This window comes from Natrix helvetica (assembly GCF_964273705.1).
Source record: "Natrix helvetica genome assembly, chromosome: 4".
In the NCBI taxonomy this organism is placed as follows: Eukaryota; Metazoa; Chordata; class Lepidosauria; order Squamata; family Natricidae; genus Natrix; species Natrix helvetica.
The window spans coordinates 99115208-99186721 of record NC_138550.1 but is presented as its reverse complement, the minus strand read 5'-3'; the positions used below and the strand labels follow the sequence as shown (position 1 = coordinate 99186721).

Sequence of the window (71514 nt, the reverse complement as noted above, 5' to 3'; positions counted from 1 at the left end):
AAGTATATTGCAAATCAAAGAAGAATGTGGAAAAACTGCGATATTATAGCCACCAACAGATGGTAGTATTAGCTCACCATTCAGAAAAAAGCCAGCCAGTAGAATTAGAAGTTGCTTAGGAACAATTAGAAAACACAGCAGCTGTCAAGGGGAAAGGCAGCTAAATCTTTAAGAAAGGAAAATCATTTTCATATTCTAATTCATTTATTTTGTTGTGTAATTTCCTATAGAATTCATGATGTGCCATTCTGGTAATTGGATGGAGGCGGGCATTAAAACATTGAACCAAAAACTGGAAAAAGTCCAGATTTAAATCACTCTTCAGCTAAAATGTTTGTAAGATTATTTTTGGTCTAGCCAGGCTCACTTCTCCATACTTTTTTTACAGTATAGTATTATGATCTATTTTTAGGGTTATGGAATGTAGAGACAGGAAAAAGCAGATCTTTCGTGGGGGTCTTTTTGGCCCCATGCGTCTTATAATATGCTTCTACAGTTAGATGCAACATGTATTCTGATCTCCCATCGGGGTTTATAAGAACATCCCACAGATATTGCTAAAGATTCCTATGGATCATTTGTTCTTATTTATGTTGCGTCACAGCTCTGGTTTTGCTCTAGGTACCGTATGTAGCTATGCCATATTGGGCAATGAAAACATAGCTATTGAGGCATGATTGCTATTCTGCATTGTTGTGTCACTAGGACTTCCTACTTTGCAAAGGGCTATGAGTTGAGGATAACATTGGAAGAAAGGAGAAAGAGGCAGAGCCTGGACAATGGTCTGGTAAATGAAATCTGAGCGAAGAGTGAACAAAGAAATGAACTGAGTGAAAAAAAGAATAACCAAAGAAAAGGGGGACAATCTATTTTCCGAAGCACCAGAAACAATGGATGGAAACTAATCAAGGAGAGAAGCAATCTAGAACTAAAGAGAACTTTCCTAATGGTGAGAACAGTTAACCAGTGGAATGCCTTTGTCTTCAGAAGGTGTGGGTGCTTCATCACTAGAGGCTTTTAAGAAGAGACTGGACAGTCTCTTGTCAGGAATGATATAAGGTCTCCTGCTTGGGCAGGGGGTTGGACTAGAAGACCTCTAAAGTCCCTTCGAACTTTGTTATTCTCCTCTGAAAGCATCTCAGAAGGGATTTTCCTTAATTCTCTGAAAAGTAAAGGCAAAAGAGGAAGAAGTGTTTTCAGATGTGTGAGCTTCTGTTACTGTATCTGCCTGGACTGCCTCGAAGGGCTGAAATCCTTGTTCCAATGACGGATTAGTTAAAATTAATCTGAACTGACCAAGAAGCAAAAGCAAAAGCTTCAGATTGTTATTGTGTAGAGCGAGCAAAAGGTGGCTTAGTGGTTAAGATGCTGAGCTGGTCGATCAGAAAGGTCGGCAGTTCAGCGGTTCGAATTCCTAGTGCTGCGTAACAGAGATAGCTCCCGTTACTTGTCCCAGCTTCTGCCAACCTAGCAGTTCGAAAGCTGGTAAAAATGCAAATAGAAAAATAGGAACCACCTTTGGTGGGAAGCATTCTGTGGGCCTTCAGCATTTAGTCATGCAGCCACATGACCACAGAGACGTCTTTGGACAGCGCTGGCTCTTCAGCTTTGAAATGGAGATGAGCACTGCCCTCTAGAGTTGGGAACAACTAGCACATATGTGCAAGGGTGTTGGAATCTTTGACCAAACTGGAACCGTCTTGTACGGCCAGGCTGACACCTCAGCTGAAACATGTACAAGGACGAGGGGAGTTTCACAGAAAATATTTCATCCCTGGCCGCGATATCTCTGACTGTGTAACCAAGGAGCTTCCGGAGGGAAATGGCGACCGGCTTGTGAGCTCCGCATGATTGCGGGGGGGCCTCCCTGATGGGGGGGGGGTGCTGCCGGCCCTCTGTTCCATCCCGAGGGCCGGAAATTTGTTGACGACCACCCCGGCTTTGCCCTGGCGTTGGGCTGGCCCACCAGGGTGGTCAGACAGCCAGGCGGAGAAGCAGAGAAGCGCGTGGAAGCGCGCTAGCTGGAGCTGGACCTGGCGACTGCCGCTTTTGTGTGGAACGGAATGGAGCAAAGCAGAGTGGAGTGGAGCGGTGCGGCGACAGCCCGAGGGAGGAAAGGAGTGGCGACGGGGTGGGGACGACCCAGACAACCCATGCAGCCCAGGCAGCGAAGGTTTGGCGACGGCGGTGGTACCAGATGGTTCCGCCCCAGGCACCTGATAGAACCTGATAGGTTCCAAACGGAGCTTGGGCCACCTCCTGTAACCTTGACCCGCCCCCGGGTAGAGGACCTGGTGGTCGCGTGGAATAATGCGACTACCGGGGCCTTGAACCGGGTGGCGCCTTTGCGGCCTCTCTGGCGGCAACGATCCACCCTGGCCCCTTGGTTTACCGAGGAACTAAGGGTGATGAAATGCCGCAAGAGACGTCTAGAGAGTCATTGGAGATCCTCTCGCTCCGAATTTGATCGAACACAGGCACGAGCCCATTTAAGGACGTACCTTGTGGCATTGAGAGTGGCCAAACGCCAATATTGTGCCACTCTCATTGCATCCGCGGAGAACCGCCCTGCCGCCCTGTTTCGGGTGTCCCGCTCCCTCTTGTTTCAGAGGCCGCGGGAGGCCCCTCTACAGGGCAGGGCAGAGGAATTTGGTAAATATCTGCAGGATAAAATCGCTCAAATCCGGAGGGATTGGGTCCCTGTCAGTGGTCCAATGGAGACGTCCATGGCGAGTCTTGAGGAATCGATCTGGGAGGAGTTTGACTTGGTTGCCATCGAGGATTTGAACAGAATGCGTGGACGACTGCGACCCACCACATGTTTATTGGGCCCGTGCCCCTCCTGGCTTGTACTGGCATCCTGGGAGGTTACACGAGACTGGCTCCTGGGCCTAGTGAATGCTTCGTTGAGCGAGGGGTCTCTCCCAGCCGCCTTGAAAGAGGCGGTGGTGAGACCCTTGCTCAAGAAGCCTTCCCTGGACCCTTTGGAGCTGGCCAATTATTGTCCTGTCTCCAACCTTCCCTTTTTGGCGAAGGTTGTAGAGAGTGTGGTGGCCTACCAGTTTCCACGTCATCTGGAGGAAAATGATTATCTAGACCCGCGCCAGTCCGGCTTCCGCCCCGGTCACAGCACGGAGACGGCCTTGGTCGCGTTGGTTGATGATCTCTGGAGGGCCAGAGATAGGGGTTGTTCCTCTTTCCTGGTCCTATTAGACCTCTCGGCGGCTTTTGATACCATCGACCAGGGTATCCTGCTGCGCCGGCTGGAGGGGTTGGGGGTCCGGGGCACCGTTTTGCGGTGGTTCGGCTCCTACCTTTCTGGCTGGACGAAGCGTGTGTTGGCAGGAGAAGAGAGGTCGACCCTACGCCCCCTTACTTGTGGGGTGCCACAGGGGTCGGTCCTCTCGCCACTCCTGTTCAACACATATATGAAGCCGCTGGGTGAGATCATCCGTGGTTTCGGGGTGGGATGCCACCTGTACGCTGATGATACTCAGCTGTACTTTTCCACCCCGAACCACCCCAACGAGGCCATCGAAGTGATGTCCCGGTGTGGGGAAGCCGTACGGATCTGGATGGATGACAACCGACTCAAGCTCAACCCCTCCAAGACGGAGTGGCTGTGGGTACCAGCTCCCCGGTTCAGCCAATTAACTCCATCATTGGCCATTGGGGGCATTCAACTTGCCCCCGTGGAGCGGGCGCGCAATTTGGGCGTCCTCCTGGATGCCTGGCTGTCCATGGATGACCATGTGACAGCCGTGGCAAGGGGGGCGTTCCACCAGGTTCGCCTGGTGCGCCAATTGCGCCCCCTACTGGACCGGGACGCCTTACGCACAGTCACTCATGCGCTGGTGACGTCTCGCTTGGACTACTGTAACGCTCTCTACATGGGGCTTCCCTTGAAATGCACCCGGAGGCTACAGTTGGTCCAGAACGCAGCCGCGCGGGTAATTATGGGGAGTACTAGGTACTCCCATGTGACACCGTTCCTGCGCGAGCTGCACTGGCTTCCTGTGGTCTATCGGGTGCGTTTCAAGGTTTTGATAACAATCTTTAAAGCGCTCCATGGCTCAGGACCTAGTTACTTGCGGGATCGTATTCTGCCCCATACATCCCTGCGACCAATCCGCTCGCACAGAGAGGGCCTCCTCCAGGTGCCGTCCACTAGACAGTGTCGGGGGGCGGCGCCTAGGAGTAGAGCCTTCTCTGTGGCGGGCCCAGCCCTGTGGAATGACCTCCCTCCGGATATTAGGAATACCTCTGACCTCTGCTCCTTTCGTATTAAGCTTAAGACCCACCTATTCCAAGTAGCTGGCCTGGCTCAACTTTGATCTAACCATATCGCTCCTGACGGGTTTTTAATTGGGTATTTTAATTATATTTAATTGTTTAGGGGTTTTTTAATCACTGTATTCTAATTGTTTTTTATTCATCAGCCGACCTCCTCCTTGTGTATGTCTCGGTATATGTCTCTGTTATATGTTTGTTTTGTCCACATATTTATTTCATATGTTTCATTGTACGCCGCCCCGAGTCCTTCGGGAGAGGGTGCGGCTAAGAAATAAATATTTATTTATTTATTATTATTTAAGGACATACCTTGTGGCAATAAGAGCGGCCAAACGTCGACATTGTGCTGCTCTTATTGCGTCCGCAGATAACCGCCCTGCCGCCCTGTTTCGGGTGACCCGCTCCCTTCTGTTGCAGAGGCCGCGGGAAGCCCCTCTACAGGGCAGGGCAGAGGAATTTGGGAAATATCTGCAGGATAAAATCGCTCAAATCCGGAGGGAATGGGTCCCCCTCAGTGGGCTAGGAGGGATGCCCGAGGCGAGTCTTGAGAGACCATTCTGGGAGGAGTTTTACGCTGTTGCCATCGAGGATTTGGACAGGTTGCGTGGGCGACTACGAGCTACCACATGTTCATTGGACCCGTGTCCCTCCTGGCTTGTACTGGCATCCTGGGAGGTTACACGAGACTGGCTCTTGGGACTAGTGAACGCTTCACTGGGCGAGGGGTCTCTACCGGCCGCCTTGAAAGAGGCGGTTGTGAGACCCTTACTCAAGAAGCCTTCCCTGGACCCAACGGAGCTAGCCAATTACCATCCTGTCTCCAACCTTCCCTTTTTAGCGAAGGTTGTAGAGAGTGTGGTGGCCCAACAGTTTCCACGTCACCTGGAGGAAAATGATTATCTAGACCCGCGCCAGTCCGGCTTCCGACCCGGGCACAGCACAGAGACGGCCTTGGTCGCGTTGGTAGATGATCTCTGGAGGGCCAGGGATAGGGGTTGTTCCTCTATCCTGGTCCTATTAGATCTCTCAGCGGCTTTTGATACCATCAACCATGGTATCCTATTGCACCGGCTGGAGGGGCTGGGGGTAAGGGGCACCGTTTTGCGGTGGTTCTGCTCCTACCTCTCCGACCGGACGCAACGCGTGTTGGCAGGGGAGCAGAGGTCGACCCTGAGGCCTCTCACTTGTGGGGTGCCGCAGGGGTCGGTCCTCTCGCCTCTCCTGTTCAACACATATATGAAGCCGCTGGGTGAGATCATTCGTGGTTTTGGGGTGGGATATCATCTGTACGCTGATGATACACAGCTGTACATCTCCACCCCGAACCACCCCAACGAGGCCATCGAAATGATGTCCCAGTGTTTGGAAGCCGTACGGGTCTGGATGGGTGACAACAGACTCAAGCTCAACCCCTCCAAGATGGAGTGGCTGTGGCTTCCGCCCCCCTGTTCAACCAGATGATCCCATCTCTGGCCATTGGGGGCGAGCAACTGGCCCCCATGGAGCGGGCGTGCAATTTGGGCATCCTCCTGGATGCCCGGCTGTCCATGGATGACCATGTGGCAGCCGTGGCGAGGGGGGCGTTCCACCAGGTTCGCCTGGTGCGCCAAATGCGCCCCCTATTGGACCGGGATGCCCTTCGCACAGTCACTCACGCGCTGGTGATGTCCCGCCTAGACTACTGCAATGCTCTCTACATGGCTTCCCTTGAGATGCACCCGAAGACTACAGCTGGTCCAGAATGCGGCCGCACGGGTGATTATAGGGAGTACCAGATACTCCCATATAACACCTCTCCTGCGCGAGCTGCACTGGCTCCCTGTGGTCTACCGGGTGCGTTTCAAGGTGTTGATCACCATCTTCAAAGCGCTCCATGGCACAGGACCTAGCTACCTGCGGGATCGCATCCTGCCCCATACATCCCTACGACCAATCCGCTCTCACAGAGAGGGACTTCTCCGGGTGCCGTCCACTAAGCAGTGCCAAAGGGCGGCGCCCAGGAGCAGGGCCTTCCCTCTGGAATGACCTCCCCCCCGACATTAGGATTACTACCGACCTCCGCTCCTTCCGTTCAAAACTCAAGACCCACCTTTTTCAACTAGCTGGCCTGGCTCAACCATAGCTCCATTTTAATCCTCCTGGCAATCTTTGAACCTTGTAATTTTATATTGGGGTATTTTAATTTTTAATCTTATTATTACTATTTCTATGTACTGTAATGATTGTTGTGTGATTTTTTACCTCCTCCGTGGAATGTTTAATTATATAATATGTGCTTTTTAATTTTATTTATTGTACGCTGCCCCGAGTCCCTTCGTGGAGAGGGAGCGGCTAACAAATCTAATAAATTCAATTCAATTCAAATTCAAATTCCAATGATATAGTCACGTGTAAAGTTTTGCCATACATGGAATTGTATTTTTCCCTACGCTGTTCCCTTGTTTGTCTTTTGTATCCACCCATTTTTATAACCAATAAAAGAGAGTTACGGAGTCAGATCTGGGCTCTCATCCCGAGAAAGTAGCCTCGAGCATCTTTCCTGATTCGGCCCCTCCTGAGAAGCCCACCAGACATTCGCACAAGGGAATCTTTACCTTTAACAAATGCCTTATATTCCTGGAAGGTAAGAGGGGAAGCCTTTCCTATCTCCTCCCCTGTGTTTCCCATTTCTTAGAGATCCAACACAATGCATTGTAACTTTGAACGCTCACTCAAGGAATGGTTCTAAGTTGAGAACTATCTATAAATGAAATATTTCGGAAGTTAGGAATATTACATAAACAATAACCTGAATAATAACCCTAGAAGTTTGGTCTAATTTAGAGCTTACTCTACAGTTTTCCCCACCTGATTTTCAGTATCTATGGACAGATGTAGGTTTTGAGGGCTGTATAGAAACCTTGGACCAGTAAACTCAGCTTGTATCACTTGTCCCTGCTGGAAATGGAAACACAAAACCACAAAAATCTTTGGCAAGTGTTATTTTAACTGGGCTTGTTCACGGTATAAAAGAATAGCTAGTAAAATTACTTTCTGGTTATTTGTTATGATATATGATGAAGAGCTGCCAGATACTGTAAATCCAGATGGTGGAAGCTAGGTGAATTCTGCTTTATAAATTAAGTATACATGGCAATCCTTTCTCGTTTGAGATGATAGGAACAAAATCATCACGAAACAATTTTTCAGGGTTTTTTCTAGCCTTAAGCAGGACTAGCCACATGAGGGCACCAAAGGCTTGGAAAAAGATACCTCTGTGGTTCCCCCCCCCCCCCGTTTGTTAATTTCTTTCCTACTAGATATAAAATTACATACATTACAAATCTAAGCAAGTAACCTTAGAAGAAATTGCTGCTAATTAATTTGTTACTGTGAATGACAAAACCTATGTTCATGTAGGACAAGAAGCAATGGCTGGAAACTAATCAAGAAGAAAAGCAACTTAGGAGAAATTTGCTGACAGTTAGAACAATTAATCAGTGGAACAACTTGCCTCCAGAAGTTGTGAATTCTCCAACACTGGAGCATTAAAAACGGAAGTTTTAAAGAAGATGTTGGCTATCCATTTGTCTGAAGTGGTGTAGGGTTTCCTGCCTAAGCAGAGGGTTGGACGAGAAGATATCCAAGGTCTCTTCCAACTCTGTTATTCTATGTAATAAAAACGATTTATTTTCTTGTTAGTATGAGATGTTTCTCTGCCAATCCAAGCAGCTTCTTCAGTCTGCACAAGTTGGTTAGGGGAATTTGAGTAGGCAGAAAGTCACTGGAATATGCCAATTTCTAAAAATTCTTAGGAGTATTTCCCAAACTGTGTGGCAATATGTCAATGAACTGCTGCTGGTTGGCAAATAATCATTGCCTGTTTCAGAGTCAGATGGTGATACCCTGTTCCATGATACTCCATTCCATCTAGTCTCACCTGTAGATCTCCAACCCCAAAAGAACAATTATCCATCATGCTGTAGTCGTTGAACAATTCTGGCCTTTTCCAGTTTTTTTTTTAATTCTTAGGGCAGGAGATACAGCTAAAGCTGAGGACTTGGAGCTGCAGATGATCCTGGAAAGTGTTGACTAGAGGCCCTAAAGGTTCTCCAGGCATTATCTGCCATTTTTAAAGGGGGAAATTCTTAAATCTATGGTTGGAATTTGTACAGTAAATTGAATATAAACCAATTGAATTTATGTGTAAATTCTGCCAGAGTTTGTTGCATAAATTAAATCCAGAAAGCACATGCAGATAACTGATTCAGCGGGATTCATTAACTTCTTTATATACATAAGAATAGATGAATAAATGTGCAATATCAACAGGCAAACACAAGCATTTAGTTTCATATCAGCAGACAAGCCCATACGGTCTGTTTGCTTATTTCTCAGAGCAGCAGACGGCTTAATGTTTCTGTTTCAATTCTGTGCACAGGCTCAGATCTGTTTAAGCTCCCATTGGCTGACTTAATTGTTATGCCTATTCATTGGCTGACCTTGTTCCCATGTCTCTCCCAGTCATGAATATTTTAACAAATTCAAAGTTAGTTTTGTCTTTGCTCTGTTCCTTTTGTCTGTTTGTTTGAGAGCAACTTTAGGGGGTGTCATCCAAGACATGCCACTCAGAGAACATATGCTGTCCTTAATCTGAGAAAGGTTTTTTTTCTGAAAACATTTATATTCAGCTTCCCATTAAAAAAAATGGCACGACATGGATATGGGAAGTGTCCCAAAACTATTTCAAAGCGTACATTCAGTGCAGATTCTTGTTGAGCTGAACCTGGTCCAATTGCCAATTTGGGGAAAGGCATGTTCTGAATTGTGCATTAACAAAAAAACAATGTAGATCCACATCAAATTATCTAATCAATTTGGATATACTGGATTCAGCTGAAGACCCTTAATGAATTAGGTGATTAATTTGAAACCGTGATTTGCCTTCAAGTTGAATATTTGAATTGAATCTCCGTATTGCAGATCCTCTTGCCTGAGGGGGGTTGTTTTTTTCTCTTTTAGTATTTAGTCAATATCTGCAAATATTGGGATTCTCTTGTGTTTAGAGGATACTGATTTCATAGCAGAAGTAGCAATACTTAGCTCTGAACAATGGAAAAAGAAGAAAAAAATAGAGCAGTTACATGCTTCTCAGTGAAAGACACAGTCTTGGTTTGTGATGCAAAGATAGCCAATACTCACAGTGGCCATATTTTCCTTGAAAAAAACATAAAAGATGAACCCGGAAAGAGGGCATATCTGAAAGAGGATTATAAAAAGGATTAAAAAATAAATATATATCTTTATCATCTTTGCTTTTGATTCAAGAAAAAAGCCAAGTTTACAAAAATGCCTATTTTAATAATAAAAAAAAAACCTAAAACCAAACAGTGTATGCAATTTTTTTTTTAAAGAGAATTCAGCATCCAATTTTTCATGAACGTGGAGGACTATGCATTAAGTGGTATCATTAGTAAATGAGGGGGATGGGCATGTAGAAACATGATAAACAAACAAACAAACAAATTTGGTGAACAAAATAAAGCACCAAAGTGAAATTTTGAAAAATAAATACATTTCAAGGACTGACCTTTATAATAAAGGATGTATGATCACTGTACGTATACCAGGCAAAGAGTTTCTTTTAGTAAGAATAAGTAAATCCCCAGCGTGAGATTCATCTTTTAACATTAGATCTTCTTGGTCCTACTGGATCTGTACACATGGCCAAATATTTCCCAAAGGTGCATTAAAATAAATAATTGTCTTATGTTTCTATTTGTTTGAGATTTTAGAGAAACATGATGCAAACAGGACAAACTGAACATATGAACACTATATCCTAATAACAACAAATATTTGAATCTAATGTAATTTCAAAAATTAAATCAGATTCTAAATAAACTAATTATGGCTGATGCGTTGATTTTTCTTTCCAAATTATTTTTCGTCTGAATAAAGAAAATTTGCTATTGCAAGCAAATAAAATGTGATTGTAATATAATTTTGAAAGTTGCACATTTGAAATAAGATTAACTTATTAAAATTCTTGGGATGCGACTTAAAAAAACTTTGTATGATGAGATTTAGCTGCCCACCAATGCAATTTACTTTCTGCAAGGACACAAACAAATTTAAAAGAGGTTAGAGGGGTTAGAAAGAGAAAAAAAACCTCTTAGATATGTAAACTGGAATACTTCTAAACCCAGGACTTTTCAATTTGCACATAATCCTTTTGGATGATTACCCAGAGATTTTGTTTATCAATATGACCATATTAAAAAAAACAGGCATCATACTTACACATATAAACATTTAGACAAAATAATTTCTGCTTTCCCTGGGTACTGTCAAACACCCTTTCTTGCCCTCTCTTTATAGTTTGAGTTTCTGCCTTTCTAAAACTTCATCCTCCCAAATGTTTCCAACCTATTTCCATCACCCACAGATTTCATCTTCATTTTCACCACCTCCCTCTAGTGTCCCCTTTGCCTATTATTTCTCTGATCTTTGTGGCCCAGCTCTACTACCAGAAGTCCTTCTGCCCCAACTAGGTCAAAGGCCTGCTACTGCATTTCCCCCAAAATAAGACTTATCCTAAAAAAAAAAAGACCTACCATGTTTTTGCATGTGTGCCTAATATAAGCCCTACCCCAAAATAAGCCCTACTTAAGCACCTGCACAGCCGGCCGGATGTCCATTCCATCTGGTTGCTCATGGTGATGTCTATATAAAGTGAAGCAGGGGATGAAGCTTTCTTATGCGGCCTTCACCAGCTTACCTCAGGGCCCCTGCAGCCATCCATGCCCTGACAAGTGCCTTGCGGTGACAGCACTGGGAGCTGCTATAGTCTGAGCTCTGAGGGAAGGCACGGAGACAGATTGCTGGAACAACTGCTTTATTTTAAGGACTAACAGCGAACTAGAACTACAATTTAACCTGACAGCTCTTATATAGCCTAGCTGTCAAACATTTAACCAATGGGAAGCCTGGAATCTTCCCGCCAGACTGCAGTTGCGTCTGGACCAATCAGCGCTTGCCAATTGCGTGATTGACATTCCCAGCCGTAGTCATGGCGACGTAACAGGAGCCATGTGGAGCAGGAGCCCATGTGGCCAACAGCCCACTTCTGCTTGCTTGCAGTGGCCAGAACAGAACAGGAAGTTGAGAGATGTGTTGGTGCCATGGCCACAAGGCAAGACCAGGGCAGGGCAGATGGAGCTGTCCCACATGCCCCACACAGCTTACCTCAGGGCCCCCACAGTTAGACCGCCCACGCCCCAACACCTGCCTTGCCTCATGGCCCAGCACTGACATATCGCTTGGCCTCCTGCTCTGTTGTGGCCATGTGAGCAAGTAAAAGTGGGCCAGCGTCCACATGAAGTCCTGTTAGATGAGGCTGCTGGACCTGCTGCTGCGAGGCGAGGCAGGTGTTGGGGCATGGGTGGTCTGGTTGTGGGAGCCCTGAGGTAAGCTGTGTGGGGCCTGTGAGGTAGTTCCCCCCCCCCCCAGCCTTATGGCAGTGGCAATGGCACGTCACACTGCCTCCTGCCCCACTGTGAACAAGCAGAAGAAGTGGGAGTACATGGGAGTATAAATACATGGGGGAAAAATAATACATATTTTGGAACCCAAAAGAAAATAAGACCGGGTCTTATTTTTAGGGAAACACGATACCACCAGCCACAATAAAAGTGGATGTGCACCAGTGGTGGTTTCAAATTTTTTTAGAACTTCTTCTGTAGGTGTGGCCTGCTTTGTGGGAGTGGCTTGCTGGCCATGTGACTGGGTGGGAGTGGCTTGCCAGCCCTGTGACCGGGTGGGAGTGGATTGGCAGTCATGTGACTGGGTGGGTGTGGCCAACTTGTAAAATGTGGTGAAACTCACTTAACAACGCTCTTGCTTAGCAACCAAAATGTTGTCTCAGAAACTCTGGCATTTGAAGCACGCAAGTCTTAAAGCTGTCAAGTTACAAGACCCTTGCACCCCTAACCCTTTAGAAAAAAACCCCAGGGGTATTCAAACTGGACAGCTTTAAGACTTGTGGACTTCAACTCCCAGAATTCCTCCACTCGCTCTTCAACTTGATGAAGTGCGGACGGGCGGGGGGAAGGAGCTGGAACCAGTTCTAAATGGCACGGTAGATTTGTGGAATTTGGCAGGAACCCATCCCTGGTGTGTACAGCCAAGTCTTACCAGGAAGATCAAATAGATAGTAGAACTGTAGAATTGCAGTTGGATTTTCAGAATGCAGTGAGATGTAGGAAGGAAGCAAAAACTCTGGGTATCTGAAGGAATGTTGATGACTTGATTAGGTTTTGCTCTCCATTTGATTCACTGAAAGCTGAAGACCTCTTCTTCAGTGAAAGTTGTGGACTGTAATCTACTGTGTTGATCTCATGTGGATTGGTAGATAACATTTTTCAATTTTCCAATCTACAGCTGAGGGAGAGTGTCTCCATGCCTAAGGGAGGGCTAGAACTTGCATGTTTCTCCTCCTAGTTCAGAACCTTAAATTATTACACCAGCCTGGAATGATTTGGATATGGTTTGGTCTATGAATAGAGTCAACCTATTCTTCAAAACCCCTGAAGGCAGAACAAGAAGCAATAGATGGGAACTCATCAAGAAGAGAACCAACCTAGAAATAAGGAGAAATTTACTGACAGTTAGAACAATTAATCAGTGGGATGGCTTGCCTCCAAAAATTGTAAGTGTTCCAATACTGGAGGTTTTTAAGAAGAAATTTGACGAGCATTTGTTTGAAATAGTATAGGGCTTCCTGTTTGAGCAGGGGTTTGGGCTGGAAGACATCCAAGGTTCCTTCCCACTCTGTTATTCTGTTATGGTTATGGATTTAGAACTACATTGAGCCTCTAATGGACTATCTGTGTGTTGATGGGATAAGTTCAATTTGATAGACTATGAGTTGGACAAATCGGTGGGTGAAATACCTGATTCTGTTTATAATATGTATAACTTTCTTCACCCTGATTTTCCAAACAAGAGAGCAAGTAAGAAAAGAAGGAAGGAAGGAGCTGCTGCTAAGACATTTGACTTTTTGGTTTATTTTCAGATGTATACATGTATCAAGAAAAACCTTTAAGCACTTATCTTGAAAACAGAATTAATTGCAGCTGTTGCAATATGGAATATATTACAAAACAGTGCCAGGCAGGCTTCATGTAAAATTGATCTTTTAAGATTTTTCTTAAGACTTTCTTAAGAATGATATTATTTAACATATTGTAATCTTTCGTTGTCAGCTTCTAATTATGTTAACTAAAGGAAGGAAGGAACTGTGTTTCAATATTACAACTTTTTGTGTTCAAGATATTCTGTATATGTTTTAATAATCTAGTAAGAACTTTTCCTGCACAAGCATTCACACAGCAAGGGCCGTGCAAAATATTTGTTCTTTCCACTATGCCTGTGCAGGAAGAATACACACCCCCACGTCAACACATGCAACTAAGAATCTACAATGCATTTTAACAATGCAAAAGGCTCTATGGATGGTAAGACAAGTGGGGAAGAAAAGTGGTGTAGAACAGGCCTTTTAGTGCCAGATCCCTGATCCCATGGAGTGATCCCTCTGAGATCAGAGCTGTCAGTATTTCTGGCATTCCAATTTCTTCTTTCTTTTTCTCTCTGTTTCTGTTGCAGACGAAGCCTCTGTTTTGTTGTGATGCTATGGCAAAATAGGGGCATACTTTTCAGCTAGCCCTCCTACTCAGAAGCCTATTTTAGTTTTCCTTTGATTCTCCCCAAACGGGAATTTCTTCAATAAAACTTACTGGACAGCAGGATAGGTTAGAGGTTGCATGGCCATGTAGCAAAATCTATTCCATTTTCAATATCTTGCCACCAAATCCTTATGCCTGCATATTTCATTCTGTCTTCACATGTGTGGAGTGCTTTGCCATGAATCTCTCTGTGCAATTTAATGGCACTCCTAGAGGCAGCCGAAAGGGCCCAGATTTGAGGTCCTGTGGTCTACAGAAAGATTAGTCATTCCCACTGCTATGGTTACACTGCATTTCTCAGCCAGCAGTGTGTGTGCCCCTTTGGAGAAAGTTATCTGAAGAGTCAGTCTGATCCAATGCCAACCCTACAGGGATGGGTATTAGTGCTCAGCATCAGTCAAGATTAAATCTGAAATCTGCAGAAGTTATCAGGAATAAGGGCACACATCACTGGGGAATGGTTTTAACATCGTCTTCTTCATCACTTCCTGCTGTCCAGTGTCTTTTTAAGTGGTCAAGCAATACATTGTGAAATCAATAAAGTATTAAGTTGTCATCTGGACCAGCTGTTATCAACCCTGATTGTGCAGGAGACCATAGTTTTAAAAATTTGCCAATTCTCAAAAATCTGGGAAAAAAATCTATTAGGAAATATCAGCTACTGATATATCAGCATTCAATGAATTCACTCTAAACCCAGTTTGGGTTTTATTCCTGATCTAAAAGAGGGAGTAGGGCTCCAGTCTTACTCACTGTTAACTGGAAGGAAAGTTCATTTAGCCCAGTGGGACCAATAATACAGACAGCTCATTCTGGATTGAATAGACTTAGTTGATGTCTCTTTGCTCATGCACGTTAATTGGGAACATGCACTATTTTCTTGGAGAAAATAATAATATACGTTCTATTTAAAGTAACAAAAAAAGTTTGGGGAAGTTTGCAGATCCTGGCTTCTGGAATAGTTTGCAAGTCCCCAATAGTTCCACACAGGATCATATGACTGGGAGGGGGCTTCGAATGTCCAATTGCCTCTCTTATTGGGAAATTCTTTTATCTGCAGCCCTATCCAGCTCAGTCCAGTTTTCAGATATTTATTGTACACTGATGAACAGAGTCCACTTTAAGTTCCCACTCCCTCCAACACTCAGTTGGGCTGGGGAAAAAATAACCAATCAGGGAAAGCACATAGAGCATAGCCTTCACCGATACTATCTGAAGGAGACATCAATATTTCCATTTATATAACAAAGTAAGATGCTGTCTATACAGTTCTGCTTTCACTTCAGTTGCATCTATATGTAGCGTCTGCATGTGTCATTCATGGAGATGTATGGGGCAAGCTATGTATGCCCCACTGAGGGTTACATGATGGCGAGGGATAAGGGAGGGGGCTTAGAATGGAGCAGTCACCAACATTCCAAGAAACTGCCCAACTATACTTCCCACTGGAGGAACTTTTATGAATGGCTTTCTCTACAGCCCCATGCTGATTCTGGTCTTTGGTCTTGAAACTCTTTCTTTTGCCAATCTCTTCCATCATTTGAAATTTGATCCCACTTACGTTTTGGAGAGTTATCCTGCTGTTTATATTCCAATTTTGAAAAAAAAAAACGTTAATACATAGCTTTAAAAAAATTGCAAAAAGTCAGTTAAGCTGTTTAATGTAAGGTACAACCACCATTAATGGATGAGTAATGAGAATCCCTACCTGGTCAATATATTGGTAGAGTCAGAGAAATTCTACATCGTAACTAAAATTTTAGATAGCTATGTGCAAATTTGATATCCCAGCTTTCCATCAAAGTGAGTTTCAGGCAGTTGACAAAGATCACACAAGTATAGCAAGGAAAAAACTCTCTAATTTTAAAAGCTGATGAAGAACCACATTTGCAAAATAGGAAGAAAACCCAGCCCCTAAGAAATGTTTAATTGTGGAAGGATTAATTTAACTCTTTTGAATGCACTTGACTGTAGCTGTAAGTTGCCTGCCTGGATCAAAGTTCTGTTTTGCTATCTTCACAAGTCTCTAGTTTCACTCCTTAATACCAGGATGTTATATATGATAGTACTTTGAGTCCACTTGGAAGTACCCTGAAAATAAGATCGGGTCTTATATTATTTTTTTGCTCCAAAAGATGCATTAGGGCTTATTTTCTGGTTAGGTCTCATTTTGGAGGGATATGGTACTAATTGTGTCTGTCTGGCTGACAATCTTAACTGGGGCTTATTTTGGGGGTAGGTCTTATATTACGAACATCCTGAAAAATCATGCTTGGTTTTATTTTCCGGTTGGGTCTTATTTTCAGGGAAACAGGGTAGCTATTTGAATTGTTTTAATCTTCTACTTGATTTCTTCATCTCTAAAGCATCATTGAAGTTTACATCACAACAGTGATAAAATCCATTACATTGCTTTTTTGGTGTGTTTCAATATGGCTACCAGATTAAGGCAGCTAAATGCTGAGTGGCCACCTGCAGCCCAGAAACCAAATTATCTAACTCTCTTGCTACCATTTTGGTGGGTTTTAAAATCTTCGTATGATGGCCTATCACAATAATCTCCTTAAGCTGTTGGCTTCCAAATATGTGTTGGAGTACTTAGACTTAGTTAAAGATACCAGACAATATCCAGTGGTGTATCAACTCACAAGCCAATTGTTAAATTTTCTGGAATTTTGCAAGTTTCTTCACAACAGAGCTGAACCACAACACCTAGTGTAGGGGTCGGCAACCTTAAACACTCAAAAAGCCACAAAGGTCCCAACAGGAAGCCCTTCGTTCAATTCTGGAGTTGACTGGATGTCCGGTTCTGCCACCAAAGTCTCCTCCCAGCACGGCATCCTTTTTCCTCTATCTTTTCTAACCAAAAAACCCTATCAATTGTGGAGCTGACCAGTGACAGGGAGTCGCAGCAGAGGTATGAAAGAGCCACATGCGGCTTCAGAGCTGGAGGTTGCTGATCCCTGACCTAATGTGCCGATCAGCTGCTCTATTGATGCAGCCATGATTGGGCCAGCAGAACTAGCTCTTAAACTTTATTCAGGAAATCACTGGCTGTACCCAAATATTTGGAATTGATTGGGACTGTGTATTTTTCAGGCAGGCATTCAAAGAATTAACCCTGGAAAGAGAAATCTATAATGGATTTTGGAATAGTTGGTTATTGATATGCATTGTTTTTCAACATCTATTTTTGTTCTGACCCCCCTTCTCGTATACCAAAGCACTCCAAGACAAGGTCTCTGCAAGATGTTTTATTTACATACAGTTTAAATCTTGGCAGCAATCCAGGTCCAGATAACACCTTGGCAGCAATCCAGCCTGCCGAGGTCCAGATAACACCTTGGCAGCAATCCAGCCTGCCGAGGTACGACACAGATTTGAGAACTTATCTAATGATAAGTTGATTCCCGCAAAACAACTTTTTGGAAAGTCCCTCCTTAAATAGCCTTGAGAGGAGCCTGATTACGATCACCTGAGTCCAATCATCTCTTGTAAATGCGTAGCTGTTCTCTACGTCTATCAGCTCTCCGTTGCCAGGCATCCAGAAACCACTCCCTTGTCTCCTCCCCACTGCTCCAAGGCATGACGTCAGGAGCACACTCCCTTTGCCTCAGGCGCTTCCTGGTGGCCAACCAGCCTGTCTGATCCCTGCTCGGAGTCGGAATCCTGTCCAGGGTCCTCCACATCCTTCAGAGCCGACTCATAGGGACCCTCGCTGTTGGAGTCTGGTGGCAGCTCCAACGGCTCCTGCTGGGCCACAACATATTTTAATACTTTTTTTGTTAGTAGTTTGTTTTACGTAAAGTCTAGGAAGAAGACTTCTAAGTGATTTGGCACAAAAAGGGATTTACTTCTATTTATAACGTCCTTTAAGTTTTCCTCCCTCTTATAATTATTATTTTTATTTTTTAATATTGTTGCATGTTTGCATACTTTTCCTTTTGTTGAACATTTGATATGTGCAATCCAATTTCAGCCCTTTTTTGATTGGTTTCATTACAGCCCCCTCTGGTGGTGTTCAGAAAAACAGTACTGTAGTGGAAATTTGTGGCATGGTTTTACGAAAGTCTGGGTGGGAGATACAAAAAAACTAAATCTACCACATCTGAGCTGCAAAAATCTAAACAAGTACTGCACAAAAAGTAATGTAAGACTATATATATATGCATATGTCTCTTTCTGTGTATACTGTATATACAAACTCCCATATGTTTTAATACACATGAATAGAACAATGGTGGCTTCTCTGGCCAACTGTTCTTTCATTTTACTTCATTTCATTATTTCATTTTCATTTCTTCTTTGAGATAGTTTCTCAAGGTTCTGACTCAGCTTTTGGAAGTCCCATTCTTGTCTCTGCCATTTGCTTGTGATCAGGCTGGGCAAGGAAAGAAGATGGTTGCCATGAAGAAAATATTGGTCTCCTGTCTCCCAAATTTGACAAGAAGGTTGGACAAGAGGCAATGCAAAGCAGGAATAATACCAGATTCTGGGGGTCACTCATAAGAAGTCAGGACAGAAATTACTGAGTTATCTTTCAGATTTCTTTATAAGGAGCTGCAGCAGGGGCAGGCAATCTATTTGTAGGTTGAATTTTAGTTGCAGGATTATTATTTTTTTTAGTGTGTTTGTCTTATGGCTCACAGGGGGCACGTCTGGTGATGCAAAGGGGCTGACTCTAATTTTGGAATTTAATAATGGGGAAAGGGCTGTGATTTACATTGCAAAGGCTTGGCAGATCCATCTCCACCTTTATTTTTCACTACTGAAAAAATTACCATGATAATAGGTATCTTTTTAAAGCAGCCTGCGGGGTCCATGGCTTAAGGAGTTTCTGTAGCTTACACCTAGGTTACCTTACTTGATTTAAGATAACAGAAAAGTTTTGCATTTTTTGGTGAACAAAGTATTTTACTCATCTGAATTTGCCTGCTTAAATTTTGCAGAGCGTTAAGATAAAAAGGGGAAATGGTTGATGACAGGACGTAAAAGGAATAATATGAAAATTCAGGGGAAGAGGGCACTGGCCACAGTCCAACCTGTAAGAATAGTTAAGCCTCTAGATTTAAATAGTTTAAGTGTGATTAAATGAATACCCAAGACCACTGAAAGTTTAACTATGTACTTTTGCCTTTTTAACATGGATTTTATTTAGAGCTACAATGTTGCTTAAAATTTTGAGAAGCCTTTTGAATGTTACTTTGGCATTAATATGACCTAAAACAGCGATGGCAAACCTTTTTTGGCTCGCGTGCCATAAGTGGGGGGAGCACAGGGGGGTCGTGTGCAGGCGTGTTGCACCCATAATGCAATGTGCGACCCCCCCAGTGCACATGCGTGCACTACAGGCATGACCCCCCCCCCCATTTTTGCATGCTTTTTTCGCCCTCCGGAGGCTTCAGGGACCTTCAGGAAGCTTCCCTGAAGCCTTCGGAGCGCTCAAAACGACCCTCCGAACGGCCTCGCGTGCCCTGACAAATGGCTCCGCATGCCACCTGTGGCACGCGTGCCATAGGTTCGCCATCACTGACCTAAAACTTCTATTTTCCATACAAGCCCTAAGCACCCTATGCATGGCACACATATAAATACAAATGCTTATTTAATTATTTGTATATTTGTATGTGCACACTTTTACTTCTCACTCTCTACACAGTTAGCAGTATATTTTAGGACAAAGTGAGGTTTATCTAAATGTTTGCAAGGATGTCGTTCCATTCGGATGACTTTATTTTTAAAAAATGGTTCTCACTCCTTCATTTGTTAAAACATTACATTTGAATGTCACCTTGTGGACATTTCTGCAGCTGAGAATAGACTGATGTAAAAAGAAAAAAAGAAAATCTCTATACCACCCAAGATAGAAATTGCTCTTGACATTAGTTCTTGTCTTTGGAAGCACAGATATTCAAACAGACCATTTTTGAGAGATCACATATATTACACAAGACAGTTTAAGGAAAGTTAAAAGCAATGAAACGGGACCTTCCGGAGGTCTTGACTTTTGCCATTTCAGGTTTGAGTTGTAGAGTGGAGAAGAATTCAGAGAACAAGATGCACCTGAAGGCCAGGCAAGCAATAATGGATGGAAACTGAACAAGGAGAGAGTCAACCTGGAAATGAGAATTTTTCTGATGGGGAGAACAATCAACCAATGGAACAGAAGTTGCCTTCAGAAGTTATGGGAGCTTCATCACTGGAAGCTTTCAAGAAGAGACTGGACTGCCATCTGTCAGAAATGGTGTAGGGTCTCCTGCTTGGGCTGGGGGGTTGGACTAGATGACCTACAAGGTCCCTTCCAACTCTGTTAATCTGTTAAAATACAGCTCAGAGGTCCAATTTTCATTACATCTAGTATTAGGTATGAAAAGTATACCCCCCATTTTTCTATTATTTTTCTATGTATTCCTATAAACAATATATCACATCGTCTAGATACTGTGCACTATCAGAACAGGGGTGGGTTCCAGATCCAGTTGCAACCGGTACGGTGCAACGGGACGGGGTGTCTACCACATGCACAATGCTCTGCGATGGCTCCACGACGCTCCAGCTGCTTGGCAGAATGTCACGCAGGCGCCATACACTCTGTGTGCATGCCTGTCAGCTCGGATAAGCTCAAATACAGGTAAGGCGGGCGGGTGGACAGGTGGGCCCTCCGGAGTACCATACCAGAATGGTACCTAGTGCTCCCAGCAGGCACTGGTACACCCGTACCGGGGCATACCGGTTGTATCCCACCACTGTATCAGAACATAAAGAAATCTAATAAAGGAGAATATTTGTAGGTCAGGGTTGACACGAGGGGTTCTTGGTTCTCTCTGAGCTCGCTTGTTTTCTTGCAGATGTTTCGTTACCCAAACTAGGTAACTCCTTACTAGCACTGATGATGTAACCTAGTTTGGCTAGTGAAACGTCTGCAAGAAAACAAGCACGCTCAGAGAGCACCAAAGGCTCCTCATAAAGAAACCTTTACAAGATGCTACCTAGAAAGCACACACAAATAATTAAGTGGTTGGATAAGATTGTCCCAGTGTTCAATAGTCAGGCAGCATTGTATGACACCACAAGAGTTTCATACGGTAGGTAGTCCTTGACTTACAACTATTTATATAGTGACTGTTTGAAGTTACGATGGCACTGAAAAAAGGGGCCTTATGGCTGGCTTTCATGCTTAATGACCGTTGCAGCATCCCCATGGTCACGTGATCAAAATTGAGGCAATTGGCAGGTATTTATGGCAGCTGCCCAGTCCTGGGGTCATGTGATCACCATTTGTAACCTTCCCAGATGGCTTCTGACAAGCAAAGTCAATGAGGAAAGTCAGATACATTTAACAACTGCAGGATTCGCTTAATTTGCTTAACAGTTATGGCAAAAAAATGGGGCAAATCTCATCTAACAAATTGCCTTGCTTAGCAGTGGAAATTGTAGGCTCAATTTTGATGATAAGTCAAGGACCATATATTACCATGGTTATGAACAGAAAAAAATGAGATATTTATGTATCATAAGGACTACACTATATTGTCAAAAGTATTCGCTCACAACTGAGTCTAATTATGTAGATGGGTGAGCAAATACGTTTGGCAATATAGTGTATGTGCAAAGCTATGACACTCTTTTTCCCCCTTAAACAAATGTTTTTTGTGTAGTATTAGTCAGCCTTTTTGTTGGACCAAGCAGTTGTCATGACTGGAGTTGAGTTAATCACTGCTTGGGGTTTCTTGTCAATAATCTCTTTTTAACCTTTAGAGTAGTGCAATTTGCAAAACAAGTTTACCCATGTGTGGTTGAATCCAGCACTGTCTCTACAGCCCACTCAAAGAATTCCAACGAAGTTTACTAAATTATGTGTACATAAATATAATGAATCCAAGATAGGGAATTGTTAAATCACATTTGCATCCATCCCATCGTTTCAGAGCAGTTTGGCTTCTCTTTGGCTCTATGACCTCTGTAATATTACACATGTCACACTCCAAAACTGCTGATCAGTGGGGTTTCAGGAAGGTCACTCAGACATGTCTGGCCAATGTGTCATTTTCTGTTCCTCCTCTGAAGACAAATCTACTGCCAACTCATCTTTTTTTGGCAGGCTTCTATAAGACACGACAACATGCAATACTCAGGGCTTCAGACACAGGATCTGAGTGAGTCCTTCTTCTCTTGTTAGTCAACTGAGAACACACGCCATCCATAGAAGCTCCAGATCAACAGTGGCAATGCTATCAATTTGTATGGTGAGCATCTTCCAGGAAATCAACAAGAAGAGCACTGATTTCTAACTGAATATGATTTGAAGGTCCATAAAGCTGGATTCAGAGCCGCAATTTTCTCATGTGGAAGTTTGGACAGAGGAAAGCTTCCTCATCTCCCAACCCCCATGTAAAAAAATGGTCTTTAACTGAAGTTAAAAACACACTAGGCTGTAATATAGGGTTTGTTTTTTCCGTTTCAGTTCAGCATACTTGGTATATCCAGCTGATGGGGAAGGATTTAACACAATCCAGAGCTGGGAATTCTGCTATAATTATGGGATGGTTTTAGAAAAAGCATGGTAGCCAGATCTGGGCTTGACCTGCATTTTTAAAATGAAGAAGAAGAAGAAGAAGAAAAGAGGCATGCTGGGTGACACAAACTCAGACATTCATCCTTTCTATGCCATGCTAATTATCTGTGTTATAGTCGGTCACTGAGGAGGCAGAGGCAGGAATTGTTTAACGCGTTTATTGTTTCACAGAACTGACAGGAACCAAAGAACTAAAGCCGTCTGTCTGACAGCTATTTATACAACTAGCTGTCAGACGGCGAACCAATAGAAACAAGGCATTTCTCCCGCCGGCTGGCCGGCGCGCCTGAGCCAATCAGAGGGCTTCTCCTCTCACTCGCCCTCTGCTGGCCAGGCCCGTCGGTATACAACAATCTATTATAGGGCTCTTCAAACATGGCAACTTTAAAACTTGTGGATTTCAACTCGCAGAATTCCTCAGTCAGGAAGTCCACAAGTCTTAAAGTTGTCAAGTTTGGTGACCCCTAGTCTAGTATATATTTTTTCCAGCAGGCCTAAGGAATGCATAGTGGGATGGAGCCCATTCAATGGCTCGTGTGGTATGTTGTCGCTGGGACAAGGTGGGTGTGGGTTTATTTTATTATGTTAGTTTATTAATTTATTATCTCCTCTTTTATTCATTTTATTGCTTTTATATTGTTTTTACAATATATAATATTCTTGTAAGCCACCTTGAGTCACCAAGTCTGAATAGGTGGCAATATAAATTTCCAAATAAATAAATACTTGGAGAATTTCTGTTGAGTTTATTTCTGTGAAAAGAAGGTGTCCCTTTGACAGAAAAGGGAGATTCTGAAGAGAAGGAGGGGATTTGGTTGCTTGGATTCATCATAATCCAAAAGCAGGAATATGAATATGGCTTCCTTCCAAGGAAATGTGAATAAGGCAGCCTAAATCCACTGCCAGTTGTGCCTGCTGGACGCCGGGATCTTACTTGATCTTGGTTTCTGTACAGAACGGCAAAACAAGCAAGGTTACTGGGCTTGTTCGGCTGCCTGCCAGCCACACGCTCCACTTGCATAGTGTGTGTGTCCAACTACATGGCCAGAATATCAGGTCTGCGTTTCCACTGGCAGCACAAGCTGCAGAGGCCTATCTGTTGTGTGTGCTATCTTCTCAAGGCTAGCAACTGCCATTAGAAACTGTTCCTGTGAATGAAGCTCTCGAAGCTGGTGCAACAAACAGAAAAATCTGAACTGAGATGCTTTAAGTCAGGGGTGTCAAACTCCTGCGGGCAGGATCTGGCCCATGGGGTGCTTAGATCTGACCCGCGGGGCTGCCCTGGAAACAGCGAAGGACCGGACTGCAGTGCCTCTGCCAGCAAAAATAGGCGGACCTCTCGAGCTCTGTTTTTGCAGGCAGAGGGTTGCGGGAGGCCACGCCTACCCTAGCCATGCTCATCTTGCCCCCCCCCCCTCAGGTCAAACACAACCCTGATGCGGCTCTCAATGACATCGAGTTTGACACCCCTGCTTTAAGTTAAGGCTCCCTTCAGTCTGTGGTCAAAAAAGTCTAGAAGGCAGCTATAATTCTGTCTGTCTTGTAGGTGCACTGCACACATTGAGCCATTGGAGACAACTGTGCACAACTGTCTCAGAGCGAAGGCATTTAAACAGCTCCACCCGGAAAAGCTGGTCCTGATCAAAGGGGACAAGAGGCAAAGGTGCTTTGGTGTTGCTAGCCGCAGCTGCACTTTGCAGCGTGAAAGAGGCAGCAGCGTTGGTGGCATCCAGCCTGCAAGCAAGCCCTAAATGCTTAGTTTGGGGGCGAAGGTGCTCCACAGGCAGAACAGAGGCCTCCAAGGAAGCCCCACCCTCAACCATGCTGCCATGACACTCTGCTGCCTGAAAAAAAAATGTAGTTTTAAACTTAGGACCATTGCAGGCAAAGCATCTAAGGAGCAGCTGACAGAATTACAGCCAGAACAAAATAAGAGGCCCCTTCCCTTCCAGCATCGTTCTCTCTCTTCTTCCCCTCCTGTCTTGCCCTGTCTCTACTGCAGTTGCTAACCTGGATATACCATATTGAAGATCAATCAATCAGAATAGAGCTGGAAGGGACTTTGGAGGTCCTCTAGGCCAACCCCCTGCTCAAGCAGGAGACTGTACTATTTCAGGCAATTGGCTGTTGAGATTCTTCTTAAAAACCTCCAGTGATGAAGCACCTACATCTTCTGTAGGCAGACCATTTAACTGGTTAATTGTCACTGTTAGGAAGTTTTTCCTTAATTCCAGGTTGCTTCTCTCCTTGATTAGTTTCCATCCACTGTTTATTGAGAAATTCAATGATTGTTGTGCATAACTAGTGGTGGGATTCAGCCAGTTTGCGCCACTTTGGGAGATCTGGTTGTTAACTTTCTGAGCAGTTTGGTGAACTGGTTGTTGGAGGAAACCATTAGGGCAGAGAACCCACTTCATGCCAGGAAGAAAAGGATTGCTTGTTCTATTATTTGTCCCCTGGTAGTGAGGCATCGGGTGGGAATTCTTCTATGTGACATCTGGACTTTGGGCTCCAAGGAGACTTCAAACATATGTACAATATGTACCACGGTGTTCTACCTGCAGCAAAATGTTGTGCTTTGAAACCAATTTTAATTTTGTTCTAGACTAAGTGTGGGCAACTTGCATGTCTTGAAGTCTTCTTTTTTTTAGGCCTATTGACGATTACTGAACTCTGACAGCACCGTTTACAGTACTACTGTGTTGAATGGGAAACGACAGGATAGGTTTATCAGCAGGGGAAAAAATCCCCCTGTGTTGCTAAAGGCACAATCATGACTTATAGCCTTATTACCAGGCACTTTGTGTAGATTATTACCTCCAGAAGGTGCTGGGAATTATTTTTCAAATAAATCTCTGTATTTCTCAAGCCAGAGAAACTGTTCTCCTGCTAAATATTCCTTCCCAGTATCTTCTGATCTGTTGTTGCTCATTTCCGGAATGCATATTGCTATTTCAAAGCAGGATTGCAGCAACTCCCTTTTGCACACACATGTGCTTTCAAGCTAACTATTCCCCTACTGTTGCAACAGCACCACTAGATCCTGTGCAGCACCGGGGACACGGTCCTAAATATACCTATAAGGGATAAAACTCTCTGAATCCCTCACCTGTTTTTGAGTAAATATTAAATTGCTCTGAGGAAGGTTGATTGCAAGATAGTTGCTGAGCTTTATTCTGTGTAGGATTGGGCACATGGCCTTGATTTCTTTATAAGCCTTAGAGGGGATAAACAAATACATTAATCTAAGCACAGAATGGGGCTACTTAAACCTGTGTTTAAGCAGACACCCTTGGAAGTATCTGAATTTTGTTTCAGAATAAACATATTTCTTAAGAGGGAGACAGATCCAGCCTTACAATCCAAAGGCAATTTGATTGCTGCTTTGATCTGTTTTTATTCCTGGAGAAAGAGTAGCTGGTTCAGAGATGAAAAGTTTGAGCACTGTTACAGTTTGAGTTGCCTATATTTTGATATTTGATGTTATGGCCATTGGGCTTCCTCTGGAGTAAAAATTACCATCTCCTTACCTTGAAACTGATACTGTAAGCTTGTGATCCTCCATGAATTTCATTGGCAGGCAATCCCTTCCAGCTATGCAAATATCAGATCATTTCCAACCCAGGCTAGTACAATGCAACAAAAATAAAGAGCCGGTTTTTAATTTTATTTTTTGCAAAGAGAAGGAGAAGAAGATCTGTTCCCTTTTTAAAAAAAAAAATATGCAAGTTAGCAATGCTGTTTTCCCAGGATCAAAAAAGGGACTCTAGAAAAGTTTTCAACAGGAAGGCCAAGAAGGGTCCTAAACCAGGGGTGTCCAAACTTGGGAACTTTAAGACTTGTGGACTTAAAGTTCCCAAGTTTGGACACCCCTGTCCTAAACAGTTGAGAAGAAGAATCCTACACAGTTGGATCCTGCACCAACCCCTTGGGGCTGTGGAAGTGTTCTTGCATCAGACTCTAATGATGCCCTTTAACTCCAATAGGTAGTAAGCAGCTTGCAGCACTCATTGTGCCAAGAAGAAGGCTTGGTTTAAGTCTTGCAGTCGGTTCCCCATCTTCAGAAAATACAAAGAGTGAAGGGAGTCTCAAAAAACTGACCTCTTTTGTGCCAGATCCTTCTTGGTCAGCCACTCCCAAGCCAATGTCTCCAGATGGGTTGGATTGTAACTCCGGTCAGTCCTAGCATCTATGACAACTCCCATGGCCAATTCACCATAGCCAATTCACCATGGCAAATTCGCCATGTCCACTAATGTAGTGCAATTATTATGTAGTAACTAATGTAGTGATATTAGCGTAATTAGTTACACTAATATTGAAGAAATAGAGGAATGGGAGTATTAAAGAAAGGATGCCAAAGGAGGGACAAAATGAAATGGGAATGACAAAAATAAAACAATTTTTAAATAGTTTTTAAATAGTTAAATTGAATTGTTGACTTATCCTGCAGCGAGTTGGCCATGGCGAGTTTGTCCCATTCCATTAGTCCCAACCTAGATTGTCATGCAACTCAGAGCTGATTCAAGAGTAGTCCTATCAGTAGTGAAATTCAATTTTTTACTACCGGTTCTGTGGGCGTGGCTTGGTGGGCGTGGCTTGGTGGGTGTGGCAGGGGAAGGCTATTGCAAAATCTCCATTTCGCACCCCACTCAGAGGAGGTATTTGCTGGTTCTCTGGACTACTCAAAATTTCTGCTACCGGTTCTCCAGAACCTGCTGAATTTCACTCCTGAGTCCAGTCCATAGGAAACACATCTGCCTGGAGTAGGGCGATCTAGTCATCCAGGAGTGGATGCCCCCCTTCGATCCCATCAGCCCCAGCAATGATAAAAAGGAATTGTAAGACTATTGCTATTCAAAAGTTTCTTCTGGACATCCTGGTGTGTTTCAAACCATCAAGATGTCACTTTTACTCTTTAAAAAGACACTGCACACACACACACACACACACACAAACATGTGTAAGGTCGGGATAAATAACAGATCTGCATTATAATGAATTACAGAATCAAGATCTGCTAAATATTATTCTCCTATTTTTTAAGAAGTCTGTCCTGATTAGCAACAATGTGCATCAGTAGCCCTTTGAATGCTCTAAAACAACATGCAGCTTTTGTTATGTTTGAGATCTGAAGGGCACAAGGCAAGCTCTTTTGCTGCCTGCCAGAGGCCATCAAACAAGGGTTTTTCTGCACTGTAGGCTCATATACATAAGAAAGACCATCCTACTGTAAAACTCCAGTGAATTCCCGGGCCCATCAATCTCCCTTATAGAGAAATAAAAGGCCTGCTTGCTAGAAAGGCAGTTCCAGAGAACTCAGGGATACTTAAAACAATTAAACCTTTGGGATCAATTGACACTGATCATCAGATTGGATTTAAATCAGAACAGTTCTCGGTAAATAAAACACGGCCCACCAGCTCCAGATTAGGCCCCTCCTGTCCTAATAAAGTTCATTAGCGTTTAAACACGCAAATTCAGGTTCTTTATCCGGATCGATGAAGCAGCTGTTCAGGTTTTTACACACACACACACACACACCGCCCTCCAGCCTGTAGCTCTAATTGTCCATGATAGGCTTGACTGAGCCTCCATTCAATAGGACCAGCCCAAGGGTGCCTATATTGTATTTTTCCAAGTCCCACTGAGTTCAAAGAGCATTTAAGGAGTTAAACGCAAAAAGGCTTTTGAAACACCCTGAAATCAAAAGAGAAGTTGCAGTAAGACAAATCAGTCCAAATTCCCAGCTAAATTTAAACTGGCTCTGGCTCTTTTCTCTGGGTCTCCACGCTTAACCTTACACAGGTAGCCCTCAACATGTGACATCCCCCCCAATTGAACCCCAAATTTATATTGCTAAGTGAGAAATGGGTTAAGTGAGCTTTGCTGCAATTTACGACTTATCCTGACACCTTTCTTAAGTGAATCACTCTGGTTCTTAAATTAGTAACCTGATCGCTAAGTGAATCTGGCTTCCCCCTTCATTTTGCTTGTTAGAAGGTTGCAGAAGGTGGTCACATGACCCCGGGACCCTGCAACTGTCATAAATGTGAGTCGGTTGTCAAGCATCCAACTATAAATCACGGGACCACGGGGATGCTGCAATGGCCGTGAGTGTGAAAAATGCTCCCAAGTCATTTTTCCAGTGCCCTTGCACCTCAAATGGTCATTAAGTGAACCGTTGTAAGTTGAGGACTACCTGTAAAGAGTGCAACTTCCTCTTCTTAACCAATTGATCCCAATTAAACCTTTGGGATCAATTGACACTGATTAAATCCAATTGGATTTAAATTGGAAATTTGATTTGATTTTTCAGTGCCCTTGTAACCTCAAATGGTCATTAAGTGAACTGTTATACCTCGAGGACTACCTGTAAAGAGTAATAACCTCCTCCTTTTAACCTTAAGCGTTGTAATAACCCAATCTCCGGAAGAAATACAGTCCAGTACTCTCCCCCCCCCCAAAGTCCCAACTTCTTTCCCCAGAAACCCCAAGCCCCCCGGGTTCGGTTCCTGGGAGCGGACGGAGGAAAGGACGAAGCAGAGTGGTGGTGGTGGTGGGAGAGGCTTGTAGAAGGCAATTTGGGGAGTTTCTGTTTCCTTCTCTTCCCTTCCCTTCCCGCCCGCTCAAATATTCAGAATGTTTTCCTCCGGGGCGGATTAAACTTTGACAGGCTGGATAAGCGGTGATTTCGCCTCCTTTGATGGCGGGATTGCTGTTGTCAACAAAAGGGAAAATCTCGGGGCTGATCATGGTCACGCATCAAATGCACAGCCGCCACTTGTGCCAGGCAGGAAACCCCGCGATGGGAACTTCCGTCCAGGAAAGGCATTGTCTTTGGAAAGGAAGAAGAAGAAAAAATAACCGCCACCCCCACAAAAAACAAAAAAACAAACAAACGAGGACCCTCTCTCTGGCTCCCTTTTCTAGAGGAGTAGCTGCCGGCGATTGAGGGAAAGTTGCAAAAGCAACTTTTAAAAAGTAAGAAATCAACGCGCCGCCACTTTCTCCGTAATTTCCCACTAATTTCTTGGCGCGTTTTAGTATCTCTGAACCCACCGTCTAATGATTAGAAAGTAGATGGACCGCTCTTTCCTTATGCGACCCACTCCCCAGTGTTAGCCGGGGAGCGGCTACCGGTAATTAAATTACATCAGAGCTGAATATTCTTTGCCTTGTGGCCCGCTCCCGGCTCCGTTAAGTAGTTGGAGACACTTCCAGCAAGCCCCGGGGGATTGGGGTTCGGCATTCGGTGTTCTGCATTGGAGCCCTTTGCAGTCGATTTCGGATCGCCCAAAAGGAAGTTCGGTGATCTGCCTCTCGATCTGCTCCACCTCCTGTGTCCAGATTATTCTGTTGAAGAATAAATTCCGTCGATTGGCTTTCTGAGATGCTACTTCTCAGCTTTGAAAGAAGGCGGATTTAGCGCTTTAAAAGCTATCTTCTCTTTGAGGTCTCAATTGTGTTCAAACTGATTGTAACCAATCTCATTACGCATATGTTGTACACTCACAATAATAATAGTAATAATAGTAACAAGAAGAAGAAGAAGAAGAAAAAATAATGAACTATCGCGACCTGGCCATTGACTATGGATGAAGCATGTAACAGTGATACCCGTTGTCATGGGGGCACTTGGCACCATGTCCAAGAATTTTACAAGATACATCAACAAATTGCAGCTTCCTGCAATAACACCAGCGGAACTGCAAAAAAACCTGCGCTACTCGGAACATCTTATCTTTTAAGAAGGTACTTGGTTGATACCTAGGACGCTGGCAGCAAACCGTATCAACCATTAGCACCAGTCACTGGTATTTGTAATGCATTTTTGAATGTTCAGTTGGCTGAGATTCATGTTGAATAAAGTAAATAATAATAATAATAATAATAATAATAATAATAATAATAATAATAATAATAATAATAATAATAATAATAATAATAATAATAATAATAATAATAATAATAATAATAATAATAATAATAATAAATAATTAATAATAATTATAATTATAATAATTATAATGTAGAGCATCGAGTCTTTTGATGTTGTCTGATCGTTCCAAAGAGACAAACGTTCCAAGAGTGCGCCCCGCGAGAACTATGGCCAATAGCAATAGCACTTATATATCACTTCATAGCTCTCAGAGTCAGCATATTGCTCCCAACTATCTGGGTCCTCATTTTACCCACCTCGGAAGGATGGAAGGCTGAGTCAACCTTGAGCCTGGTAAGATTGGAACTGCCAAATTGCAGGCAGCTGGCAGGCAGAGGTCAGCAGAAGTAGCCTGCAGTATTGCACTCTAACCACTGCCCCACCACGTTTCCATCAATCCAACCACTTCCAAAAGTTCTAATTCTAATTTGCCGAACTTTTGGAAGGCTGTGGTTGGCCATCCTTCTCGCGGACGCACTCAGGAACGTTTGTTTGGAACGCTCAGACAACATCAAGAGACTCGATGCTATACGATCAGTTTGGACACAATTGAGACCTCAGAAGTAGCTTTAAAGCACACAATTGAGTCTGCCTGCTTTCAAAGCTGAGAAGTAGCATCTCAGAGAGCCAATCCACGCGATGCTTCAGCAGCGAGACACATTTAGGAAGAAGGGCAATCTGATAGAAACAGGTTGATGGTAACAGGATCTAGAATCAAGGAGTTTTGGAAAGAAAATCAGCCAATGAATGGAATGCATTGGAGGAGATCGATCCTAGGGCTACCATGCCTGAATTGCAAACATTTGGTTAACCAGTAGATGGCAGCAAAGAGTTACAACTATGTCTCTAATTGCAGTTTAGTGAATGTCTGGATTTTCCCAATCCAGGTAGGTATCTGGCAAGACAGGACATAGTGAAGGCCAAATATAGAGAAGCCAGTTATATATTATTCAGAGAGATAATTTCTGAATGTACATGTTTGGTAGCTAGATTCAGGCTTTGAATCGGCTCATTGAAATAAACCACGCCTATGCTAGATATGCGTATAGTCAAGGCTATGTATGTACCAGTTGCAATGTATGGCTGTGAAAGTTGGGCCATAAGAAAGGCTGAATGCCAAAGAATGGAGTCCTTTGAACTATGGTGTTGGAGAAGACTCCTGTGAGTCCCTTGGACTGCAAGGCGATTGTTTCTTTTTTTAAAAAAAAACCGGTTTGGTCTTTTTGGAAATGGGTTTAATCTTTTTTTTAACTTTTGTGATGTGTGTTTTTAATGTTGTACGCCACCCTGAGTCCTTTTGGAGAAGGGCGGCATATAAATCCAAATAAACCTAAACCTAAACAGGCCTGTCCTAGAGGAGAACAACCCTGACTGCTCTTTAGGAGGCCAGATCCTGAAGATGAAACTCAAATACTTTGGCCACCTAATGAGAAGAAAGAAGAGCCTAATGCTGGGAACAACTAAAGGCAAAAGAAGAAGGGGACGACAGAGAATGAGGTGGCTGGATGGATTCCCCGAAGCAGTAGGCATGAGTTTAAAATGGATTACAGGGGATGGTAGAGGACAGGAAGGCCTCGACATGACTTTGGACACGACTTCACAACTAACAACATGATAGATATGACAAGCTTACTTCTATTGGTTTCAATGTGTCACTTGAAACAAATATAGCAATATCCCATTAGGTATGACGAGAGATGCTTAACCTTATCTGTGGGGTCCTACAGGGGTCGATCCTCTCGCCTCTCCTGTTCAACATATATATGAAGCCGCTGGGCGAGATCATCCGTGGTTTTGGGGTGGGATACCATCTGTACGCTGATGACACTCAGCTGTACATTTCTACCCCAAACCACCCCAACGAGGCTGTTGAAGTGATGTCCCGGTGTCTGGAAGCCGTACGGGTCTGGATGGATGACAACAGGCTCAGGCTCAACCCCTCCAAGACAGAGTGGCTGTGGCTTCCGGCTTCCCGGTTCAACCAGCATATGCCATCGCTGACCATCGGAGATGATCAATTAGCCCCGGTGGAAGGGGCACGCAATTTGGGCGTCCTCCTTGATGCCCGGCTGTCTATGGAAGATCATGTGGCAGCCATGGCGAGGGGGGCGTTCCACCAGGTTCGCCTGGTGCGCCAATTGCGGCCCCTTTTGGACCGGGAGGGCTTGCGTACAGTCACTCACGCGCTGGTGACGTCTCGCCTGGACTACTGTAATGCTCTCTACATGGGGCTCCCCTTGAGGTGCACCCGGAGACTGCAGTTGGTCCAGAATGCAGCCACGCGGGTAATTATGGGGAGATCGAGGTTCTCCCATATAACACCTATCCTGCGCGAGCTGCACTGGCTTCCTGTGGCCTACCGGGTGCGCTTCAAGGTGCTGGTTACCACCTTCAAAGCGCTCCATGGCACAGGGCCTAGTTACCTGCGGGATCGCGTCCTGCCCCATACATCCCTGCGACCCGTCCACTCACACAGAGAGGGACTACTCCGGGTGCCGTCCTCCAGAGAGTGCCAGAGGGCAGCGCCCAGAAGTAGGGCCTTCTCTGTAGTGGGCCCCACCCTTTGGAATGACCTCCCCCCAGACATCAGGACTACAACCGACCTTCGCTCCTTCCGTATGAAGCTGAAAACCTACCTGTTTCGACTAGCTGACCTGGCATAATTCTACAACCTCTCCAGCCCAGGGCATTTTTAATTGGTAATTTTAGTTTTTAAGGGTTAATTTCACTGGGGTTTTAACTTTTTTAGGTATTGTAACTTATTTATTTATTCTTACCTCCTCTGTACGCTATATAATACTTTTGTACGTCGCCCCGAGTCCCTGTGGGGAGAGGGGGCGACTAATAAGTTCAAGTAATAAATAAATAAATAAATAAACCTTAATCTCCTGCACCTTCAAATGACTCTCTGGAGGAGCAATTTAATCATTATAACCCGAACTCTTTCCTTGGTTTTCATTCACTTATTTTGTCCTTCTCCAAACCTGACAATTCCTGAATGCTGATCTTGGACTCAGAGACACCAGCCCATTCCCCCCTTTCTTCTCACTTTTACCAGGGACCTACCTACATCTTGATGAATGAACTTCCCACCTTCCTTTTGGCCTTAGGTTCAATCTGCTTTTTTAGAAGGAGGGGGAAAAGTAATTAATTACCGTTTCTTTGCAAACTGCTTACAGTTTGATGCCTTAAGCCGTATCTCATCTTGCCTGCTATCAATTGCCCTTCATCTCTTTCTTAATTCTTCCCCAGGAAAACATGGCAAGGTTTGGATGGAAGCTGGAAGGCTGGAAAGATAAAAGTGGCCCCTGGAATAAAGCAGATGCAGAGATTCCCCCTTGCCCAGTCTGATGGTGCCTTGGTGTATTGGACTACAGTTACTTTTGTCCCCAGCCAGCATGTTTATTGGTTCTGTTCTCTAAATATGATGGGAGCTTTAATCAAAGACTGGGAGATGCTGGGAGGGGCAGGGGATATGTTATGGGGCTGACCCATTTTTTCCCTCCATAATCCCAAACTCTTTTCAAAAAAATTATGTTCTGTTGCAGCCTTCCCTAGTTTGACACACTGTCCAATGCATTGGGACTACAGCTGCCATCCCACCTGTAGTGGCTTTGTTTATTTATTTTTAAGTAGCTCTGACCCATTTCAAGTTAACCATAATTAATAATGCAGTCCTATATATGCCTTTCCAGAAGGAAACCCCATTAGGTCAGTGAAATTTACTTGCAACTCAAAGTAGTTTCGGTTGGTCTGTCTCCACATGTAGAGTCATGGCTTTTGGAGGAGGGTTAACCCCAATATGTGATTGAGGCTGGGGCTATAAAAGTTTGGGTTTGATGCTCCCAGCCTTCACATGCTGCTTCTTGCCCTTTCAGTGCCTTTCACAGGGCCCAACAAGTTTAGCTGTTAGTGAGCTAAGCAGTTAATTTCCAATTTATGTGCCATCCAAACATGTTGGGCTACAGGTCCCAGTTCTGTACAGTCTAGCAAAATACTCGCTGGTTGGGAAATGTGGAAATCTCATCTGGAAGATCACCAGGTTGCAATGGTTTTATTACCCCCCAATGAGATAAAATAAACTCATTTCTTTTTCGCTTTGGTTTAACCCTATAGTTCCTTGCATAAAAAATAGACTGTGTAATATCAACAACTTTGTGGAGTGAATATAATGTTCCGGTATTGTAACTTACAGAGTAGGATGCCAGAATTTATTTAACCAGAAGTTCATTTGGTAAAGCACAGATGGACAATGGTGACTAAGCCATTAACTGCGCCTTTCAAACCAGAGTCACTGGTTCATATAGTGTGCTTATCAGAACTTAAACCACCTGATGGCTAAGTGGCACCTGAATCCAACCAGAATGCATATGAATCTGACTGAGACTGTCTTTCCCTCGCCTCCCCACCCCTGCGTTTCAAAGGGGCTGTCCGGTCCCCATCCCCCCTTGGGATCAAGAAGCCACCATTACTCAAAGTCAACTGTTTTTATACCTGCTTAACCTGGAAATCGACTCCAAAAGGGCAATTGCAACCAGGAGGTAAATCCCAGCGAGAACTCACCTGCCCAACCCTGCCTGCCTGTAGAGACTTTTACGCAAGAGGGGAAAGTAAGAAGGACCCAAAAGTTGAGATGAAAACTTGTTCAGGCTCTGGAAGGCTTCCTTCTGAAAACAGGAGGAGCTGACCCTTCTCTGGTGCTGCCCGATTGATTCGAACCCACTCAGGTTCGCTTCACCCGCAGATTCAAAACGCTAATGGGGACCATTGGTTATTTACAGAGACCTGGTTATCACATCTCTGCCTCTGTCTCCTGTCTCTGTCTCTCTCTCTCCCCCCTCCTTCACTCTTCCTACCCCCTCCCCTCTGTCTCTCACACACACAGACACACACCACAGTCCTTCCTTTCCCCACAGGGACAAGAAACGCCAACTCGCGAGTTACTGCGCTTCTGCTCTCCTGGGCCCTTGCAGTCGCTCCATTATAGAACTCCTCCCCCCCACTCCAGCCCCGCTTTTCGAAACTTGCTGCCTTTCAAGAGAAGGAGGAGGGGAAGGCGGGTCGGCTCTGCATTCCCAAGAGGCCGTTGCAGGCCTGTCTTTTTGAAACCGGACAGCCAGTTTATCCCAATCAAGTCGTTTTGAAGAGGAAGGCAAAGGAGGTCCCCAGTCCGGCGAAGCCCAGAACATCGAGCAGAGTAAACTCCACCAATTTCGGTCAGAATATCTGGCCACTGATATTTGCAGAAGGAGTCACTGTGTAGAGCCTGAGGCTCGAACGATGTGCTTCTTTGATTGGCCCAGGATCTCCTCTCGCTAAATCCAATTCATGATCTGGTTTATTATCCCTTTACTCCTCACCTGCCTTCTTCCTGAGTTAAACCTGCCCTACAGAAATCTACTTAGGATCAAAGAGAGACCGGCTCGGTCTGGCAGGCAAGGTTTGGAACCCAGCCTTACCGTTGCGCCCTGTAGTCAAATGCAGGCGGAATGAATGCCAGGCAAAACTCCCAGCGGTTCTCGGGCACTGCTCAACCCTCTGCCGGGAAACTGAGCACGCAGCTCGGGATCATTGGATCGCATATACAGAAAGGTGCATTTGCCCTGACAGCTTTCTTTCTTTCTCTTTCTTTCTTTCTTTCTCTTTCTTTCTTTCTTTCTTTCTTTCTTTCTTTCTTTCTTTCTTTCCTTCCTTCCTTCCTTCCTTCCCCCCCCCCTCTCCCTTTCTCTTTCACTTTCTTCCTTTCTCCCTTTCCCTTTCCCTGCAGTTTTGCCCTCCTTCGTCCTTCCCGTTTGCATATTCTCGGAGAAATGCAAAGGCGAAACAAGGGAAGGAGCCTCTCTCTCTTCGCAAAGGACGGCGCCCAGACTGGCTGAGCGAAGCACATCTGAGCCGGTAACCAAGCGAGGGAGCCAAACGACTCCTGGCAGAAGCCTGACGTTCAGAAATGCTTTATGCACAATCCCAGCCAAACTTGTCTAAGCCTAGTGTCTTCTCTTTCTTAAAGGGCCCACATCCCCCAATTTAAAAACGTGGCCTTCGCGTCCTTGGGAACCAAACACCCAGAATAAGCTAGCCCGCTTAAAAAAGAACAGTTAGCACCTCCTCTCCCTGACCCAATCTGTTGAAAAGTCACCCATATTGCAGGCGGCGATAATACAGCGGACACAAGTAATGGATGGAGTGCTGTAATGTCACTTAGTCGTGGCTGCGGTGGTGCCAAGTCTCTCTCTCTTCATTACTGCTACATCCCTACAGCAATTGTTGGATGAACTCTAAAGCGCTTGATCGCGAGTCTCAAAATGGCTTAAGTGAGTCATCTTTCAACCTGTTGGATTACAATCCCTATCTCCGTCTACCATAGCCAAGAGCAGTTGTAATCTAACACGTTTGAACGGCACCAGTGCAGAAGTAAAGGAAGCAAGGATCAAACGCTTCTTAAGCAAAGCCCCGCTTTCTTCTCCCAATTGCTTTTTAACTCTCAATTACACGTCCCCCTTCCCGTTCCAGCCTTTCCCAGTGGAAAACGCAACCAAGCCCACCACCTCACAGTGACCCACAAGTCAAACGAAGCTGAAACGCTAGAATTTAACCCTGCGGGCCCATTCCAATTCTGCTTCGCTCATGAGATCCAGACTGAGCGGGATTGCAACTCTTGCCGCAGAAAAGTCCGGATTCACAACTTCCAGCCAAGTTCTCCCTCCAAGTCTTAGTTTAAAAAGAAAAAAAAAAGTCCTATTGCTTCCGAGCTGCATTTACGCCGCTGAAAACGATCCCCCTCTATTTGAACGCAAAGCCCTCTCGCAGCTCGGTCCATGAAGCGGTTCAATCGGCCACTTCATTGCCCAGCGTCCCCGTGGAAGTCAATGGAGGTCCGCGGCGACTCGACCTGGCTGAGGGACTCACCTGGCTGAGTTCGGACAAAAGACCAGGCGAGGCCCCGTTCCAGCCACCGCTACTCTAACCAGGAGAGACCCGCACTCCGACTAGCCAGTCCCCCTGCCCGGAGGTCTGTGTTGCCGCCCAAGCCGAGGAAGGAGGTGGCTCGCCGGTAAACCAACGGGACGTGAAGGCGCCGCGGCTTTCTGGGACACTTTCCGTGCCAGAGCGCCTCAATTTGCCGGCACCTCCGGCTCAGGGCTGGTTTGCGAGCGGCAGAAGAGCGAAGCCCAGTTTATGTAGCTTCCTCCTTGCTCAGTCGTCACTTCTCTTCTGTCACCCCCACCCCCCAAAATCGCTTGGCGATGCACAGGAGCGCCAGGCCCACAGTGCCCGGCCCTGTGCGCTCATTTGGCTTCCCTGGAGACGCGCGCCCTGCGCTTACCGGGTCTCCGTCCCCTCTACCCTACCACAAAGCTTGAACACAGAAGAAAAGGACCGAGGACCAGGATTCATCCTGGCAGCTGTTCTAGCTCGCTTGTCCTCTGGTCCCCGCTAGGAAAGCCGGGCCGACTCCCAAGAGAACCGGGCCCTGGGAAGAGACAAGCGAGACGCACAACTCCGGAGCTGCTCTTGGCGGTGTAAATCCATCATCCGCGGAGACAGTTTGTGAGCTCCCCGAAGGGAGCTGGCCGAGTGCATTCCTGAGTCAATGCGCAGGCGCAGGCAGGTAGCGCCTTTATGACCAGGTGAGCAGTTCCTCTGGCAGGTAAAAGAAGTCTTTGCCTAAAGAGATCGCAGGAGAGGCAAGCGGGCGGATCACTCATTCCATGACCAGCGGGGACCTGGTGATAGGCAGCCCGGAGCCAAAATGTCACTCCTTGCAAAAATGGGGGACTGGCAGGTAACACAATTCCTCTATTCCTTTCGCTTTCCTTTCCCCCCCTTCTTTCTCGATGCAGGGTTATTATTATTATTATTATTGGGCTTGTAATTTAAAAAAGGAAAACGAAAAGTATGGATCCAGGTCAGCAGGCTGAGTAACCAACCCACTAGTCTTAAGGGCAATGTCCCCAAGGGAAAAGAAGGCGATCTGATTAGGATACTACATGGTTATGCAAAGAGACTCCACGATCTTTCAACAGGTGGGGAGAGTGTGTGTGTGTGTGTGTGTGTGTGTGTGTGTGTGAGAGAGAGAGAGAGAGAGAGAGAGAGAGAGAGAGAGAGAGAGAGAGAGAGAGAGAGAGAGAGAGAGAGAGAGAGAGAGAGAGAGAGAGAGAGAGAGAGAGAGAGACCTCGGACCATAGCTTTATCTTTGCAGTAACAAGTCACCTCCCCTGGAGTCTTCTTGTCTGGGAGTTGGTTGGTTTGCTAATTCTTTTTAGCATGTCTTTATGAAATCCATTGCAAATACTAAAACTTTTGTTTAAAATTGAAGTTTTTCAAACCTCCTGGGTCATGTGACTGTGTGTGTGTGCGCGTGCATTTGTGAGAGAGCAAGAGCAGGAGAGCAATGCACAAAGATGATTCCAAAAAAGGAGCATACATTGTACAATGTGTAAGCACCTGGTTAGCCTTTCTGGCGCGGAGGTCGGGAGAAACTTAAAAGGTGCCAGAAAGCGAAAGCTATTCCGCTCCAGTCTAGGCCTTAGTAAGGCTGTTGCTTGGACTGCGGGTCAGAGGTTCCACCATCCTTCACTCTATATATCCACTGTTCTGCTGGGCCCTGAAAGAAAGGAAGGAGAGGAAGGAAAGGAAAGGAAGGAAAGTTAACTGCAGGCTCTAGGCTGCCAATGGGCTGAACAAGGAAGTCTCTTTCTATCTGAAGACATCCCCCAAAAAAGGCTGAACCTCACCACTCACCTTTATCACTGTTTCAGCTCTCAGCGGATTTCCAGAGCCAACCTGTAGCTCCTAGTGTGGAGGCTTGCCTCTCTTTTGCTTTCTAATTTCAGAGCTGTTTCTGTAGAAAGAAAAAAAGGTTAACTTTACACAGGTCTGGAAGCTTGGTGGCTTTTTCACTTTCCAGGTCCGGACCAAGGGATAAAGAAAAGTTCAAGGGTCTGAAAGCTTTTTAAAAAGCTCTTTTGATTTATGAAGAGTTTCAATGCTACCCAGTTTCTAGATATTGTATGAAAGTGTGTGCGTGCGTGCGTGCGTGTGCGTGAACATTTGTGGAGGCTTAGACCACCTTAAAAGAAGTCCTAGTTCTTTTAACGGTGGGTCATTGACTTCTTCCTATGGAAGTCAGTAGCCGAAGTGCAACAGTCTTAGCTGCCGATATTACAAATTATATATATTTTTAGGCTCGAACTGTAACGGCGTCTGCTTCGGAGGCAAATTTTCAGTAAAAGCTCTTTCTGTACTTCAGGGAATGGCGTTTCAGGTGTGCAAAACGCCAAGCTACCACGCCTTACAGCAAAGGTCATAGTGACTTGGAGGCCAACTTTTGGCCTAAGGGCTGACCCTCCACTGGTCTAAAATGGGCAGATCAACTAAAAGGATGATCAGAAGAGGGCGACCTGTCTGCCTTGCTTTCCAAGAAACCCTGCGCTTCCTGATCCGGAGCCTTAGCCTAACCAACACGGTTCGGACAACTAGAGATGGCGATCCCACTGACATTATTGGGTAGGAACAGCTGGGAGACCGATGCTCCTTGTATAGAATGCCAGAATGTTAGGATCACCTCACAAGGTCCCTTTCACCTGAAAGCGTCCCTGAAGCTCTTCTGCCACATTCTTTTTCCACTACCCCCCCTCCTTTTTTTTTTAAATACCGGGTTTGGAATCCTGATCCCGAAGGTTTAAGCCAGCCAATCCATGCAGGTCAGAGTTACCCACTGTTGATCCTCTTCGAAGGAAGGCCTGCCGATCTCGAGAAGCTCCTTTTCCACCCTCGCCGCCTGCGTGAGGTGACCCTGGGGGAAGAGAAATCATCCACTCCTGTTAGTGCCTGGGAGCCGAGTTGGCGCAACACCCTCGCCGCTGGAAGGCACGGCGTGCCAAGGGAGCGGAGAGGAGAAGGGGTGTGCGTGCCTGCGCGCAGTTGACTCGCCCTGCCAGCGGCGTGAGGACGGGCTTCGGAGCGAGCCTCCCCGCGGCTGGATTTGAACGTCGAGGGAGAGAGCGAGCAAAGCGCCACTTGTCCTCCTCGGGGAGTCAGGAGGAAAAGGAAGAGCGAGAGGAAAAAAAGACCAAACAGAAATTGGGCAGGTGTTCCAGAACCCGGGAAGCTGCTCCAGAAACCGGTTGTACGGCTCTTGGTCTAGTACTAAACTTCCGGATGCTTGAAGAGTTTCCACCAGCCAGTTCTGCTGTCTGCTTAAGTTGGGGCTCCCCTTGAGCGGATGGGGCCCCCAGAATCCGAAGCCATTTGCTTCCCAGTGAACTGGCTAATCCTTTCAGGCCCTTGTTGGAGGTGGAGGAGGGCTGGCTACAGCTGGATTTCCCAGGGAAGAGAGTCTCTGCTTTTTTGGGAGTGATGGGTTTTGCTGCGCTCCAGGCTGTTTCCTTCGCAAACGTGATTCTCCTCAGCGGGAGGACAGAGGTAGACGCAGCGGTAAAAGGGCAGCTCCAGCAACATTTCTGGGCTGCGGTGCCAACGTCCGACTAAGGGAAGAGTCTTGGTTTTAAAAAGAAAGGCCATCTCAGACCTTTCTGCACCAGCTTCTGTTGAGCCGACACGTCCCGCCTGCCGGATGAGAAATCAATTCGGATTAGCATAAAACAGAGGAGCAATGTGATAATCACGGTAAACGGAGGAGGAGGAGGAAGAGGGAATCCAAAAGCTTTGCACAAGCCACGGAAGGAAATTAAAAAAAGGAAATAAAGATTGGACGCAGAGATATGTAGCCAAGGGTCCACACTGTTTTAAATAAGTTAGGCTCTTTCCCATCTCCTATCAGTCAATCTGGTTGGAATTCGATTCCAGATATTGGGCGACTTGGCAGGCTCTGCTTGCCCTCAAAATGCGTCTTTCTCCGTGGTTCCTCCTGCCTTGAAAAGGAAGCTGATTTCGAACAGAAAAGACAAGTTGGATAGGAAAATCCACAGCTCTGCCTTTAATTCACTGCTTGAGGCTAAACCCCCCCCCCCCCAGTCATATGACTCTGTTCACCTCTCTTTGTCCCTTAGGAAGCAGAGGGCTATTGTCTGTAAAAACAACAACAACTTTGTGGCCTGGAGTAAAATTTATTTCAGTCTGACTGCTACCTGCCTGAGCTCCCCCAGAAACCACCTGTTGTTCAAAGTGCTTCTAATAACAAGTCTATTTTGGAATTGAGTCCAAGTAATTCTACTCGAGAACACAACCTTGGAGAATTGGGGAACGCACTTCACTGTTCCCGGTTAGCTGAAAAAGCGCAGAGGGGGCCAATTCATGCCTTCCATGTGTGAATAGGCAACAAATGTGCCTTAAGATACCGAAGGGGGGGGGGGACTTTCATCAGTGTAAAAAACCCCAGAAAGTCGACTGCGTGGTTCTCCTCCTTGCTGCTAAAATTTTGGGATTCACAAATACTGTGTTTAGGCGCGTGTTGGGTTTGGAGAAAAAGCGTGCGCGTGTGTGGGAGGCGATCTTGTTAAACAAAAATTAAGAAAATCCAAAAGAACGAGAAGAAAGGTGTTTTTAAGCCCAAACTGAGTAAATAAAGGTCAGGCCCGACTCAGCTCGTTAACTCCTCTTCTGGCTGGAAACGGATCTCTCGGGAACCGATCCCAAGTGTCCACAATGAGATTGCAGGTTGCGGGTGGGTTCAAGTCGAGAAGAGCTAGCCGGGGGTCCGGTCTAACGGAAAAGGATCCCATCGGAAACATTCCCTTGAAGGGGGTTTTCTACGCTATTTCCGACTGAAGAAATCGCGGGGACATTGGGGGGGGGGAGCCGTTGAAGGGAGGCCTTAGGCGAAAAGCAAACTTCAAGGACCTCCCACGGAAGAGGAACAGATGCCCGGAAGGCTGTTACTTTAAAAGTGAGGACACCCCAAGAGAAGCGCCCCGCTTCCTTCTCCCCTTTCGGGGCCCAAAGGGCTTTACAAAATGGTCCCCCCCCCAAGGGAGGCAGAGCGCGAGCGAGCGGCGTCCCTGCGACCCTGGTCCCTTCGCGGGCCAGTTGCTGCGCTGCTGAGCAATTGGCCGAGGGTTGCTATGCTAATGAGGTGGCGACTGGGCGGTTGGTGAAAGACGAGTGGGAGAAGGGAAAAGTTTCGACCATTAGAGGGAGATCTCCGAGCGGGCACGGGAGATCGCCTCCGCCTCCTCCGCCTCCGCCTCCTCCTGCTCCAGCACTCCAGCGGGCGCGCTCTGCATGCCAGAGGAGAGCGCAAGGCAGGCAGGCAGGGCAAACAACCTCGTCCTCTCTCTCTCTTCCTCCCTCTCTCTTCCTCCTTTTCTCTCTCTCTTTCTTCCTTTCCTTCTTGCTTTACCCCCTCCCCCCTCTCGCACCCTCTTGCCTCTCGCCACGCCAATCCATGAAAATGCTTTGGAAACTGACGGATAATATCAAGTATGAGGAATGTGAGGTAAGCGCTTTCCGGCGACTGGGGCAACCAGGAAAGAGGATCCCTTCCTCCCGCCCCCCCCTAAATGAGAGTGAGAGAGAGAGAGAGAGAGAGCGAAAGAAGAAAGAAAGAAGAAAGAAAGAAAAAAAAGAAAGAAAGAAAGAAAGAAAGAAAGAAAGAAAGAAAGAAAGAAAGAAAGAAAGAAAAAAGAAAAATTGCCAGCTGCGATTGGAAAACATCTTGCAGCACCCAACGAAGCTTTTGGGAGAGCAACTTCTTCACTTGCCGACTTGGCAAATTGGGGAGGCGGGGGCGGGTGGAATCGAAAAGGGGCAGGCGGAAGATGCCCGCCTGTACGGTGGGTGGTTTAGGGGGTAAAAAAAGACCTTTGCCGAAGCACATCGGGAGGGGAGAAAGAAAATGCACCCACACGGATCTTCCTGCAAAGGCTCCGTATCCCAACAGCTACAGGGAAAGGGTCGAGAAGATGGAATGGATGAGCGAAGTGAATGCGGAAGAGCAAAGCCACCACGAAACAAAATTAAAATGTGTTTTAGCCAGTACCGAGATTCCCAGGATCTCCCAAAGAGAGCCACCTCACTCTCAAAAGAGTTGTCTTGGATCCACAGGTCTGGGGTTGCAGACTTGAGGGACCTCTATCTGATGTGGATAGTTGTCATTTCTGCATCAAACCTCCTTTGATCCTGCAGGCTTCCTTCTGCTTCTCAGCCCTTGGATTAAAATTAAAGGAGGAGGAGGAGGAAGAAAAGGATGGTGTTGAGAGGAAGGCAGGCGTGGCTTTAAGCTCTCTTTTGAAAGTCGAAAGTGGAGCCTCGTAGGCATTGCGGGAGGGAGATGCTCGGAGTCATTCAGGCGGTGTGAAGAGTAGGCAGAGATGGAGAAGCACCGCCTAAGTAAGGTGCCAGAAACAATCTTTTGGTAAATCTGTGCCCATAGGGTGCCTTGGTGATAGATCTTGCACAGGCGTATTCTAATACAGGGCAGAGTATAAGAAATGATAAGTATTTGGATGAATGGAATGAAAAAGGCAGAGCATGGGTCACTTCAGTAAAAGTAGTTTGCTAATTAAATAATCGTGTATCTTCCACGTGTTCATAGTAGGAAGCCGGTAAGAGTTAAATGTTAGTGTGTTTTTCTTTGTGAATTGCAAGCATGATGCTTATCTTTAATTGGGTTTGAGTCTTCCAAATTCTTTGGGGGTCTTTGTTTCCATTCCAGTCCTACTTTAGGGGTGCAGTACAAACATGAGCGCGTACATTACAGTTTTGCCTTTGTTAATTCTACACACACACACACACACGAATCCGGCGAGGCCCACTTTGGAAGATTAATTAAGAAAACCAGCGTTGGTTTATATTTGGAGATTTATGGCTGATTTGGAGGGGTTGTGTGTGTCTGTCTATAAATGTAGAGAGAGCAGGACAGGCTTCCTCTTTCATTGCACGTGTGAATTGAGAAAGTTGCGCGGCTTCCTTTCTCCCTCAGTCATTTTCGGGCGAAACCGGTTCCTTCAGCGCAGGCTTACAAAAACCGGGCGTGGGGATTCCCACGCTTGGGGCTTGGGACCGAGAGATTCAGAGGTGAGACTTGGGCGGCTGGATAGAGTGGTTGTTTGGAGCCGTGTGCGTGGCTGATTCTTGCTTAGGACCGACGGGTTCCCAGAATGCCTGCCTCCGAGAGTCAGCGACTAAAACTAGCTAGCAGGGCTTCACATTGGAAAGTAACCTTTTGATTGCCCCGTTTACTTGGCAAATAACTGTCCCGAGCCACGCGGCTTGCATTTCTAGGTAAATTACGCCTGAAGCCGAACGACGAAGAGATATTTGATTGCGCTCATTTATGTATTTGTTTGTTTGAAGTTGGACCACAGGGTAGCTTTGGAAAACTCGCCAATGTTTTGATTTAGCTTCCACGTTTTTGTCATCGGAGTGAACTGTTTACGGGTCTCCCCTCTGAATTTTTCTGTCAGGTTCCGGATTCTTCTTTAAATAAAAAACAAACAAACCCCCCTGCCGCCCCCAAAAACCAACTCAGAAGAGTCTTAATTTGGCTCTCCGGTGCTTTCGACTGCCGCGCAGCGCCCCTTTTGCTGGGGGGAACCTGGAGAGCAGCCCCGGAAAGGCGTCGGAGGGCACAAACAAAAGCCGCTTGCGACGACGAAGGGTTGGGTTTCCTTCATGCCTCTGGTGAGGTGTTGCTCCAGGAGTTGTGCCGAGGCCTGCTTGCTCGGCGGCGAAATGCCTCTTGTTATGATAAGCTGGCAGGAAAAGTGGAACAGGCCTGTCATTCCCGCGGATTCGCTGGCGGTGAGCTGCCCAGCCAGTTGGACGGGTTGGGCCCAGCCTGGGAGCCCGAGCTTGTCAGGGCCAGTAAAGCGGCAGTCGCCTCCCTTTTTTCCCCTTCCCTCCCTCCCTCCCTTCCCCCTCTCTTCGCCACCCTCTTCCCCGATCTCCAGTCCCAAAGGGGGGAAGGTTCATCTGGGCTCCCAGGAGGCGGAGAGGAGCCCCAGAGCCCCGATTGCCTGGGGGGACTGAACGCCTGGGAGAGACGGGATCCCACGCGCCTAGGAGGGAGGGAACAGCCCTACTCCTCTGCTCGGGGATCCGGCCAAGGCCCGCAGCGCCAGCACCGCCTCCTCCTCCTCCTCCTCCGGGCCCTGAAGTCATGGACCTGACGCAGCAGGACGCCACCGGAATGGAACTGCCGGGCCCGCCTGAACGCAGGCAGCCGAAAGCCGGGGACACCAAACCGGAGCCAGAGAGCGGCACCTCTGGGGTCAAGAGGGGGGACGGAGCCCGGCAGTTGCTAGCCCTGTCCTTTCGGGCGCCCGACTTTACCCAGCCGCCGCCGCCGCCGCCTCCCGAGGTGCGCCTCCCTTGCCTTGAGCTTGGTTCCTAGCGCCACTTCTCCACTGCTGTGCTTTCCCTTTGCTGGAGGACCCCTCCTTGCTCTCTCCCGTTCGCACTTCTCGCCCTCTCTGCTTCTGCAAGTTTTTCAGCATGCCTGCCTGCCTTCTTTTCTAGTTTCCTTCTCCTCGTTCTGCTTTCCTGCTTTCCTTCCTTCCTTCCTTCCTTCCTTCCTTCCTTCCTTCCTTCCTTCCTTCCTTCCTTCCTTCCTTCCTTCCTCCCTCAAATGCCTTTTCCCATCCCTCCTCTTTCCCCTGGTCTCTCCAGATTCTTTCCCCACCCATTCTCTCTGCACCTTCCCCCCTTACTCTGCCTGCCCTGCCTTGCCTTGCCTCGCACCCACCCGTTTGCTCTCCCTGGCTCTCTTTCTCTTTCACTTCTGCCTGCCCTGCAACCTTTTAAAATGTTGCCCCTTTCCTGTGATTCGTCAGACGCAGCAACGGCATGACTCTCTCCCCCCCCCGTCCCCTTTCTGTCTCTCTCTCGTTCGCTCGCTCCCCCACCTCTGATTAGATACACTGATTCTTCATTCAATGGACGTCATTTAGAACAGGCTCTGCCTTGAGTTGCTTCCTCGCTTCACGCTCGATTTCCAGCCATTCTTCCCTTATTAAGTATTCGTGTAGTATTAATAGTCATGAATATCTGCTATTAGGAGTCTTAAGGAAAGCAGGCTGCAGATTCCTCTCCCTCCCTCCTTCCCTCTCTCTCTCTCTCCCTCCTTCCCTCTCTCTCATTTAGGAACTCACGTGCAGCAGTAAAAGGAGGGAGAGAGAGAGAGAGAGAGAGAGAGAGAGCGAGCGCGAGCGAGGTGGGGACCAACGCGCACACACGCACACCACCCGCAAACGGATTAAGGAACACACACACATACACGCGCGCGCACCCCGGGCTCAACTTTAAATCGTGAACTCTCACGCCAAGGATCCGGCTCTCGCCTTCGCTGCTGCAGAAACGTCGGGCATTCGGTTGTGGACTGATGGATTATAGGCGCGCTTGCCCAGTGCTGGCGGACAAGTCTGGGCGTTGGGGACTCGGGATGGTCTAGACCCGGGCTCCTTCCATTGTGTGTGTGAGTGTGTGTGTGTGAGTGTGTGTGTATGTATGAGAGAGAGACAGAGCGCTTGTGTGCGAGAGGGAGAAAGAGAGAGAGAGGGACAGAGCAAGAGTACGGCTAGGAAGCGGGCGAGCGAGCGAGACCTAAAAGAGTCCACTTTTCTCTGCCTTTTTTTTTCCTGGCCTGACTTGGTTCCCCCCGAAATCCGCGCAGATGTTAGTTCACAGTTTCTCAGCGATGGTGAGTGTGCTTCAGACTTCTCTCTCTGGGATGGGTGGTGGGAACCCCGTCACCATCATGCTTTTTCCACATCTTCTGGGGTGGAGGGGTGGGTGGGTGGCCGGCTGGCCGGGTGTCACCTCCCGCCGAAATCTTTCCTCTTTCCGCGTCTCCCTCCCCTCTGCTCGTTTGCCCCAAGCTTCCTTTGGCTCCTTACTTTGGCTGCTTCCAGTAAACTACAAAAGGCTAGCCATGCTTCCACACCCGTCCATTGTGTTTTGTTTTGCTTTGCGTTTCCCCTCCTCTTCCGATTGGGTTTCACCTCTTCTTTCCGCTCTGGTCCTTTCCCGGATTAATAACGCTCCTCGGGAGACTAAAGTCCAAGGCAGTTAACAGCCCCCCTTTTTATATTTATTTCCTGGCTACCTCTCCCCTCCCCTCCCCCACTCCCCGACTTCTATTTGGATGGCTGTTAATTTCCTTGAGACGTACCTGCGGGCTATAATTTCATAATTTACTAAGTCCCGGTTGTACAAAAGCAAAACCCTCTGGCATTTTTCCTCCTCTTCGGCTTCATCTTTATATTTCCAAACCGTTTCTCTTAATTTTGCTGCCTTGTTATTTACGTAAAATACGATTTTGCATGTACACGTTATATGTGGATGTGTGTATGTCTGTGTACATTTTACACGCGCACCTACATACCCGGTTGGGTGCCCCGTATTAGAGGATGGTTTGATTTCAATTAATGAAATGGCACATTGTTTATCCATTTTGGTCCCATGCTAGATTTGTAAATGCTGACTTGTGGCATACTTATATTTAAGTATCCCCCCCCCCCCCAAAAGCTGTTCTTTTTCATGGCATCTTGGGTGTCGTTTTCCAGGGCCAAAGGACTAATGCAGCAATTGTGCACTTTCACTTTTTAGAGCAAAGAAAAGAGTATTTGTTTGCTCTCTTTCACTTCCTTTTGAGAATAATGACCGTAGGCTTTTTAAAAACAAAAGGTTCTCTGCCAGAAGGGAATATCTCGGAGGCTGCTTTTGACTCTAGTCTGAGTGCAAATATTGTATCTATCTGATAGATTTTTTTTAAAAAAAATAGGGTGATAAACATTTGGCCTAATCCACAGTTCGATTTTGACTTCTCTTCCCCCTTCTCTCTGTTTGTCTGTCTCTCTCTCTGGTCTCCCCGTCCCCCTTTTTTGTTCTTATTCATCAGGACCGCCACGACGCTACCAGCAACGGGACAGCCCGGCTACCCCAGCTGGGGAGTGTGGGCCAGTCCCCCTATAGCAGCGCACCTCCGCTCTCGCATACACCGAACGCCGACTTCCAGCCCCCTTATTTCCCACCTCCATATCAGCCCATTTACCCGCAGTCTCAAGACCCGTATTCTCACGTTAACGATCCGTATAGCTTGAACCCTCTTCACGCCCAGCCTCAGCCCCAGCACCCAGGCTGGCCGGGACAGAGGCAAAACCAGGACACGGGGCTTTTGCATACGCACCGCGGACTTCCCCATCAGCTCTCCGGCTTGGATCCCCGAAGGGATTACCGGCGGCACGAAGATCTCTTGCACGGACCTCACGGCTTGGGCTCAGGACTAGGAGATATTCCCATTCACTCGATACCTCATTCGCTGGAAGACGTGCCGGTAAGGAGACCCGTGAGGCGGGGAGGCAGGCGGCTTCCTGCCGGCTCTTTTTTTGTTTTCGTCCTCACCCTGCCACGCTTCTTCTCCTTCTTCCCCTCCCCCGCTCCCCACCAGGGGATGGGAATTACAGTGTGCATTTCAAGCCTCCAGCACACCCTCCATGAAGGCAAGCAGCAATGGTGTCTTTCGGTTAGCAACCAGAGTTGAATTCGCCTCTCGCCAATGTCTTCAATTGCTAATGCAGAAAAATAGCTCTTTGTTTTGTTGATGGGAGTGGAGGAAGAAAGAGGGAAGGATGAAAGGAAGGAAGGAAGGGAGGGAGGAAGGAAGGAAGGAAGGAGAGACGCCAAGAACAGAATGCCCGTGACTGGCATCGTTGGCCATGCTGCCTTGTTAGTGACAAAGCGAGGTAACTTGGGAAGGCTGTGTCACCTTAGGAAGCCTGGCCTTCAGTCGGGTTTTGGCTGGCTTGAAAAAGAAAGCAAAAACTGACCCGAAAGCTTTCTCCCCACTTCGGAGCTGCTTGTTTGGAAGGTGGGGAGGAGGAAGAGGAAGAAAAGAATGAATTGCAATTCTTCGGATTGCAAACACGGCGTAGGAAATGGTCTAGGCCCGTCACCCCTACACAGGGAAAAAGAACAATGTGTTTCTGTCGCTATTGTGGTTGTTACTATTTTAACTAAGATTTTGGAGCGCCTTAAATGGTTTTTTAAAAAAAATATTCGGGTCAGGATCTGGTTTCTTTTATCCGCAGATATAATTTGAATAGAAAGGTGGTGTCTGCCTCCTATCTTTTAACAGCCTAGAGCCCTTTATAGCCAGGGGCGAGCACCATCTGAGTCTGGCTGCAAAATAGGGTTATTTCTTTTTTTTAAAAAAATCTACCCACTCTCCTACTGAATGCAGAATTTAAACAAGCCAGTAATTTTACTCCTGCTTCTTGTGCTGGTGACATTGGATAGAAAACATTTGTGGGCAAGGGGAAAGGAAGTTTCTAATATTAGCCTAGGATTTGTTTTGGTTCCCCTTACTAAAATGTCACCGCAGATGATTGGATCAAATATTATCCCGGTATGTTCACTGACAGTTTAATGATTTCCAATTCCACTGTTGCAAGGATAATTTTGCCACGGGTTCCTTTCAGAAAGCGATTTCCTCATCTCCTTTATTCCATTCATTTTTATTAATCCACATTTGAAGAAAACGGAGGAATTCATTACAGCCCCAACTCTCTTATCCCCCCAAGAAAATTGCGCTTAGGATTTGTTTTGAAGAAAAAAAAAAGGCCATGCCTTAAAGTATCTATATCTTTGTAGGAATTTAGGCGCTTTTTGGAGGGGGGGGGGGGGAAAGCCACAACAGCCAGTTTTCTTTTCATTTAAAAAGCAAACCCCCAAACAACACCAAGGATACCTGGTTAGGAACTAAGGTTGTTTAGAGGAGGAAACATCCCAGTTTGAATCAGCACTTTTAAGTAAAAACAGTTGCACTGAAATCAGGGGGAACTTCCACTGGTGTTTTTGTTTTAGATATCAAGTTGCAAAAGATTTGATTTTGCTGGGATTTCAGTTGCGACGAGAATTGTAGGTGCATATTTTTTTGAATAATAAATATAAGTTATTTTACTATTCCAGCAGTTAAGAGATGTCTGGCCTATTTTAAGAAAGGGCCGTTACCAAGTAGTTTAAGATAAAAACATTTAACAGGAACACGTCCCTCTTTATTCGGGGTCGAGTATTCCCAAAGCTGGTAAATCTGATCCGTTTAAAAGGGTAGGGCATTGATCTTAGAGAGGGAGGCGGGCGGCGTCACGTTAGGATGCGTGCTTTGACAATGGAATAGAGAACGGCCTTCGCCGTGGACACGGAGCGAATGAAGTTCGTTGAAAATAATTTTCATGATATCAGGAAAGGCTGTTTTCAATTTTTCTCCTGCTACGCAGTTAGCCATTAATATAAGGACGGCTGCTTGATACGGAATAGTTGCTGAAGCCGAGGACGAGAATTATTTAAACATAAGTATCTCGGCGGGATTTTAAAACCTAACAGCCGGTGGCTTCCGTAGACTCCGTCTAGGTGAAGAAATCAGACAAATAAAACGTTACGCCGCACTATATTTTTATAGGTTTAAGCTGTTTGCTTGAAGGGATATTTCACCATATAGTAAAAAAAATAAATCCAAGGAAACGGCAGCCAGTCATTTCTGAACATTTCTCAATTTAATTATGCTCAAATCCAGAAGCACTTTAGGCAAGTTACAAATGAGAGCATTGAGTACAATAAAACCTGTAATAAAGCAACTTCGTACCATCCACCCGGAATCATTGAGATCAGGCACAATTAACAGGAGCATAAATCCAAGGCAGAATGGAAAAATGTTAGACTCGGTATTATTGTTGGACGGAGACTTAGTGAAGGAGAGGATGGGGGCTTGGGGGTGGGGTGGGAGGAAAATCTCCATAGGAGCCTGTGGGCGCGCGCGCGCGCGCACCTGCGCTAAATAGTAGCGCTGAAGTTCGGCATCGCGAGGGGAAATTTCTCTAGCTCAGCAGCGTTAGTGCTAATTTGTAAACACAGACAGACACATTAGATTGACTGTCAGTTTGGGAATTAAAAAGCATGATTTTCATTTTACTTTCTAATCACGTCTGAAACTCAAGCGCGCGCCGCACCCGCGTGCCCGGAGCATCAAGCCTTCAGAGCAGAATTTAAAAGCAGCGGCAAACGCTGCCTGGGACTAGAGGGAAGCCAGAATTGCTATGGGCCTCGGAAGCTTGCAGGATTATCCTCCCTTCTCCTCTCTCTCACCCCAATATTCCGGATATTTCCCTCCGTTTTCTGTATGCAGAGGTGGCACAAAAACATTATTCTAGAATCTTATTACAGTGTTAACTTCCATTTGAAAATAGCACAAAGAACCGGGAAAGCTTTCCCTTGAAATGCTTATTTCAGAGTGAGAGGCACTGGTAGAAATACAGTTTAAATCCATGTGCGTTAAAAAGCAGGGTAAAATGGATAATTTATGCACATGTACTTAGGGGTTGCCCCTAATGCAGGAAGTCTGAATTATAAGTAAATTCAGGCATTCTTAACTGAAGGTAATGGCTATTGAAATCAGCGGGACCTACTTCTGAGCAGATGCCACTAAAGGAGGACTGTCCCCAAACCAGCCATTTCTGCTTTCCAAAGATTCTGTGCAATTGGAACCCAGTATTTGCTTTTTAAATTCAAAAACGTCAATATAGGGAAATGAATATTATTCTATTTTTATAAAAACACCAAACTAGTTAAGATACAGGGAAATAAAGAGCTTCGCGTGTTTCTCTTGGTGTGTTTAGAAATTCATATCCCTTTTGTATTGCTTTTGTTGCAGCACGTAGAGGACCCTGGTATTAACATCCCAGATCAAACTGTAATTAAGAAAGGTAAGCCACTTCTTTAGCATTCCAAGCATGTCCTCACAAGCTTGATACCGAAGCTGAGAGAACTTACTAAAGAGATTGTTTCTCCCCCTGACCCCTCCCCATAATTTACAACAGAGCTGAAAATGGAAAACGAAATTGACAATTTCGGTTGATAACCCTTTTACTTAATCGCACCCTCTGTATATGTATGATTATATTATCGAGCTAAACAGATCCGTGTTTTAGCTGTTCCTAATGACATTGTGGTTCAGAACTGACTTCTAATTTCTTTAGTTGCCTTGAAAGTATGTTTCATTACCTAAGAAAGAGCCAATCCTGTTCAGTCTCCCCCTCCCCATGCCCCATCCCTCTTCCTTCTCCCCCCCCTCGCTTCAGGTTGAGGAGATTGTTCTGGATTGTTTACATCAGAGGGCTTTGTTGTAACAAGCGAGCAGGATGGCGGATGGGTATTCGCTTGCTTAGCCCTGCTCTCTGCAACGGGGCTGTGGTTGGCTTTTCCTATGATTTCAGCGGCTTCTAATGTCTTGTTGCACTTGTTTTTTTTTTTTTTGTCTGGAAGATAGTGTCCTCTCGTCTCCCAAACCTTGTCTGGCTTCGGATTTCGTTGTTTTTTTTAAAAAAAAAGTACTCGCGATGTTGGCAGCAGAGCAGAAGGATTGGCTTTAATTTTAAAACCTGTTCAGGGAAATGCCGGATTCTGATCATTTGGTACGAAAGATTTGAGAAAGGATCAGTGCGGTTTTCTTACCTAGTAGCAGGGTCTTGTGCTCTACAAAACAGTACTTCCTTGAAAATCTCAGCACTACACAATGAAAGCTAAAAATTTACCCCTCCTCCCAGTCTGGAGAGTCTTTGTCACGTCAAATTAGATGTGCAAGGAATAAATCTTAAAGTGATGCTCTTTCCAAGTCGACATGATAATTGGCTCTTTTATTAGTAATCTCAAGAGTTCGTTTAACTCCTATTGTCTCTATTAGCCTCCCCAGAGCTATTAATGTCACAAGTGATCTATCCAAAACCTAGATATCCCTCCTCCACGCTCCACCCTTTAACATTTGGATTAGACCTATTAAAGTGAAAATGGAAAGTATACGAGTGTAGGATGAAGGACAAGAGGAATAAACAGATGCTGATAAGAGTAAATATTTATAATGTAACCAGGTTGGAACATAATGCCAGGTCCATTTGCCTCCAAACAAGACTTGGCCTTATTTTTTAGTTATGTTAGCCAAACTGAACATGCAAAAAGATTTGGGAGGATTTTACCCTTCTCCTGCATATTATTTTTAATAATGCCCTGCAACTTTCTGTAATTAGGGGGAAAGTGAAAGTTGTGTCAAGGAAGGTTCTTTTCTCTTGGGGAAGCAGATGATAGTTAAGGAAGTAGACAAAAATGTATCAATTTTCCTTTATTTTGTTTCGGGGTAATTGTTATTTAAAGAAAATTGTACTATTACCTTTTGAAAACAGTAATGAAAATACCTCTTTGGCGCCTCTCTTTCCTATATAAAAAGTTGCAATTGCAGAAAATGTGACATCTAATTCAATTACTTTGAAACTATTCAATTGAAAGTACTAAGGGCTGCTCCAGTACAAATTATGCCCACAGTCGTGTAGCTTGTAGCATTACGTCCCCCAAAACAAGCAAAGGTATATTATGTGGCCGACCTTTAAATATTAGTAACAGGGTCTATTTAATCCCACCTCTTCAAAATCCTTAATTTTGATCTAATCCGGATTTAGACTGGGGGCTTTCAATGGGGGCTGGGAAAGTAAACCAATCCAGACGTTGAAACTCCGTTTGTGTGCTTCTGCCTGAAAAGATTCCCTTACTTTTTTTTAAATTAACCCAAGTAGGTAAAAGCTAGAATTTTAAGCAAGGGCTCGAAGCACCCCCGCCCCCATGAGCTTTCCCTTTCTCCCTCATGTTCCCCTCCCCCCCCCCCCCCAGACATTGAGAATTTAAAATTGAGGTTCTCCTCGAAGGTCATCTGTGGCTAAGTCAAGTGATGTAGTCCCCGCCAAGTTGCTGCGGAAGGAAATTGGTATAGCCCACCCTGCCACCCCCGGTTTGTAAGCGTGTTTCCAAGTTTCTGACGAGTGTGGGCGATGCGTAGAGGCGGGAGGGAGGTCTGGGGTGGATGGCGCTGGCCAGCTCGATTGTTGCCCTTCAAAGCAAAAAGACGGACGGTGAGGAAATGGAGGGAAGGGGCTGCCAGCCTCGGGGCTACTACCCTTTATTCTCCCCCCCCCGTCATTCTCGTTGTTGCCCATCTGCCATCATCTCTCAGCCACCTTTCCTGGGTTGTTTTCATCCCCTTCCCCCATTCCTGTCATCACCCACGCCTCCTCCTCCCAACCCCCCAACACACGTTTCCCAAGCCTGCCGCCCCACCATCGCCTCAGGCTCCTCAGCAGCTGCTAATCCCCTCAGCGTTTGTGCACTAACGCGGCTCTGCCTTCCCTCGACCTCCCTTCTTATCCCCCCCTTCCTTCCCTCTGCAGGCCCCGTGTCCCTCTCCAAGTCTAACGCAAACGCCGTCTCCTCCATCCCCATCAACAAGGACGCGCTCTTCGGCGGCGTGGTGAATCCCAACGAGGTCTTCTGCTCGGTGCCCGGCCGCCTGTCTCTGCTTAGCTCCACCTCCAAATACAAAGTCACCGTGGCAGAAGTGCAGAGGCGCCTGTCGCCACCGGAGTGCCTCAACGCGTCTCTGCTGGGCGGAGTGCTACGGAGGTGAGGCGGACCGAAACAAGCTGGGCTTCTCAGTCGCGCGCGAAGACAACTGAGGGGAAAAAAAAGCCAGCCCCGGATTCGGTGCGAGAGGCAATGTGGCGGGAAGGGAGCCTATTGGCAGAGAAGGGTGGGCACGTGGGTGCGGTGCTCCGTCTCAGCCAATCTTCTCTTTCCCCAACGGCTCCAGTTCCCACCTCTCTACCTCCTGTCTATTGTTTTAATTTCTCACAGTGGATATACTACCCCACACTTTAAAACCCCCACCCACCTCACCCTGAACACATCTTTATTCAACACCCCCCCCCTCCAAAGCTGCTTTTCTCCTTTTTATTTTTTATTTTACAGAAGGCAGCTGCTGTTACTAGGAGGAGAAATAAAGCCTTTCTTCCCAATATCCCCAAACACCCTCAGACATTGCTGGTTTTAACTTCTGCTCTCCCCCCCACTTTTTTTTTTAACAAACCACATTTGTTTTGTTTTTGCACTTCATGGTGCTTCTCCTGGTTCATTCAGTGGTTTATTTTTCACTGTAAGGGTTAATAACAGATTTTGAAAATCGAGGACTGTTGAGAGTATTCTTGTGTTAAGTGTTTTCTCATAATTCCCTCCCGTTAATGGTTACTGAGGAGTAACCATTTCCTCTTGTTTAAAAATTTGGAGTTAATGGGAATATACCTCAGAGCTCCATGTTTTGAAATCAGAGCCACAACCTTTTCACATTTTCTTTTAAAAATGATTCTAGGATCTTTGGGTTTTTTTTTTTTTTACTATTCCCTTCAAGTCTCTAAATCTTGCATTTGAGTTTCAGATGTTCTTTTAGAATTAGACAATATGAAAGAAGCTACCCATATTCTCAATATTACATCTGCACCTGAAACAAAATGACAGCATGAACAAGCCATTTCAAAGGATTGTGACTAAAAAAATTACCAAGTATGAATTGCAATATATTTATTGAAAATGTAGCAACAGTTAGAATAATTAGTATTAAGAATTTTCATTGCTGTCATTATCTGTAGCCTGGACCATAATACAGCACAGCATCAGGTATCTGTGGAAATTAGGCTGCATTCAGTTAAAAGCAGAGAGCAAGTCCTGTTAATGAGATCACTCATACAGTCAACATCAGCAATCATAGGAAGGACTCTTAAGTGTAGCAAGGTCACTCATCCTAGTATAGCATGTTAAAAGCTCATGCACACCAGCTGAGGGCAGTGCCAGCATTACTTTCCTGAGGAAGGCCAGTGCAAGAGGGGAATTTGGCTAGGAACACATTTATGAGAAAGTCATTAAAAAAAATTCTCATACTAGGGTGCATAAGAGATATCTTTCCTGTTTAATCTGAATGTAGTATCATATCTATAATGACAGGGAAATGATTATTGTAACTCTTACATAATGCAAGAAAATCAGGCTAAAATACATCTCCCATTGGTTCACAACTATGCAAAAACCTCACAGCTATATGCTTGATCACAATATATAAACTTATTTTATAACTTTGTGAGTGTAATTGGTGTCTACATATGATTTGCAGCTGATATTGTAAGAATACAAAAGATTTAATTATCTGTTTAACATGCAGTTATTTTAGTGAATTATATATTTCAATGAATCTTGTACAGAAGTGTATAGCTGTAATTATACCACCAAAATTTAATTTTTCCTAATTAAACATACTAAATTATTTTAATAAGCATTTATAGATTTGTAGCAAAGTATCTGAAAACTATGAACCTGAAGGTACTTGTGTATTAAATGCTGTTGTTTTTTAATGTGTGGAACAGGGCAAAATCAAAAAATGGAGGGAGATCTTTGAGAGAAAAACTGGACAAAATAGGATTAAATTTGCCAGCCGGGAGACGTAAAGCTGCTAATGTTACCCTGCTGACATCACTAGTGGAGGGTAAGTGATGGCTTTTTGGCAGTAGTAAAGGCATTATTTGGAAATGTTTCTTTTTGTTAGCTGAGGAAAACAAACCTTGTGGACCCTGAAATGTTTATGCATATTGTTTAATTTACATTATTATTGGTCAATGTGACCTTTTCCTCTTGTATTTTTTTTAAAGGGACTCTCAGCCAAAATCCATTGATGTCAAAACATTGGATGTGGCTTTATTGATATTTATTTGGATTGCAATGCATTTCAGAGTTGGATGCTAAATCTCAGTGAAATGAATGTAAGCAAATTGGCATGCAGTGTAATGCTTCACTTTAACTGGGTTGCTAGTTGATTGATCACTTGGATTAAAAAGTAGGACTGAAAACATTAACAGAGTAAACATAACTAATGGATTAATTTATTAATCACTGATTGACATGGTAGATTTTAATTGGATTTTAATCAGTGTAATCCCAAGTGAAGGGGGAAAAATAGTGACATGTACAATTATTGTATATATCTTGATTTATATAACAAGGATTTGGGTTATGATGATTTTCCATACAAGGCTTGACTTGACTGAACTACTTTCTTAAAAGAAACTGCTGCTCTTCAATAGCATCTCAAAATTTAATAGATTAATTATCATGCTAAGTCATATAATTGGGCTATAATCTATAAACTAGTAGAATTAGAAAACATATAGTAATGCTGAAGATTATTTAGTCCATTTATCACACAAGATAGTTGCTCCTTAAATGCATATTATTGTAAATATGTTTAAGAAATGAATGAATTTTAATATTTACAAATGCATAAATACAAATAGTTCATCTATATTAAATAGTTAACAGAAGATCCAATTATAAGCCCTATAAAATTCAGACTGAAAATCAAGTTAAATATGAACAATATTAGTCATTTCAAATTCTACAGCCATTCCTTTGAAGTCCATAGATTTATTGCATTATTTCTGCTGAAGTGAATCTAGCTTCATATAGCTTTATTTAACTCAAAATGACTCCTTAATTATAGACAGTATAACATCAATCCAGAGAAACATTAGGAATATAAGAATGAATTCTGAGAGCAAGTCCCTGTTCACTATTATATGAGTAAATGCTTTAAAAACATTGTCTGGTGAAAATGTCAATTGTTTCATTAATTGAATCCCAAATAATGTGTTTTGTTTAACTTTGGTTTTATTTTTATTCTGTTTAGCTCTGTCTTTATTTTGTAGCATTTTCAGAGTTGAACAGAATGTGTGTATGCACATATATAGTGGCCTACCAAATGGAAACATTGTGCAGATAAAAAAACCCAAACACACTATATCTATTCTTGATTCTCTGTCTTTATGCTTGATAATGGTACAACAGACACAGAATGACTGCTAGCATTACTGGCAGCAAGACCACTAAGGAGTTACCATCTCTGCTACTTGCTTCAGAAACTAACTATATGAACAATTTTAGACCAACAGATGGGGAGGAAAAGAAATCTGTTTAGAAATGAGACCAGAAATATTTTTTTATTTTGGCACATAAAAAGCATGCTGCATTTATATGCTGTAATAGGTAGGCTGGAAGTTTATTGGACCCAACAACACTTATGATCTGTTTCCAGTGCTCAGGATTTCATTCTTTGCACATTAATGCACATTAAAAAGTTGGATCCTACAGCTACCTTAAGATACAACTCTGCTATTTTAAGCTCCATACCAGTAGCTTATTCATATTTAAATCATTTTGACATTTGCATTTGAAAAATATAGAACTTTAACTTCTTAAATTAATTTGGGAATCCTTGACCTAACCTAAACCATGATTTAATAGTGTCCTAATATTACTGCAAGCTTCTGATCTCCTCTTTGCTTGGTATAATGAAGCAAAACAGAAATGCTTTATTTTCCTTCTATTTTAATTGTGAAAAGAGGATGGGTGAATGTGCTGTTTGAACATTAAGAGGTCAAAAGGAGTGGACCTGTATCTTCCTTTATGTTAAAATAGTTATAAAGTTTATAATGAGGACAAGAAATGCAAGGGGCATGCTAAATTGAGAATTACTTTGTAGTAGCTATTGACCCAAGGAAGTTGATACAAGCTGTCCTATACATGCAAGCTGTCCTCTTCACTAGGTTTTAATTTTGAGGTCTTTAACCTTGACTTTGGTTATGTAGAGTGAATTTTAAGTCATTATTCATGCCAAGTTAGCTTTAGTTTTGCTTACTATCAGCTTATAGCCATTTTTTCTCCCCCTTTTTTTTTGCTTGCTTTCCTTTTTTTTTAAGTTTAAAGAAGTGAAGCTACAGCATTATAAAAATGCCAAGTGCCACTGAAAGTCCATCAAGGAGTCTTGCCATTAATAAATAGTGTACTTAAATGCCACCAGCAACTAATGAGTAATCAAGGAAAGCAAAAGAAAGTTTACAAGTAGCTGAAGAAAAAAACCAGGAGAACAGGAAAAAGGGGGAAGGGGGAAGGAGATAAATGCTAATATTGTGATGTTAGGGAATATTTTAAACATTTAATAAAATCTGTAATTTCAAAGGGGGGATCTTTTTTTATATAAAAAAAGCCACGGTTTGATCATCATCATTACGATGAAGAGAAACACAGGAATAAGGCTAATGCATAGATAAACTAATAATAGTGACTAATTTTCCCCCCTCTCAAGAGATAATAGACGATTGTTTGGGTTGTGGTCCTTACGCGATGAGGCCGCTTCCAAAGTCCTGTTATTGTTTATGATCCGCTCCATTTTATGGAAACAAGCTCCGTGGACTGAGGCTTTGAAGCTCTAATTGGCGCATGCGTTCTTCCGGACCTCGAGCTAATGGCAGGAAGCCCTGCGGTGAAAACCAACTGGTTCAGGAAATTAAAACCAAAGATTTGAAAATCAACAAAACAGACAGTCTCAATGGAATGACCCTAAAATTCTTATGGTTAATCGTTTGAAAAAAAAAAAGGGGGGGGGAGAGGAAGGGAAGGAAGGATAATTATATGCAATCAAGTTAAATTTTAAGCACTTAACTATTTAATGCAGTCTACGGGGTGGGGATTGAAATAATGATCAATGATCAATATTAATCTCTAGGAACAGAATAATTATATGTTTCGTATGTTTTTTTCCCGATGCATATACATAATGTATCCCCGTAATGCAATATAAACAAATAGAAACATAATCCTTACAAAACAGAGATAAAATACTTGGGATACGTTTGTTACTATGTTAAATAAAATGCCATAAACATATTGCAATATAATTTAGGACTAAAAGCTGATTACATCTACCACTTTGTGAATTGCTTAATCCACCGCTCCCAAAGGATTATTTAGGATCAGTATTAACACGCTCGTAGTTTGATATAAAACAATGTATTTGACTCTCCCCCCCTCCCGTAACAACTTATTACCTTTAATAAGGTAGTTAATAAGGAAATTTCTTTAGCACACTGAGATATTAGTCTTTTCTAAAGAAGCGCTTTACCAGTAGATTGCAAAGTGCCAGTTAATCTTGATTGACTGGATATCACGTGAAGAACCCAAAAATGCAGGGCGCGAATTCCCACCTTCCTGTCGCCCGCTTAAGCTTTGGGTATTAATTATGTATTTCCTCCCAATCTGCATTTCAGGAGAAGCCGTGCATCTCGCGAGAGATTTTGGTTACGTCTGTGAAACAGAATTTCCTGCCAAAGCAGTAGCTGAATTTCTCAACCGGCAACATTCCGATCCAAACGAGCAAGTCACAAGAAAAAACATGCTTCTAGCGACGAAGTAAGACTTTTTATCTCTGCGGAATATTCCTAAGGAAGATTTTGTTTATTATGTTTGGTTGGGCCCTGAGCTTTTCCTCTGGTGCGTTTACATTTGTTTGCTGCAGATAAGTTATTCTCCGTAACTGCATGATTGCCTTGACGAGGTAACTAAAAAGTACACAATCCTCATCGAGGGGAAACGATATTATTGCCAATGACGCTATTGTTGAAATCAAGCAGACGTATGAGAATGATCCCCTCTCTCCCTGGGATGCTGTTACTCGAGGCGTTCAAATGGGAAGAAAATGGCATATTATAATGGCGAGACTCTGTAGATTTATCTGAGAGTAAGCCCCGTTAAGTATAGTGGGATTTATTTTAAGGATTGTAGACAAGATTGCGTAGTTATTTGGAAGTAAGTAAAATTGATCTCAATGGAACTTACATGCTGAATAAAAATGCTGAAGATTGATTAACTGTGAATTCAGGTATTAAAAGTATTTTACTTCTAAGCAACTAAAATGCCAGTGGGGGGTTATTTTAAGACAAAGACTCTAGGGATAACTTAATAGAAAAGATATTCAATATTCAGGTTAGGTGGTGGGGGAAGAGGAGAGAGAACTCTCAATTATTGTAAATGATGTGTTTGCTGGAAATTAAAATGCTTTCCCCCTCATAGTAGTTAATTACAGATGGTGATTCACCAAAGAACAGTGGGCCAGAGGGCACCCAGTTATTGAGAGAGATATACAACTGAAATATGTCTCAATACTGCCCTTTAGAAACTCAATTGCTGCCATATATATGCTCCCAGGTTTTTTCCCCTCTGCTGGCAGTTTATTTAGAATACTGGTATGAATCTAATTTCTGAGTGGATCCCTTTATTCCAGTGCTTTGTGACCTACATAAACACTACTGCATCTTTCTAATGCCACTAAAACTTATATGAAATGAGAGTCCTGGGATTGATAAGCTTTGAGAACTGTTCACTTCCTAAATTGGAGGGGGTTTTTGTCCATAAAATTATGGTAACTGTCACATTTTATTGTCAATTTGCTTGCTGAGAATAATGGAACTTTTCATAAACACATGTAGAGGGTCCCAAGTGAAAAAAAGAAAAGAAAAAATAGTGTGTTATTGAGATCAATGCAACTTACTTTCAAGGAAAATTACAAGCTTATGGTAATACTTAGATCTAAAAAATAACTGTTGACTTAAAGCCAGAAGACTAGACATGGATGTTAATTACAGAATTTGTAATTAACAAGTTTGATGGGGTAAACAGTGGGTATTACTCTGGAGGAAGGAAGTGGGAGATGTATTTTGTATCAAGGAGAAATGTGTATGCTTGTGTGATTTCCATAGAACTTTCTGACATTTTTCATATGATTATGAAAATGTGGATGTATATGACAGGAAAGAGTTAAAATAAAACAGAGAGATGTATTGAGTATGACAGAGAAACCTCAGATATCAGCATCAGAAAATAAATGTGAGGGCACATTGGGATGAAGAACACATTTGATGCAAACTGCTGTTCCAATAATTATTGATACAGTAGTAGCTTTGTATCATATTTTCATATTTTCCATCCAGTAATCTATAAATGTTATCCTTGGGATGAAATAAAGACATGGTCCTCATTTTCGGACACATAGCTGGACACATACTTAAGGGATTACTAGCACCCTATACTATCTAATATACTTGTATGCAATGTATGTACATGCACTGAGAGAGAGAGAGAGACAGAGAGACAGAGACAGAGAGACAGAGACAGAGACAGACAGAAACACACACAGAGAGATAAATGTAGGAAAAAGATTCTAGATGCCACAAGATAAGGGAATGATCTAGTGTAAAAATGCATCTGTGTGTTGAAAAACAAAAATATTGTTCCTGGAAGAAGTGGCTGTAGATCAGTGCAGAGGAGAAGCCAGGGGGATGAGAGAAAGAGAAAGGCTGTTATACTGATGTCAATATTTCTAAATAGGGCATCAGTGGTGCAGAACGTGAGAGAGCGGGTAAAAAAACGGAGATTTTTTCTTTGCGTGCATGTATGACTTTGCTGTGGAGGCAACTGACTCCTTGGCTCACCTGCCTCCTGACAAGACTGGCTTATTTTCCTCCCTCCCCTTCTCTCTGCTCCATTTATGCTGCAGACAGATCTGTAAGGAGTTCACCGACCTGCTGGCTCAGGATCGATCTCCACTGGGGAACTCTCGGCCCACCCCCATTCTGGAGCCGGGCATCCAGAGCTGCCTGACCCACTTCAACCTCATCTCTCACGGCTTTGGCAGCCCTGCTGTGTGTGCAGCAGTCACTGCCCTGCAGAACTATCTCACCGAGGCGCTCAAGGCCATGGACAAAATGTACCTCAGCAACAATCCTAATAATCACACAGATAACAGCACCAAAAGCGGCGACAAAGAAGATAAGCACAGAAAATGAGGATTTTCTTCTTGCAGCCCCAACCAGACCAGCCAGCCTGGCCCTCCCTCCCCTTCCTCCTCACCCTGAGGCTACAGCAAGAGAAGCTCAGAAATCTGTCCCAGCCTATTCACTCAGGAGGACCGGCTAATTCACATCTCTTTCAGCCCCCTACCCATCATTCTCCTTTTTCTTCTCTCCTCTCTTTCCCTACCTCCATCACTTCCCAGTTCATTTCCAGTTGCTACCCAGTTTGGAGCCTGAGAAAACAAAGGTGGCGATTGGGCCATCCTAAAAGGAAAAAAAACATTTTTTTGTCGTCTTTGTGAACTTTTATTATTTTTAACAAAAATAAATAAACTGATAAAAATAAAACAACTTTTTTTTTCTAAAAAAAAGAGAAAGAACTAAGTTTAAAGGTTAATAATTAATGAAATGTGGAAAAAAAAGAGCTTCATCGAACTGGATCACCACCTTCTCTTATACAAACTTCCGTTTAAGATTGTAGCCATATTTAAACAAAACAAAACAGGAAAGAAAGGATGATAATGATGATGATGATGACATTTTATCAGTATTGTGAATAAACTTGAACACAAACCACATGCAGTTCCATGTCATGTCTTCAGTTTTAGCAACTCTCTCCTGCCAAGGTAAAGCGACTAATTTGAACTTTCTTATGGTGACACCGATTCATAGTGCTTCTATAAGGGAATCAGTGTTCTGTATGTATATATTTATTTATGTGTAATTTAATGGGAACTGTAAATATGGTGAGTCTGTTTGAAGCTTTTTTTATTATTTATCTGGTGATCTCGTTTACCTCTTGTTTAGTGGGTTTTTAAGTCTTTCCCATCTTAGTTCCATCACTGTGGTTCATAGTTACTTATTTAGAAAATGGGAGGGGAGTTTTTTAGGGGGAGGTGGGGTGGTATTTTCTGGGATTCATCACTTCAGCCCTGTTGTAGCATGTTATAAAAAGGCGACAATAAAGCAGCTAAGCGATTGAAGCAACTTGGATTTTTACAAATATATTATTAACATTTTACTTAATTTCCACATTGATAAAAGGAAAATAAATCAACCGTCCAACCCAGACTGACCACCATTTCCACTGAAATAATTTAGGTTCCCCTTCCAAAAACATTTTTTTCTGCATGTTGATAATTTTTAACAACTCTTTGTATGCTGTGGCTTTTAAAAAGTTTATATCCAGGGTCTTTCTATTGAAAGCATAATCAGAGCAATAAGTTGATATTGTCTATTCAGATAAAGAACTGGGGATCTTCTCTTCCCTCTCCCCTTTTTCATTTTGAGTTGCCTTTTGGTTCAAAGAACTTCCATACATTGGGGACCACCTGGTATCCTCTATTTCCACCGGCCATATTGGAAGCAGTTACAGTTGTATTGTATTGAGTTGTGCTGGCAGTAGTTTCCATGCCTGTCAATGTATCATAGTCCTTTGTTGCCCAGATAAATAAATATTTGATACGCTTTATGTCGATTTTTTTTTATTCAGTGGCTGTCTTTACCCAGGCGTATTTTTGTTCTTGGCAGTATTTTTTATTCAGTATGGTTACAGTAATTGAGTTTAACTCTCCCTTGACAATTGCTCTTTGCAATAAGCAGCTGAACCCATTGTTTCCCTCAAGTATAATAAAAACTTACTTTCAAGTTGGAGTTCAGAGCAGGGTATCATTTAGATATTCCACTGAGTCTGTATTCAGACAAATTACACAATAAAACAAAATGTATTCTTTTGGATTAAAAAAAATTGTACTGTTGAAGAAATGGCATTTTAATTTCCTTTAACTGAAAGGTGATTTTATTTTTTAAAAATAAAGTTTTATTTTATTTATTTGATCTTTAGGTTTTGTTCTTGTTTCATAACTATATATCAGGGTTACCCATTTTAAATGTGTGACATAATATGAATTGCTTTTTAATTTTCAATGCCATTTAAAAGATGGGGAAGAGAATTATATCTGACTGAGAATTATGGGTAACTGTATGTATATTCACATACAAATGTTCATACAGAACACTTTTTTAAAAAAGTGTCTATGTAAATGCATGGGATACGTTTTCATATGAGGGAAAATAAGTAATCATACTCATCTTGGTTGACTGACATATTACTTCAGATGTATTTTAGGTTTGATCTTATGAATGTGTGCAGGTCATATTACTCTAAACATTTAATCATGTGATAATAGCTTTTCTAATATTTGGGATGAGGAAGATCTTATTTTGAAATAATACATGTTTAATGATAAGCAATACAACTCAAACTTTTAGATAGCGTGAAATATTTTATTTTCATATTGGATAGATTTTAGTTCCAGAGAATGAGGATATTCATTTGGAAGAGATGCTAGCATGCTTTTTATATTAGAAATTGGCTCAAAGTGTACTCTAGAACAATTGCACTTTTAACTCATTATTTCATTTTCTTTGGGTTCATATGGTACAAAATTGGCTTTATGCAAATGTGGTTTGATAGAAATAGACTCAGAGAGTGAAATGTTGATATTTAAGTGTTATTTTTGTGGAAATACATGCTTAAAATGCTGATTGGGAGTATTGAAGCTGAAGTGTTTGAGCAAACATTGTGAAACTTATTTCCAACATGATGATTGATACCAATCCAGATCAATTTTGTCTATTCTTTTGATAAGTATTGCAAAAAGTTAACAGTTTGATGGCTTACCCGAGAAGACAATGCAGGGACTTCGCCCAAAAGCAGAGTGGAAAAGTCTTAATTAGTTGGTACCTTTTCTGAACAAAGAGAAATTTAGATCTGGTATTTCTATTTGATTGTTGATAGAGGAAGCCAGTAGATGAAGAAGTTCTGTTTTTTCCTGACTGCTTCTTTACTGAGGGAAGTCAACATAAAACCAAAATATTTGGTTTGCTGCTTTTAAAATGCAGTTTTACAATGAAATATTCTTCCTCTGATGGCATATGAATGTGTTGTTATGTCTGTGAGATAGACATTGAAAATGGATCTTCTGCATATCTTTTTGAAAATGCTTATTCATCCTCTTGCCTCAGATACATTGGTTAACTGTAAAGCGGATGTAACCAAATAATGAGGTGAATGAACCCTAACTGTACATGCAGCCTTGACATAAATGAAATGCACAGCATTGTAGCAGGTGAAGTGAAGCATTGTCTATCTGGGCTGTTTTTCTTGGCTGCAACTCAGATTGTGTGGGGGATCCTAACCTCAGGCACAATGGCATTCATAAACAGCAATGCACACACTGCTGCTCTTTCTCCCGCAATGCATAAATACTCATTTTTAAATGAAAAACAATCTTATTAAATACCATTCATTCATATCTGGATTTACAGATGCTTGTTACTTTTTTTAAAAAAAAAATCTGCCTAATAGTTTTTAGCTGTAACTGGGGAATGTGTAAAACATATTTAATCTTAACAACTTTCCTAATAATTTAAAAGATATGAATAATGTATCTGGTAGTAAAATACAATTTCAGAAAAGAAATTTAAATATTGCATAGTTACTTATTGCAAACAATTAAGAATTAGAGTTGTAAAAATAACATTAAACCTTAAATGATATTTATTTATGCATTGCTTGATTCATACGTTAAAATATTGATTGATCATTAGTTTAGTTAAAATATGTTAATTATTATTAACACCTCTTTTTTTTTACTTTGAAACTTGGTTAACTTGACAGTAAGTCTGCTGATTATTGAAATGATTTGTTTATTCTGCTTTAGGAACCTGCGGTAAACATTGAGAATACATCTCACTATTTCATTTTGACCTTTTTTTAAAAAGTGCTTATTGCAGGAGATAATAATGGGTTCATTACAGTTTGGGGCTCATCTGCTGTGACAAAAGTGCAGTTACCAAATCATGGTAATTACTTTCACAGTATTTTTCAGGGAGGGGGGGATGTATTTTAAGTGTTGTAATCAATCACTGTTGCAGCCTTTCAAATTCTAGGCCATGCTTTTAGCTGCTAACCTTAACACACACACACCGTAATAGAAATTAGTATGAATGGTTAAATGTTAATGAGCTATAGTGCAGTCCTTTCATGCTATGCTAATTTATGCATTTTTTTAAAAAAAGTGTACTACAATGTGTCTTCAAGTTGAATGGTTACCACCCTCCTCTGTAATAAATCATAATCTACCCCTCCTTCCTCCCAACCTCCAAAATCGAATATTAATATAATTTGAGATTTAACTGGTGGAACAGCCATCAGGACAGCAATGCCCTGCAGCTGAAATAATATTTAAAATAGAAGAGATTTGACATTTGATAAGTCAGTGGCTTGAAATACCCAGTTGTACTTAGCTAATTCAGTCCTTAACCTCTGGTTTCAAATAAATCAATTACAGTCGATTCCACTTCAGTTCAGAAGTGCATGAGGTTTTCAGTTAATTGAATACATTTTATTTGCTAGGAATATTCATTTATCCAAACCTTTAAATATAAAGGAGTTTTCTTTGATTGCCCGTGTTAAATTTAACTGCATAATCCAATCAATACATGCTTGTTTGCTTGGATTCTCTCTAAATTCTATAATGGGTAGCTTGTTTTCTTTACAATGCATACCCTCAGCAAATTGCAATTTTGCTGAATTTTGTTTAAAACAACTGTGGTCTTAGATCGCTTAAGGTGAATTTACATTTTCTAAAACTAGTGAAAGTTACTCCTCAGGTTACTATTTGGGATAAGTTTGTAGAATAAGACTGGAATTCTGAAATACTTCTAGAATAAAGTGTTTAGTTTAGTTATATCTGATTTGTTGACAAGACTCTTGATTAAACTCCTATCAAAACCAGGTTTAGGATGTTATTTACTTTACAAATAAATCCCAAGAAAACAAAGCACATCATCTTAACATAGTCTCCTCTCAAGTATTGTCTTGTATATAGCCTTTCCTAACCTGGTACCACAAGATCTTTTGAATTACATCTCCCAAAATGCTCAGCCCGCATACCCACGGTGGCAGGAATTTTGGGAAATGTAATTCAATACATGTGGAGTGCACAGAGCATCACCCAGGATCTCTGAAGTGACAGAAAACCTGCCCTCATTGCCGTTTTTTTTGGCAACAATGATGGTTGAATGACTTTAGATGATACTGTAAATTGCTAGTGGGGATATGGCCTAAAGCTTGAGGATGTTCCTTTAGGTTCCTGCTCCAAAGTAAACCCCCACTGATGTCTGGAAATAAATTGAAGGTATATAAGTAGCATGTAAGAATACAGCCCTATGTAGATTTATCAGAAATTAAGTGCTGGTGTAGATGGAAATTTACTTCCAGTTGAGCCTGCGGAGTTTTGAGTCATAGACAAAAAACAAAGTACATTGATTATTGTGGTGCAAGACAGCAGTCTAAATAAGCAAATGAATGTTTACTTAAAAAAAAAAAAGGTTTGCAGCAGAAATGAGAAATCAGTAGTTTAACAAAGTTAAGCATGCAATGCATTTACAACTACTTTTTACAGTTTCTGTTTTGCCATTGAACTCCTTGGTGTTCATCATTCAACCAGAAAGACTCAGTTGCTTGCTATCTCTATTACATGATCAATTATAGTCCAAACCAGGATATGAGAAAGTTGTCATTAACTTAGTAGAATGTGAATTGCATAGATCTCCATGCCATTTCATCCTATGATGTTCGATGTTACTTAAACCAATATGACTAATACTGCTAATATACTGTAACTTTATAATAGTTGGTAGTGGTTGTAATTGTGTGTGTGTGTGTGTGTCCAAAAAGTTTCTCTACCTTATGGCAGTGATGCATGAAACAAGTTTGCAAGGTAGGTCAATAAAGTTCACCATAAATTGATAAAGTTTTGGAATAACAGTTAACTGAAAGCCACTTAGTGAATTTGAAATCGATTGCAAGAAGTTCTTGGTTCATCTCCTACTCTGTAATTATAAATAGAACATTGATGAAGGAATAAGTCAGTCAAGTCCAGAATCATAATGGTCTGAAGGGCATTGTTTGCAAGCTGTCCTTTCCAGAGTAAGAATTCCTCCCTATTTCCTATAAAATGCCTAGACACCCACATCTTTCTTCTAAAAGCAAAACCAGCGCCAGCAAACTTCCGTATGACAAGAAGCGCTGGACTGCCATTCCTATCCCTTTTTTTTGAGGTCGGCCAATGTCAGGGAAGGAAGCGAGTTAAGGAGACTTAGTTTACAATTGCATGTTGCTTCCTTGCTGGGGAGGGTTTCCAGGTCTTGGGTCTGCACCGGCCGTAGTTTGTCTGTTTTTGGGAACAGAGAAGAACCGATTAGCGCCCTCTTTGCCTCTTTCAGACCTGACGGCACACCGAGCGTGCCCAGAGGATAATCGGGTTAGACAACTGCTGGGAATCAACATCTGCTCCTCTTCCCACCTCCATTCCAACCCCTCTCCCCTTTCCCACCCCGTTATTGAAAAGCAGGCAAGGCTTGGCCGGGGGTCAGGGCCATAGCACCGGGAAGGAGCATTTCGATCCAGGCTGCAGGGAAAATGCGTGGGAGATAACAGCAGATTTTTCTTGGCCGGTCTCTCTTCTGGCGAGGGACCAAAAGGTCCGGAGAGATGCTTTCCTTTCTCTCCCACGCTGCGACTCCAGGTTTTCTTCTGGCCCGAAGCTGCTTTGAGAAACGCGGCGGGAGGGCCTGTGAAGTTCCCCACTCACGAATTCGCTCCTCAAACCCACGTGATTACACTTGGTTACTTTGAGCAAGCAAGCAAGCAAAGATCAGGAAACTTGTTGCTCGTTCCTGCGTTCCAGGTTAAAACAGCCATCCTATTAGTAGGAAAAAAGAAAAGGAACAGCTTACAGGGGAAGTCCCACTGAATTGCTTGTGTGTGCTCCCAGCTCACAAAAAGGCCTTGCCAAGTTGGTGTTCTCCAGAATAGTTGGAGCACAACATGCATATTTTTCTAACAAATTATTATAACCCTTTGCTGCAAGAAAAGTGGGATTGAGCAGGTTGGGGCTATGGTGAAATCTTTACTTTAAACGGTGTTGGTGTTTTGAGTGCCGAATTCTAGATAAAAAGAATCTGTAGCTAGGGAGAGCATATGGAGAAAAAGTTTTCTTGAGGGTTTGACTTACCTAGTAGTGAGAAGACAGACAAATTTATATAGATAGCATGATTTCTTTTTCTGAGCCAGGAAACCTTGCTGAAAATAGATGTTCCATTGCTTTTTAAAAATGTACTCAATGTATCTTACTCGTTTTTTCCAATACATTCCCTCCACACCACTAGTTATTGCTATAGTTATGTATTAAATAAAAAAATCATAGTAGTCTGTCTCCCACCTGAACCACACTGTAACCCAATTTGAGTAACCCTGAGGCTGTAGCCCATAACACACCTGCTAAAATCACTCAATGGCACCTAATTGAAAATAAACATGCTCAGAATACCAGATTAAATGCCAGTATTTTGTTGAGCTGGATTTGAGGTTCCTTACAACAACTGGTGATCTTCAGATTTTGCATTTCAGCCTCCACCAGCCCTGTTGCAGAGCCAATGCTATTTATTACCATTGGGGCCATCAGTTTGGGGTGAGATGCTACTTGCTCCCACAGCCACTATGACCAGCAGTTATAGATTAAAATATTTGCATTCCTGAACATCTTCCAATTTGCTGAAACTGGAAATACTCAGCTACCCAAGCAAGGATATATGTGGCAATGTAGAATTGTTTGGGTTGATGGAACACATTTCTCTTGCATTGTAGCAAGATTGCTTCAGGGATTTTGATAGTAGGGAGGGATTCCTGATTTCTATGCTTTCTAGATAACTTGTTGGACTCTCTATTTCAGAATATCTTACCCTAACCAGAATCTATTTCAGGGTGAGAGTCAGCCAGAGGCTGCTACTTTACTTTTTGGGCAATTTCAACACAAAAGATGCAATTGCAGGTGATGGGAAAAGTTCCCAGCCTAAGCACTGAGAATGGCCAGCCTCTCAGAGTGGGCAATGCTAGCAGAACTATCGCTTGGTATTAAACGTCTTGGGGGCTCCAGTTACCCCCTTTGATTCAGTGAACTCCATGAGAGACAAAATCTCATGGTGTTCAGCAAGGAGTGGCTCATTATCAGAGACCCAACATCTTCTGCAGAGAAAAGATTTTCAGGCAAAATGACAAGTGCATTCAAAATGCATCAGTTTTTCCAATGGTGACATTATTGTCAATTTGCTTTTGGTTAAGTAGCAGTCTTTAAGCATGTGTTCCAAAGGGGGAAAAGATTGAAGCTAAAGATTGAATGTACTGTTTATAATAAATATGTATAGGAAAAACATTATGAGGTTGTACTTTGCTTAGATTGTCAGTATTTTGGAGAAACTACATCTAATTCTTCATATCAATTAGTACTTTTTGTTCTGTGTCAGGATCATATATTAGTATGTCTGTATTACCAACATATGGTTCTTAATTATATTAAAGGCAGAACTGGTTCAATTTTTGGATTACTAAGAGCGTAAAATAGTTCTAGATTTACA

At 43.7% G+C, this 71514-nt stretch overlaps 1 protein-coding gene and 1 long non-coding RNA gene across 7 annotated transcripts; one reads left to right on the top strand and one right to left on the bottom strand.

Annotated features, from left to right (window-relative positions):
- Positions 1–17305: 17305 nt before the first annotated feature.
- LOC309392317 lies at positions 17306–43608 on the bottom strand. 2 transcript variants are annotated; one of them, XR_014175422.1, is made up of 5 exons: positions 43476–43608; positions 40191–40331; positions 39278–39377; positions 38981–39140; positions 17306–17768 (listed from the first exon to the last, which is right to left on the bottom strand). It is a non-coding gene; the product is annotated as an uncharacterized lncRNA (long non-coding RNA). The 2 variants fall into 2 exon arrangements; XR_014175423.1 differs by lacking the exon at positions 43476–43608 and adding an exon at positions 40450–41001.
- TFAP2A (transcription factor AP-2 alpha) lies at positions 38163–64866 on the top strand. 5 transcript variants are annotated; one of them, XM_081953407.1, is made up of 8 exons: positions 42705–42932; positions 47109–47135; positions 48336–48770; positions 52143–52194; positions 54700–54931; positions 56719–56837; positions 60451–60592; positions 62736–64866. In XM_081953407.1, the coding sequence occupies exons 1-8, from the start codon at positions 42882–42884 to the stop codon at positions 63022–63024; spliced, it is 1347 nt and encodes a 448-aa protein (XP_081809533.1). In that variant the 5' UTR covers positions 42705–42881; the 3' UTR covers positions 63025–64866. The 5 variants fall into 5 exon arrangements, 4 of the variants coding, with proteins under 4 accessions (XP_081809535.1, XP_081809533.1, XP_081809534.1 ...); XR_014175421.1 differs by lacking the exons at positions 42705–42932; positions 62736–64866 and adding exons at positions 45395–45797; positions 57001–57111 and having other exon boundaries at positions 60451–60579; XM_081953409.1 differs by lacking the exons at positions 42705–42932; positions 47109–47135 and adding an exon at positions 38163–38318.
- Positions 64867–71514: the final 6648 nt, after the last annotated feature.

Coding starts and splice junctions, on each gene's coding strand:
- TFAP2A (XM_081953406.1), top strand. CDS start 45,597: ATGGACCTGACGCAGCAGGACGCCACCGGAATGGAACTGCCGGGCCCG. Junction 48,771..52,142: donor ATTCGCTGGAAGACGTGCCG/GTAAGGAGACCC, acceptor CTTTTGTTGCAG/CACGTAGAGGACCCTGGTAT. Junction 52,195..54,699: donor TCAAACTGTAATTAAGAAAG/GTAAGCCACTTC, acceptor TTCCCTCTGCAG/GCCCCGTGTCCCTCTCCAAG.